Source organism: Rhinatrema bivittatum, chromosome 13, assembly GCF_901001135.1.
Source record: "Rhinatrema bivittatum chromosome 13, aRhiBiv1.1, whole genome shotgun sequence".
Classification (NCBI taxonomy): domain Eukaryota; kingdom Metazoa; phylum Chordata; class Amphibia; order Gymnophiona; family Rhinatrematidae; genus Rhinatrema; species Rhinatrema bivittatum.
Genome location: NC_042627.1, coordinates 77,644,733 through 77,716,821, shown reverse-complemented (window position 1 = coordinate 77,716,821; position 72,089 = coordinate 77,644,733). Strand labels below are relative to the sequence as shown.

The 72,089-nt window shown below is 46.4% G+C and overlaps 2 protein-coding genes across 24 annotated transcripts in view; both read right to left on the bottom strand.

The window, feature by feature from the left end:
* LRRK1 (leucine rich repeat kinase 1) overlaps nucleotides 1–8,123 on the bottom strand; it is a 195,782-nt gene extending 187,659 nt beyond the window's left edge. For 22 of the 23 annotated variants that reach the window (XR_003852414.1, XR_003852404.1, XR_003852406.1 and 19 more), the window contains exons 1-2: nucleotides 8,001–8,123; nucleotides 862–1,004 (exon numbers count right to left, since the gene is read on the bottom strand). Coding sequence is in view for 6 of the 23 variants with exons in the window: in XM_029575179.1 (XP_029431039.1) it covers nucleotides 862–919 (58 nt within the window). In the remaining 17 variants the exon portion in view is untranslated. Of the gene's footprint in view, nucleotides 1–861; nucleotides 1,005–7,647; nucleotides 7,893–8,000 lie in introns of those variants that run through there. The other variant, XM_029575180.1, reaches the window with a different exon arrangement.
* Nucleotides 8,124–15,879: 7,756 nt separating this feature from the next.
* ALDH1A3 (aldehyde dehydrogenase 1 family member A3) lies at nucleotides 15,880–56,235 on the bottom strand. The gene is made up of 13 exons (XM_029575171.1): nucleotides 54,453–56,235; nucleotides 37,210–37,314; nucleotides 36,126–36,266; nucleotides 31,473–31,602; nucleotides 30,998–31,059; nucleotides 30,053–30,181; nucleotides 29,250–29,363; nucleotides 25,983–26,085; nucleotides 24,240–24,424; nucleotides 22,864–23,028; nucleotides 19,697–19,854; nucleotides 18,944–19,018; nucleotides 15,880–16,941 (listed from the first exon to the last, which is right to left on the bottom strand). Exons 1-13 carry the CDS (start codon nucleotides 54,558–54,560, stop codon nucleotides 16,869–16,871), a joined length of 1,548 nt encoding a protein of 515 aa, XP_029431031.1. The 5' UTR covers nucleotides 54,561–56,235; the 3' UTR covers nucleotides 15,880–16,868.
* Between the last annotated feature and the right edge of the window lie 15,854 nt (nucleotides 56,236–72,089).

Below are 72,089 nucleotides of genomic sequence, written 5' to 3'. Positions count from 1 at the left end.
AGATTAAAAGAGGTCTGGACATTATTAGCCAGGTAGACTAGAAAGCTTCTGCTATCCCTGGGAGTGAGCAGTCGGAATTAGATTTACTTTTTGGGATCTGCCAGGTACCTGCGACCTGGATTGGCCACCGTCAGAGACAGGATGCTGGGCTCGATGGACTTTGGGCAGTGCTAGGTTTACTTTTGGCATCTTTTGTGGGGCATCTTAAAGCTGACATAGCTGAGGGCCTCAGCAAGCCTTAGTCCAGCTCTGGTGATGGGTACAAGGTCTTGGGTTTAGCTGAGGTCTCAACTATGTCATCACTTTGCAGATTTTTTTTTTTAATGACTTGAGCCTTAAAATGTAAACTTCCATCTGAATATTTCTAAAGATTAATTTAATTTAAAGCTATTGTATTCAGGAGGGACAGAAGCAGTTCTGTGGAGGGGGCTGAGCATCCCTTGACAGGTCTGTGAAGAAACAGCACTGACTGTGTTTGCTTTCCCTCCCATCCTCTTTCGCCCCCTTTTCTGGGTGGTTTACGATTGCCACGGCATCTGATTTTCCCTGGTGGTGTCCTATGCAGGGATTATGAAGGCCTGAGCTTGCTTAAGCTTCCAAGATTTAACGAGGTCAGGTTATCCCAAGCCAGTGCTGCTGGAGCACCTGTGTGCAAGGGCAAAATACTGGTGCAAGAGGCTCAACTGTACCATGAGCAAGCATTGTATGAAAGAAGGGGAGAGCTACAAAGATATTTTTCTTGTCAACAGAAACACAAACTTGCAACACCGCTTTGCAAAAAGCATGTCATAGTTACGATTCTGAAAGCTTAAAGACACAGCAGGCTACATAAGGCAATAAATACAAAAGTTCTTTAGTTACCATCCTGCAGGTCCATCTTGCCCCCTCTGGATGCCTCCGCACCCACACACCAGTACATTCTGGGGTTTGGATGTCGATCCTCGCAAAGTCAAACTTCTATCGCTTTCACCTGGGAAGACAGGGGGTCATAATTGCCATCTGTCCTGCAAGAGAAAACACAGCAAAATGTGAGGCTTGCAGATCAGTTGTGTGGGAGGCTCTGCTGCCTCGCCTGCAGGCACCCAACTGGAATCAGACACGAGCGCTGAGCAAAAGAGAAGCCAAGTGGAACCAGCAGGAAGGGAGGAGCGCAATAGTCTCATCTGCAGGGCAACTGAATGCCTTTTCAGGTGGTGGGGGGAGGGGATACCACAACCAAGCTCCACTCCCATTCCACACTTACAGTTAATGTCATTCTCTCTTACATACATTCTTCATGTAAATCAATATATAATTATTCATTCCCGGACCAACCAATAAAATGCTTAATGCTAAAAAAAAAAAATCAGACATAGTGCTGAAGGAGAAAAGGATAAAAACATCATTACTAATAGGAGTGTCAGCATTAAGTGACTATTCTGTCCTATGTATGCAGAGACTGAAGAACATCGAGTACTAAGAGATGTAATTAGAAAATGACTGAAACCTTCTAAGCTCACCTCACTATGTTGCCTGTATATATTAGAGTGCGCGAGCTTCAGAAAATGGCAGCTTGGCACAGTGCAAGAGTTAAGAAGAGCATTAGCTGTAAATCTGAGAGACTGAGATCATGCTCTGCAGACCCTGGCTTATCAGTGAGGTTCACTCTTGTCATTGTATGTGCAAGACAAACCCAATATAAATCCTCTACCTCCAGTTCTGTAAATATATATGCTGTATCCAAAGGAAGACACACACACACCTAACAACGGGGACAAAAAGGATATTTTCCCCTACATCTCACCTTACAAACATCTGGTGTCATTCAAGCAACAAACACAAACTTCCTCCATTACCAGGAACATTGTGAAATACAAAAAAAAACAAACAAACAAAAAAAAAACCCAACCCACACACTCAGCACATATGGAGCAAACCTGCCATACCACAGCAGCACTAACTGACAGGATTCCAAAAGCAAGAACTGGAAATATTACACCGGGCCCTGGAACACCAATACACCTTCTGCACAAGACTACTACATATCCCTGCTCACTAGCAGAATAACCCAGCTCAGTCTCACCAAAAATAATCTGGTCCCAAAAAGCTAACCAAAGGCTCCACACTGCTCTCTAGCCTCACCAGCAGTGATGCAGACAGGAATTCATCACTCCAGCAACCAGCAGTATAATTACTCACTCAACACAAAATCAAAGACTACATAAAACTAGCCTTAGTACTTAAAAGCTAACAGAATAAAATAAAAAATAAAACCATCAGGCTCCAGGCAGAAAACCATTAAAAAGAAAACGTTTTAAGTTTCTTCCAAAATTGAACAATATGAGATTCTTGCTTTAAAAAGAATGAACATGTATTCCACAACGGAGGCCCAACGATGGAGAAGATGTGATTCCAAGCAACCTGCATATACAGTTCTTTAAAAGAAGGAAGAGAGCGTAGATGATGTTCTCTAGAAAGTAATGACCGAGATGGAGAAGAATGAGAAACGGAATAAATAGGATGGACACGCTAAACTCCAGCCCTAGACACCTCTCCCTCAGCCAGTCAACCTCCTACCCCAGACCCCCCTCCCTCCCCAGCCAGTCTCCAGCCCCCAGGGGCATGGAACACTGCATCCACAGCCCACCCTGGGGATCGATCCAGCGACCTGCTGCATGGCAATGCACAGCGCCGATATCGCCTTCAGACCGATGCAATATAGTGCGCGTGGTCGAACGCACTGCTTAACACGCGCTTGGACGCAGGTTTTGGACGCACCGGACACATTTTTACCCTCCAAAATCAATGCCAGTCCCGGAGCAGGTGTTAATTCTTGAGGAGCCCCTAAAGTTAACAGAAAAGCAGAAAATACTGCTTTTCTGTTCCTTTATTCGGTTCCTCTGACAATATCCTGGCGATATTACGTCTGGGAAACAGAAAAAAGGAGTAAGGACAAAAAAAAAAAAGTCAACAGTGGTTTGACGCTCAATTAATGAGCGTCCATTTTCCTAACCCGCACTGACAGCCACCTCTGCTGGGCACCCTCTGTGCCTCCTTTTTACCATGGCAGCCCAATTAAGTATTACATCGGGCGCCCTGGAGACGTGGATTGGCACGCGTTAGGAGAGCGAGCAATCAATCATGAGCACCCATTTTCCGCGCCTGTTTCGGAGCGCGACACACCTTTCAGTACAAGCTGGTTTTGATTCCCATTTTTTACCCTCTCCTGTTCTGCAATTGCCACCGACTACCCAAACATTGTTACAGTTTGGGTTTAAAGCAGCACTGCTTCCAGGCTACTCCTGGCGTCCACCACCCTCTTGGCAAACAAGAATTTTCTCGTATTTCCTCCGAGTCTCCATCCTTCAACTACACACCTTGAACCCGACGGGCACCGGGAAAGTGCACAGAAAAGCAGTAAAAACTGCTTTTCTGTGCACCCTCTGACTTAATATCATGGCGATATTAAGTCGGAGGTCCCGAAAGTTACCATAAGTAGAAAAAAAAATAAAAATATGAAGTCGGCCTGCGGCTCGAAAACCAGACGCTCAATTTTGCCGGCGTCCGGTTTCCAAACCCGTGTCTGTCAGTGGGCTCAAGAACCAATTGAACGTTGGCTGTCAAACCCGCTGACAGCTGCCGCTCCGGTCCAATAGGAGGCGCTAGGGATGCGCAAGTGTCCCTAGCGCCTCCTTTTACCTGTTTTTACCGCTGGGCCTAATTTGCATACTGAATCGCACGCACAGGAGAGTGGCCTGTTCGCCCACTCTCCCACGGACTTTACTGTATCGGCCCATATGTATGCTACTTTGCAAACATGTCAAATTTTCATGCCAATAAAGTTATCTGAATCCAAACTTGAGACTTTGTCCTGCTTTTCCCAGATCTGGTTCTGCTCCATTCCCTGCGAGTGTGTGACCTGATGTGTGAACCTCTGGTGGTGAAGGAACCTACAGTCTGAAAATAAATCCAATTTAGAACAGACACAGGGCTGGAGCACTCAGGCAGGGGGCTGGAAGGATGCAAGACTCAGAGTTAACCAAGAAGATGGTGCTACAAGTGGTGAATAGAGGAGATGACTGGTGCTCTCCTTAATCACTGTCTGCATCCTTACCACTCCCAGCAAATAAACCTTCACGTCATGGAGATCAAGGTGACACTCCTCTGTCACCTTTCCATGTCAGACCACTGCATCAATGACTGGGAAACTCTGAACTATCCGAGAAGCAAGGACATTTACAATTAAAATGATCAAAACACTTTGAAACATACACAAAGGGACTTAATAGGGACACTGCTTTCCTCACTCAGTACCAGGCACAGTCCTCGTGTTCCTCAGTATTCTCACTTCTGCTAACATCACCCTCACCCTCCCACACACAGTTATCCTTTTAGTTTACAGCTCTAGAGGCAAAGCATCACATTTGTAGCCAGGGCTGGATTTAGGCACAGGCAACACAGGCACTCTTAGCGCGTTCCACAATGAGCTGAAGAAGGGGACTCAGCTCTCAGTGCAATGAGAAAGGTGTAACAGGTTAAACAAGATGGGTGCAAGTGTGCTGGCAGCCTACTGCATCGATGGGGAACAGTACCTGGCAAAACCTCATCACAGCTGCGCCTTTGCTCCCAAAACAAGTTTCCTGCCAGTCCATTCAGTCAAAGCCTCTTCCGTACAGGACCACGGACAGATAGCCAAGGTGATGCTAACAGGCGCTTTCACCTCAGCAGAAAATGTGCCAGGCAAGAGGCTGTCCTAAGCCACGTTTTCTGTTTGGGGAACCTGCAACCAGGTGCTGACCCGCAGCCCGCTCAAAAGACGTCCCTGCACGCGGAGGAAGTCAGAAAACCAGTTCTAGAAATCAGTTCCCTTCCTTTCTGAACAGAACTGGTCTGCTGATGGGAAGGGCAAACCTGGGCGATCGTCCAAAGCTGGCACCGTTTTTCCCTGACCTTCAGGTTAACTGCAGCAATCCTCAGAAATCCTCAGCCCCCGTCTCTCTCTCCGCCAATGGAGCTGCTGAGTTCAGCGTCTCAAGACGCTTCACAGCTTTTGGACTTGCTGTGCACCCGGGTTCCCCTTTTCTACTCTCTGTTTCAATAGCTGCACAGAAAAAAATGAGCAGATCTGACTGACTGACACTTTCAGGACAGCCTGCTTATAATTTATTCAACAACAAATCTGATATTACTACCAGGCAAATTATTTTAGCTCAGGCTAAAATTTTATTCTATTTCAGAGAGTGCAGTCTACTCTCAAAAAATGATGACCATGTATTTATTTAAAACACTTATTTTCTGCCTATGGCGGTTCCGCTGTGCTAAACAGATTACAATATAAAGTAAACATATAAAACAGTGCAATTAAGACTAAGTCACACCTATCTGACATACCCCCTATATTAAGCCTCCTGGAAAAATAAAGTCTTCAATTGTTTGTGAAACAGGAAAATATCATCTAAACCTTGTATGGCTTCAGCCAGCTCCATAATGAGGGTCCTAATGTAGAAAAGGCCATTTCCTGGTTTCATCTGAATGCCAAGATTTAACAGAGGGAATGGATGATGACCCTTTCCCCCCCGATTATAAACAGTAAATAATAAAGACAAATAGGACGGACTTAAAACTCAATACAAGAGCTTTAAACTGAATACATTATTGAACCAGGAGTTAATGCAGTTGCTCCTGTGTTTACCCGTAAAACAAGGCGGGCGGCACACTTCTGAAGAACTTGAGAGAAAGTCAACAGAAAGGGATTTACAGTAATCCAGCGCAGTAAAGCTTGGACAACCAGGGCTGTGCTTATACCAAAATGGGGAGCTGAAACTGACACCCTTTGAAGGGCCGCACTTGCTCTGGTGTACTCTAGCAGCACAAGTCACGTGCACCAGTTTGGGCATAAGCAAGCACATTGCACACTGAGACGCACCCCCAACAGAGTAAAAGTTACCTGTCCTGGCTAACATGTCTGCCAATCTCTGCATTAAAAGAGCTCAAGGCAGTGTGACAACACCCAGTCCTCCTCAGCACGGTCTCTGGTCCCGGAACCCAATCTGGAAGCAGGCAAGCTAGCCAGAAGCGAGCAGACCCACTGATGAAAGCCGCCGTGCACCGTGCAGCTCCACTGATGCTCTCGATGAATTCCTCACCGAGGGTCCTGCAAGAGTTCTGTGTGCTTTTAACCCCCTACCCCACCCCAAGAAAGATCCGGCGCTCTGTAAATCGCCTTAGGACCTCGGCTGGAAGTTCTGCGAAACTCAAGAGCAGTCCAAGGCGTGACTGTGGCCAAGCAAAGCAGACGATGGATCCAGCCCTGGACTGACCATTAAGCAAAATTGTGCACAGGGCACCAAGGGAAGGTGGGCACCACTGAGTGTTGAAAAATTTCATTTTTTTCAGTTTCCTCCTAGTTCTAAGTAACATAGAAATGACGACAGAGAAGGACCCATCTAGGCAGACCATCCAGCCTGCCCAGCAAGCTTCCCATGGTAGTATCTGCCACGCCGTGCAGGTGACCCCCATGTATCAGACAGTGCTACTTGTCAAGCTTTGCTTATGGACTTGGCCGTAGAAGCAGTCCTGTGCTTTTTCCTTAATGACTGTAAAAAAAAGCCATGGCTGGTGCTGGTTGTCCCTGAATCCAAATTCCTCTTTCCCTCCATCCCCCACCTTAGGGCACGAGTTGGCCTTAATCCGGCCCTGAATGGGTCACATCGCAGACAAATATGGTCTGTGCCCACTCACAGGTGGACTAGACTTGATAAATCTCTCAAATACTGAAGCTATCCAGTGGCTCGGAGATCGGAATCAAACCTCTAGTATGTGCGCACTTGCATTAAACCAGAAGTACACAGCATTCATAAAAGAGTTTCACAGGGAGTGGCGGAAGGGCAGCTGGCATGCTCTGCGCTTCCTTGGCTCTCTCGCCACTGAAAAGCAGATGTCCCCCGAGCATGCCTGTGTATCACTCCTGAGCAGCAGACCAGCCCTTGGTGATACACAGGAGTGATGCGCAGGCATGCTCCCCCGAGCATGCCTGCGCATCAGAGCAGCAGGCTCCTCCTGCATCTCCTGGGGACACATCACACCTGCCTCCCAGGCACATCCTGGGTGCCGCCTTTCATCAGGTTCACCAGGGAGGGGGCCCTGGCTGAATGCAGAGATTCAACCTCTGAGCAGGCAGCCTGGGAACCTGGGCTGCACGGCCCCTGACCCCCCCACCACTTTTGACTATTTTGCTGTACATCCTGCCGAGGGCCCGATCTCAGTCTCTGCCACCACCTGTCAGGCCCGGGACCTTCAGAACCGGTTTGAGTAGAGGCAGAGCCAGATGTTGGGTCCTCGCTGCCAGGGAAATGTTTAGGCTCAGCTGTGCCCCCTGGGAACCAAGTTCATCAATGGCCCACACAGGAAATCCCTCAGCCCAGAAGCAACGCAATGCAAAAGGGGAATTCTGTCAGGCAAAGGGAAAATCCTTTTCATGTCCTTCAGAGGGCGGGATTTTCTGCTGAGATTTCTGACTGGGAAGGCAGGGAACATTTTGCAAACCCAGCGCCAAGGGCCAGAAAGCCAGGGAGCCTGCAGCAGGCACTGAATGCGCAGGGATTGCATTTCCTGTAACTTCTGGAAGGGAAACCATTGTTGCAGGACAAAAAAACCAAACAAACAAACCCGAGCAAAGGAAGAGCTGGAAACTTCCACCGAACTCTCCCTTCCTGCTCAGCCCGGGTTCCGACTGCGCTGCAAGCGCAAAGGAGCAGAGGGAAAATGCCGGCTCCAAAGTGCCCCCTGAAGCCTGGAGCAGGAGGAGAGGTTCCGGCTCGCTGAGCCCATTTTCTCTCCCAGAAGCTGCGCTGCGCTTTCTTCCCCTTCCTGACAGAGTCGCAGGTTCCATCGCCGGACGGAAGCGGCGCCATTTCCCGGGGGGGGTCCCCCTCCCCTCCCTTCCCCCAGCCCGACAGTGAGGGAGGGCGCGCTCCCCTCCTCCCCCCGAGCCCCGGCCGCGTCCCCGCTCCACTCCTCACCTGCTCTCCGCCGCCCTCCGCAGGCCCAGACCGCGCAAGGACGAAGGGGCGGGGGAGGGAGGCGCTCGGAGCTTATTCCTCACTTCCTCAATCCTGAAAGGCGGGAATGGCCGACGGTGTCAGAAGCAACCGCTTCCACATCCTGGTCCCACAGCCCACGGACAGGCACAGGGACAGAACCACGGCCAGCCCGTGACACGGCTACACACACACTCACACTGTCACACACAGAGACAGAACCACGGCCAGCCCGTGACCCTGCTGCACTCTCACTTCCACACACACGGACAGAGAGACAGACACTCACACTGTCACACACACACGGACAGACACTCACACTGTCACACACACAGAGCCAGAACCACGGGCAGCCCCTGACACCGCTACACTCTCACTTACACACACACACACACACACACACACACACACACAGAGAGACAGACACTCACACTGTCACACACACAGAGCCAGAACCTCGGGCAGCCCCTGACACCGCTACACTCTCACTTACACACACACACACACACACACACACACACAGAGAGACAGACACTCACACTGTCACACACACACGGACAGGCACTCACACTGTCACACACACAGAGCCAGAACCACGGGCAGCCCCTGACACCGCTACACTCTCACTTACACACACACACACAGAGAGACAGACACTCACACTGTCACACACACAGAGCCAGAACCTCGGGCAGCCCCTGACACCGCTACACTCTCACTTACACACACACACACACACACACACAGAGAGACAGACACTCACACTGTCACACACACACGGACAGGCACTCACACTGTCACACACACAGAACCAGAACCACAGCCAGCCCCTGACACTGCTGCACTCTCACTTCCACACACACACACAGAGAGACAGACACTCACACTGTCACACACACAGAGCCAGAACCTCGGGCAGCCCCTGACACCGCTACACTCTCACTTACACACACACACACACACACACACACAGAGACAGACACTCACACTGTCACACACACACGGACAGGCACTCACACTGTCACACACACAGAGCCAGAACCACGGGCAGCCCCTGACACCGCTACACTCTCACTTACACACACACAGACACTCACACTGTCACACACACACGGACAGGCACTCACACTGTCACACACACAGAACCAGAACCACGGCCAGCCCCTGACACCGCTACACTCTCACTTCCACACACACACACACAGAGACAGACACTCACACTGTCACACACACACGGACAGGCACTCACACTGTCACACACACAGAACCAGAACCACGGCCAGCCCCTGACACTGCTGCACTCTCACTTCCACACACACACACAGAGAGACAGACACTCACACTGTCACACACACAGAGCCAGAACCACGGGCAGCCCCTGACACCGCTACACTCTCACTTACACACACACACACACACACACACAGAGACAGACACTCACACTGTCACACACACACGGACACACACGGCCAGCCCCTGACACCGCTACACTCTCACTTCCACACACACACACACAGAGACAGACACTCACACTGTCACACACACACGGACAGGCACTCACACTGTCACACACACAGAACCAGAACCACGGCCAGCCCCTGACACCGCTACACTCTCACTTACACACACACACAGAGAGACAGACATTCACACTGTCACACACACACGGACAGGCACTCACACTGTCACACACACAGAACCAGAACCACGGCCAGCCCCTGACACCGCTACACTCTCACTTACACACACACACACACAGAGACAGACACTCACACTGTCACACACACAGAACCAGAACCACGGCCAACCCCTGACACTGCTACACTCTCACTTCCACACAACACAGACAGACAGACACTCACATTGTCACACACACACGGACAGGCACTCACACTGTCACACACACAGACCCAGAACCACGGCCAGCCCCTGACACCGCTACACTCTCACTTACACACACACACACACAGAGACAGACACTCACACTGTCACACAGACAGGGACAGAACCACGGCCAGCCCCTGGCACTGCTACACTCACTTCCACACAACACGGACAGACACTCACACTGTCACACACACAGACAGACCCTCACACTGTCACACACAGAGACAGAACCACGGCCAGCCCCTAGCACTGCTACACTCACTTCCACACACACACAGACAGACACTCACACTGTCAACACACAGAGACAGACACTCACACTGTCACACACAGAGACAGAACCACGACCAGCCCGTGACACTGCTACACTCACTTCCACACACACATGGACAGACACTCACACTGTCAACACACAGAGACAGACACTCACACTGTCACACACACAGGCAGACACTCACACTGTCAACACACAGAGACAGACACTCACACTGTCACACACAGAGACAGAACCACGGCCAGCCCCTGGCACTGCTACACTCTCACTTCCACACACACACGGACAGACACTCACACTGTCACACACACACATTGACTCAAACACAGAGACAGAAACACGGCCAGCCCCTGATTCTGCTACACTCTCACACCCTCACAGCCAGCCCCTGACACTGCTACACTCTCACTTCCACACAACACATACAGACACTCACACTGTCAGACACACATTGACTCAAACACAGAGACAGGAACACAGCCAGTCTCCGACACTGTTACACTCTCCCACCCTCACCATGTCGCACGCACATTGTCTCAAACACAGCCAGGGCGACACTAACACACTCCCACTTCCACACAACACAGACAGACATTCACACTATCAGACACACATTGACACAAACACAGCCAGGCATAAACACTGTTAAAGACATAGCCAGGCAAACACTGACGCACTCAAACATAGAGAAGAAACAGACAAGCACACTCCCACAACACAGACACACACACACACACACACACATGCACATATCTAGACTTAGCACAAAGAGACACTGATACACTCAAATGCAGATACAGAAACACAGCCAGGCACACACAGCTCACACACCACACTTAACACAGACACTCACACCATGTCACACGCACAGCCTGACACTGACACACACACAGTTAAACACAGAAACATAGCCAGACACACACACTGTCACTCTCACACCCACACTTAGCATGGACACTGACAATCTCAGACACACACAGTGTCACATTCACACACTCAATCAATGTTAGAAACAAACACAGACACACAGCCTCACACACATTGGAAATACTGACCCCTGCTAGACTAACACACACTGAAACAGACAGCATCCATATCTACACCCTCAGCCACATAAACATTTATGCATATCCAAAGGCACATTCTGAGGCCTTCATATTGTCTTATTCCTCCTTTGTGCTCATTTTTAGATTAGTCCAGAGAGTTGCTCACCTGATGTGCTGCCATCTCCAGGGCAGGTTTGCAGACCTTTGTTCTTTGGGTGTGTGAAGTGATGGCAAGGAAAGTGGAGCAGTGCTTGCGCGATAAGACGAAAGGCAGTGCGGTGCTATTGTGAGGGACATATTTGGATTTATGAGAGTGTACATTGCAGCTTCTCCCTGCCCTGGCCCAGGGGCTGACACCAATACATCCCATGCAGTGCCTGGCATTTCTCATGCTATGGAAAGTGTCCATGACTCACTGCATTAATTTATTTATTTATTTATTTTTAATTTTTATATACCGGAATTCCTGTATGCAATACAAATCAATCCAGTTTACATGTAACGAGAAGGTTGCCCTGGTCTGGGAGGTTAGACCGGGGTTTTTTTTTTTTACATAGAACATTGAAACAATAACAATCAACCGTTGAACATTATTACAAGGAACATAGAAAGTAATAATAATATTTAACCAAATAACAAATTAATGCTGGATGATTTCCAAGGCTGCTGTTTCTCCCCCCTCTTCCAAGTTTCTTGCTTTTTGATGAATTTTCTGTTATTTATGGCACTTAAAAATGCATCTGATTTTTTTTTTATTCTTTCGTAAAATCAGCAGAGCTTTAAAAAAACCCCTCTCTCATCTCCTCACTCCTTCCCATTTGCCTCTCAGCCTTTTCCTCTTATACCCCAATCTCTCTTCCTCTTCCCTTTTTCCTTCTCAGTTCTGTTTCTCCTCTTCCTGACGCTTTTTGCACCCTCCTCTGTCCCCACCATGGTGTGCCTTTCCCCCTTGACCGCAAAAAGTTTCTGTCCCTCCCTCTCATCTGCTTTCCAGGCTTTCTCCCCTTCTTACTCAAGAGGTCTCTGCTTTTTAGAGATGTGCATGGAAAATCTTTTATATTTTGTATGCAATTTATTCCGGGAGTGGGGTAATTTTTGTTTCAGTCATTTAGCACATGTGAAACACTTTTAGCAAATGCTAAAACTATTTGGTGCGTTCTAAATGATGGAAACAGAGCAAAGTACAATTTTTCTGTAAAACAAAAGAACAAATCTTGATATTTCCTATTTGTTTTTACATAGCAGCACATCCCTACTCCTTTTATGTCAGTCTCAGCCTCTCTCACCTCCTTCCCAAGGTTATCCTCCCATGTTCTCCCAGAGTCCAACTGCTCTCTCTTTCTTCTCAGCTGCTTTCAGCTTTTCCAGCCTCAAGCTAGTGTGTCTTCTTCTTCCTTCCCATGGTGGTCTCTTTGTCCCTCCCTAAACCAAGTCAGTCTCCCAGCCTCTCTCTCCTCCTCCCAGCCTGTCTCCAAGGCTCGAAGCCTTTTACCCATCTCCTCTCTTCCAAAGATGTCTCTTACCATCCCCAACTCAGCCTTTTATTCTCCCCGTAATTACAGTTCTCATCTTCCCCTTCCTCCCTCCCCTCCCAAGGCTGTCCCCCACTCCTCACCTACAGGCCAATACAGTACAGTGCACTCCGGTGGAGCGCACTGTTAACCCACGTTTGGACACGCGTTTTTGACACGCTAACTTTACTCCTTATTCAGTAAGGGGTCGAAAACGCACATCCAACCCTCCCCGAAACTAATAGCGCCCGCAACATGCAAATGCATGTTGATGGCCCTATTAGTTATTTCCATGCGATTCAGTAAATAAAATGTTCAGCCAAGCTGCACATATTACTTTCAGAAATTAACGCCTACCCAAAAGTAGGAATTAATTTCTGCCGGCACCGGGGAAGTGCACAGAAATCAGTAAAAACTGCTTTTCTGTACACCCTCTGACTTAATGTCATGGCGATATTAAGTTGGAGGTCCCAAAAGTTAAAAATAATTAAAAATAAAAAAATTTGAAATTGGCCCGTGGCTTGAAAACCGAATGCTCAATTTAGCCGGTGTCCGGTTTTCGAACCCGTGGCTGTCAGCGGGTTTGAGAACCGACGCCGGCAAAATTGAGCGTCAGCTGTCAAACTCGCTGACAGCTGCCACTCCTGTCCAAAAAGAGGCGCTAGGGACGCGCTAGTGTCCCTAGCGCCTCCTTTTACTGCGGGCCCTCATTTGCATGTGGGCCGATACTAAATTGCATGCACAGGAGAGTGGCCTGTGCGTGCGCCAGGAGATCGGGCGCTCACCTGCTCTCCCGCGACTTTTACTGTATCCGCCCGCTAGATTGCACAGTTCTGCTCAGTCGTTTTGAGCTGTGTGATGCCAGCAGTATCCACAAATATGCATTAACATTTCTGCTATTATCAGTGTGAAGTGTGGTTCAGAGTCCGAGTGGCTGATCAGAAGATAAGGACCATGGAGGAAATGGAAGAGAAACTGATGGGCTGAGAGGAAAGGATTCCATAGCTGGAGAGAGATTGTATCAAACTGAGGCCATGACTTCAGCAGTGCTAACAAATATCTTTACCTAATTCAGTTGGCAGTTGAAATAAACAAAATAGTTTGAACTCTCCTTTCCTCTAATTCTGGTTTATTTTTAGTTCCTGAGAAGTTACTGCCGTTTAAAGCTTCTGAAAGCTCTGCTTACTTAGATTCAGCATGGTGGGAGCAGCTCTGTAAATCAGGAGGGTGCTGCTGAGTGGGCATTTATCAGATCCGCGTGCAGGCACCACAGGGGTAAACTTGAGACAGGCACACAGCACAGTCATAGTAACGTAGCAGGTGTTGGCAGGAAAAGAGACCCAAGTGGTCCATCCAGTCTGCCCAGTAATCCTGCTGTTTGTTTGCTCTTTGGCTCATTCTTAGGGTAATGGTTGCTCTGTGCAGGTTACCTCTTTCTTCATCTCCATCATTTAGCCATTAAGAATCCTGTGTGGTTATCCCATGCTCTTTTGAACTCTACTGTCCTTATCCTCACGACCTCTTCTGGGAGGGCATTCCATGCATCCAGCACTCTTTCCAAGAAGAAAGACTTCCTGACACTGGTCCTGACCCCTTATTCTACAGTTTTTTTTCCATAAACAAAAGAAGCGCCAAGCTAGGTCCATCCAGCCCGCACCCTCTCTCCGGCAGTGACCAGTCCGGGTCACCTGGAAGTGGATCCTAACGGAGAGCTCCATTCCCTCGTTCTTAAGAGATGAAGAAGCCCGGTTCTACCTGGCTAATAATTAATGGATCTCTCCTCCAGTTTTATACCCAGCTACGCTACTAGCCTAAACCATATTCTCCAGCAACACATTCCACAGCTTGTGCAAGGACTTGAAAATACTTCCTTTAAATTTGTTTTAAATCTGCTACCAGTTAGTTTAGTGGACTCCCCTAGTACTATTTCAAATGGTAAATAACCAGTCCCTATTAACCTGTTTTATACCACTTGTGATTTTATAAACCTCTGTCATATCTCATGTGTCATTTCTTCTCCAAACTGAAAAGCCCTAACCTGTTTGGACTTCTTTTCATAAGGGAGCCATTCTGTCCCCTTTATTGCCCTTCTCTGTGCTTTTTCTGGTTCTGCTATATATATATTTTTTTTTTTTTTTGAGATAGGGTGACCAGGACTGCACACAATACTCAAGGTGTAGTCGCACCATGCATCCATTCGGAGGCATTAGGATATTCTCTGTTTTATTCCAAATAATACCTGAACCCTTCTCCCGGGCTGAGGGAGAAGAAGGAAGAAGAGCAGGCTGCAACAGGAAGAGGCAGTGCAATATGAGCAGCCAGCCTGGGACTCACAGCTGAAAAGGGGATCAGGCCCTTCCTGTGAAGGCGATTAAACCCCTCTTACACAGGTACGATCAGCAGTAAGCTGATGCATCAGGCGTTTAAAAAACCCGTTGAATGCAAAATGTGCGTTTGTCAGAGGCTGAACGCACATTTTAACTCAGGAAATGGGGAGGGGGGGAAATCACAGAAAAGAAGATGTGCCTGTGGCCACCTAGCCAGCTAAGTCCATACTAAGGGGTGGTGGCTAACAGCAGTCAGTTAGCTGGATATGCATGCACTTATCCGGCTACCTGTCTGCTGTTGGCCATGCCACTTAGCTGCTTAAGTTTGGACTTATCTGGCTATCCGACCAACAGGAAAACATTTTTTCTTTTCACCTCCACCTGATTTTCTGTGCCTGCAAAGCACCTGGAAATTTCACCTCTGACCAGGAGTTAGGGATAGGACCAGCGCATTCTCTCTGCATCGGGAAGTACTGCTTAATGCCCTCATTTGCATGGGATTTCCATGCGAGGGTGCTGAACAGAACTCACCATGTTCAGCATGTAAAACTCCTTGCTGCATTGGCAGTAAGTCCTGCATGCAGAAATCTGGGTTGAAATGCTGGTACAACCATGCATTTAGCAGAATGGCCCTGTCTGCATCAGCCCTTAGATTGTAAATCCTGTGGAGCAGAGACCAGCCTATTGGATCTGACTGTAACTTGCCGTGTCAAATTCTCAAAAAAGCCGAATGCATGTGAATCAAGGGTGGTTCCCGTGGGTCTGTGTTAGAAGAAAATTAAATTCTTGTGCAGTAACATTTAACAAATCATTCCAGAGATGTTAATCATTTTTATTAGAAACTGATAATGTTTATAATCCGACATTACAAAAGTTTCCTCTATTCTAAATATGCATGAGGTTCAAAAACCTAGGACTTTCAGATAATTTCAGCTATAAAAATACATTAGATTAACTGTATTCTAATTTATAAATATTTAAACAAGTAGCATGTCCTCTGAAAACAGCTGTACTGTGCAAAGAGAGTAGAAAACACCCTGACAGGGCTTCATTCTAAAAGTTAGTGTTTTGACATTTTTTCTTAATGTTTTCATAATTTAAAAAAGAGTCAATGTCTGGAGGAAAATCCTGATTTGCAAAGTTTAAGACAGGACGTAAAAAAACTCTCCCACAATAGGGAGATTGTGATGGTCAGCTCAGAGGCTTCTCCCTGCCTCAGCCCCATTCTGAGTTTCCCCCAATTATCACAAAGAGCCTTTCCCATCTAAACTCAGAAAGTGATTAATTAGCAACTTTACTGTAAGGGCTGTGAGCCTCGTTCTTCCAATGTGCTACAGTCATTTAAAACCTGTCTTTATGGTTTTGTTCATTTAATGCTATTTGTCCTTAGACTATAAGAAAAAGAAGCAGATATATGATTATCCTGATCTGACCAGGATTGTTGGCCTCCTGGATTTCAGACACCATAGATAATTCCACAGGGCTCTCTGTATATGCAGATATTCATACCTATGTATGCAGAGAGATACAGGATTTAAATTAAATGTGAGCTATATAAAAACTGGAGAACAAGCATCCAGGATCCAGCTGATCTGATATTCTTAAGAGGTCTGGGGACACAGTGGGTCAGATCACAGTGCTGTGTATGTCTGGTAGTGCATTATAGAAGTGAGAAGCACTAGAGTCCCTGTGCAGTAATAAGCACCGTGTTGCTTCCTCTTATCTGCCGCTACACGGTTCATTTGGCCCATGCCTGATGTCTTTCACACATTCACAAAGTCGGCATTGTTGAGCATGCAGCGTCCTCAGTGATTATCCTGGCATACTTTGATGGTGACTGTCTTAACCTCTGTATATTCTGCCAGGGCATATTCCCCTCTGCAAGGAAAAACAAAGCCGAAAACAGGGCATCACATTTCTGAATTTGCTGAGTGTAGGATGCATGGGGCTGGAAACAACTCTGCATTGTAATCTGACAAGTGATTTAATCAGCTCAGCCGGTTCACCAAAGGGGGTCTGAGTAAGTTGGAAAGCACAGACATAATGGGGACATTTTCTGGCACTGGTAGGCTGATGTAATAAGGGGCACTTGACTGTGCATACATTTTTATGTACACAACTTTACTCCCCATTTAACAAGGAGTTTAGCACACAAAAAATGTACACAGACCTGAATAAACTGTGCACAAGTAGTGCTCCATGCAAATCCCATGTTAATCATGGCATTAGCTATCACTCCCCAATGCAGAGAGGTGCCTAAGCTTTTCTCAGGTTTTCTTAATGCTGGAAATGTAATTCCTGGTCAGAGCTGGAGTAAAGTGTCTGAGGCTAGTGCTAGTCTACAAGGTTAAAGCTAGAGTTTGTGGTGCAGGAATCCTGTACTACGCCTTTCATGTACATAAAACTCAGTTTGTCCAAAAATCTTGTTTTGTGAGCAGGAAACTGGTTTATGCACATAAGCATGCACGCAGTTTTCTAAACGCTGCGGATCCCTATGGGCCAGAGGTTGGAAATAAATAAATGGGGTATGCGGGTAACCTGCAGGGAGCAGCAGTTACAGCCAGAAGCAGCTTGCTCGGCAGACTAGATGGACCATTTGGCTTTTATCTGCCGTCCTGATGCTTAGTGCATCCGATGTTAACTCTTTTTCATGTGCAAGGAAAGAAAATGTGTGCTGCTGCCATTTTTTACATTGTGTTCTGAGATTGCCATTTCTATTGATCTGGGATTTCTTTTGTCACTGTTGAGGGACCTGAGGCTCAAGTTTGCCCCCTTTGCTAAGGAAGAGCACAGGTTACCCACCAGACTGTATGAGAGCTGCAGGGCACCAGATAATTTCCCTATCTGTGTCACCTTTTGTTGACATATTATGTCCCCCGAGTATGTTACACTAGATAATTAGCAGCTGGGTCTGTCTGGCAGGCAGCAATACAGAAAGGAAACACAGGTGCTTACAGAGCCGGGCTATGCCTGAAAGTGGGTGGGGGCAAAGGGGGTAATTTGCTCCCCCTTGGATTTCAAGGCGATTCTGGAAGGAGCTCTGATGCAGGACCCTTGGCCCAAAATTGGTGCTACAATGATCGCACCAGGTACATGGGGGAGGGGGGGGTGGAGTGGGTTTTGGAATATAAAACAGGGAGAAAAATCCCTGGGAAGTTACAAATGAAGGCTCCATGGTGCCAGATCCCAGCCCTGGTTCCGACTGAGCTGCAAGCCCAAAGGAGCAGAAGAAAAATGCCAGGTCAAAATTGCCCCCTCTATGTTCCCTGGTGCATGAGGAGAGGTTAAAGCTTGCTGTGCCCATAAGAAGAAAGTCATTTTCTCTCCCAAGCAGCCAGGACTGAATTTCACTTCTGTTCATGGGGGCAACTTGCAAACTCTCCAGAAGTGTAAAGTCCGTAGCTTCTTTTTAACCACAGAATCTATGCCAGTTTTCAAGGGGAAACAATTCCCTTTGAAAATGATCTTGGGGGAAAAAAGTGCATGACTGGGTTTACAGCTGCCATTCGTGTGGGGACTTTACCTGGGAAAATAAATGTGCACGCTGCAGAAACTTCAAAAGTAGGGTGGAAAGTGCCAACTGCTCCCCAGCCCTGTCTCTGGGAATTGCCTCTATCTGCGCCTAAAGTTATGCGTGCACTGGCACTACCCATGCAACGCTATGTGCAGACAGGGTGGGCAAGCTTCAAAGCCCCATTTTAGTGCATAAAAACACTGTTTTATGCGTGGGAAGGGCTTTGAAAGTGACCCTCTGTGTGCAATTCAGATTGTCACATCCAGCTGAGGGGGATTCCCCTCTGGCTCTGTACTGTTAGAGCAGCTGAAAACCCAACACCCAGGGAAACATGATCCATGAACAACAACAAAAAAATGTCCTTACAGCTCACGGCCGTTCCCCGACATTTTAAAGCCGCCGAAAGGTGCCTGCGCATGTAGAGCATTGTAACAGTTCACCCTGGGATTAGAAAAAGAAAAAGAAGCTGCACTGGATAAATTGTAAAAAGAATCCTGCAACATGAGACCACGTTACACACAGAGACTCAGCACTGACGCACTACAATCCTCCAGCTACTTCTTTTCTCCAGGCTTTGCAACATTTTACCAAAATTAAAATGCACAACTAAGCAATCACAGAGAAAAGGCTATGCCCCAATTTGCCAACAAAATAGTGAGCGGAAAAGCAGAAAAGGTAAAAAAAAAAAAAAAATGAAAAGGTGGGGGTGAGGGGGAGAGAGAGAATTCAGAGAATAAAGTGGCCAGAAAAATACTTCTTTAAATTTGGTAATCTGACCAGCCTAACGTGTAATTCTGGCAGATGTGATGCCACCCTTGAGATAGTCGGCTCTTGCCTGCAGAGATTTGCTCCCATGCAGGGCTGGTGCTTCCGTTATGCAAACTGGGCGGTTGCCTAGAGTGTCAGAATTTTGGGGACAGCAAAATCCCACCAGCGCGAGGCTCAGAAGGGTCCTGTGGCAAAGCAATACCGCCAAAGGAGGGAGCACTGTACTGCAGCCACTGCTGCCGGTAGGAGAGAGGGCTGCACTAGTGGGGCTGGGAGTGCAGGACTAAAGGTTTGCCTAGGATGCACCTGCCATGCGCCCATGTTTCTGCAGCTTATGTGGAAAGCACTTACCAGACTGTCCCAGACTGTAACGCAGAGGCAACTGTCAGTGCTGTGTCCAGACTTTTAGTGAACACTGCTGCTGTGAGACCATAGTCTGTGTTGTTGGCTCTTTTTATAACCTCTTCGATGCTTCTAAACTTCATTATGGATTGCACTGGTCCAAAAATCTATAAGCAGCAAAGCAACAAGCATTAAGTCAGAGGGAATCCAGTAATGCAGGTTGTGGCACTTAATAAGTAACTCTGCACACCTTGACTGCCCTTGCAAGCTCTGCCTGCTTTGCAGAAGCTTCTGTGTTATGTGCTGCTTGCGAAGTTACGTCCTGAAACCGTTCCTCTCTCTCCCACCCGCCCCCGAGGCCCTGGTGTGCAAGTGTAACCAGAAGGATTCAGCTAGGATGGGGTGTGCGGAGCGCACAGGTAAGTCCCAAACTAAGCTGCAGCTGAAGGGAGCCTTGGGTCCTCCCCCAGCCCCACTCCGTGTCAGTTCTGTGCCATTTCTCGGACCCCGAGAGCAAGGTGGGAAACGTGAAGCCCAAGAGAGATTCACACAGCTCCTGCCTCCAGCTGGCTGGCTTAGAGGCTCCCTGGGAATAGCATCGGTTCGTCTGGCATTTTGTGCCATTTGTTATATTTATGAACCCAGAGCTACCTGTGCAAAGTTAAGATCACAGATTTCCAGGAAATATTTCTAAGAGAGAAAGCTTTAGGGGTGGTCTTAAAATGATAGGAGCAGGGGAGGGCAGAAGAGAAAAGCAAAGCTGGGAGCTTTCTCTCACTCGTAGGGTCCGATGTAATAAGCAGCGTTAAAGCTGCTGCAGGTTTTTGCTCGTGCTCGCGCGGGGTTTTACACACGTTTTCCCCACGCTAGCCTTACGTGGGTATGTAATAAAGTGTTCGGCATGGGGAAAAACGCGCGCATAAACCTGCTTTAAAACATGCGCGAGTGCATGCAAATAAGGCAATTAACTCTTCACAGGCTCCGCAGGGAGCCATGCATCGGTTAGTGAGGGTTTTTGAATGTGGGTTTTTTAGCAGCTGGGTCAGGGCAGGGGTTCGACATTGCTCTACCCTCCTTCAGTTCCACTCCTGGACCACTACCTTCTTCACCGTTTTAGAAAAAGGGAAGGCTTTCGCCTGGAGAGCCACTTGGGGGTCGCCACATTAATGCGTGTCTCAGTGTGGGTTTCTGCATGGCTTATTGCACAGAGCTGTGAGCGCACGTTTTTTTGCATGGGTTTCACTTTGCACGGATTTTATGCACGCATCTCATTTGCATAGCCATGCCGCTGAATATTCCTTGTAACTTATCCAAATATGTTACGTCCGGCTAAATTACTTAGCTGGATACGGCTGAATATCGAGCCCTCAGCTTTAAAAATCAAACAGTATGGGGCTAGGTTCCAGCTCCAGTCCAGGAAGGCCCCTCTGCAATTAGCACAGACTTAGGCACACGGAGTCCCAGTAAACGGCTTTGAAAAACCCATGACTGCAATGGACAGTCCCTACCCCATGGAGCTTACAGTCTAGTCAAGAGAGACAAAAAAAAAAACCAAACCAGGCTTTGAGTTAAGTGTAAGGCCATGGCTGAAGAGGTTTAAAGAAGGTGGTTATGGGGGCAAATCCAGCCTAGGCACCCATCCACAAGCCTAGGTCGCCCCTCATCCTAGCTATGTCGATTTTAACCAGGTTTTCTATAGTAAAGAGATTTTCTGAAGCCTGGCATTTCTTTGTGCTTTACGCCTGGATGGTAATCTCCATGGAGCATCCACAGAGGGCTGCGTATGTCTCGTGATCCACTTTCTTTGATATGAATTCCACTCTTTCAGGTTCTTCAAAGCAGATTACGTTCAGGCACTGCAGGTATTTCTCTGTCCCCAGTGGACTCACTATCTAAGGCCTGGATTCATCAAACCATGATATTTCTTTCGTGGGAAGGGCCCCACTATTGTGGGAGGTGGTAGCCACGATAGTAAGCCCCCCTCCCCCCAAAAAAACATCGCGGCTGCATCACTGTGGGAAAACACCGCCAATCTAAAGAGTGTGACATCGGCCTCTTACGCACGATGACAGCCCCCAAAGCACGGGGCCGCCATCATCTTAGCCCCAAAAAACAAAACAGGAGGCAAAATGGTCACCAGTGTGCAGGGGTCAAAACTGAACGCCCCCTCCTCATCCCAGGGCCGCCACGCAGGGTGGCCCCTACAACCAAATAAACAAAATAGTAGCTGGCTGTCACCCGACAATGACCTCCCCAACCCAATCATCAGATGCAGTTAAATTAACGCTGCTGACAATTTTCTAAGTCAGCCACATTCATTTATACACATCAGAGTGCCTATTAATGAGCTGCTTTGATTGGATTTGCAAGATTCATGCATGCAGACCCCCGTGCAAAGCAGCACATTTTAGTAGGGGCAGGAAGCTATGCAAGGCTATGTAAAACAGCACATATAATGAACAATATTGCTGCGGTAAGGCTATTTCGCATGATATACTCTGTTTAACACGCATTAGAGCCCTACCGTGGTTTGATGCATCACCTTGTAACTTTGTACCTGAGTCAATGCAGGGTAAAGTGGCTTGCCTAAGATCACAATGAGTGTCAACGAGATTTGAATCCTGGATTCCCTGTTTCACAGCTGCTCAGACCGTGCTGATAACACACCCCACATCATACAACAGGGAGACACGTTACTTGGACAACGGAGGTGACAGGTGCAGTGGCACGAGCGGGCAAAAAAAATGTGTCAGCTGACCGTTTCCTCAGGGGACCCTCAGAAGCCCTTCCTATCCCACCCCACTTGCAGCTTTCATGTGGGATTTGGGAGTTAAATTGGGCCTACATAAAATGTTCTAGAAGGAAATGAGCTTAGGCTGTGTAACAGACTGATGGATGAAACATCGGCTCATTCGTCTGCCCCAGTCCTCCTGAATCTGGGTCTGGTCCACGCAGCCTCGTAGCATTTTATAACTAAACAGTCAGAAGGTTTTTGCCACCTGCCTGCTTTTGTTGTAAAAGCCCAAGGACCTCTTAGGTAATGTTTTCTAGGCAGCACAGACATATAGGGACTACAGACATCCTTCCTTCTAAACGACGCTCAGTAATTGTACGAAAAAAAAACAAAACAAAACAGGACATGACTGGCGAAAAGCTCCCAGCCAGGCATATCCTACCTCTTCCTTGGCAATGCGCATATTGTCTGTAACCTCAGAAAAGACAGTGGGGTGCAGAAAGAGACCTCGATCCTCGATGGCTGAACCCCCACACTCCAGTCTGGCGCCTTCTTTCTTTCCACTCTCTATGAACGCCAAAATTTTATCAAACTGCTCTTGGTCAATCTGACAGATACAACGGAGAAAGAAGGCCATGAACAAGAGGCAGGACGGTGGGAATAACATTTCTAGACATCTTTTCCATGCTCTCTCTCCTTCTGTGAAGCACATTCTCTCACACCTCTTCCCATCTCGCTCATGCTATCACTTCTCTTCTTAAGCACCTAAGCTCTTTGCTTTAGGGATTCATTACAGATGCCCCCATCTCGCTGCTGGATTGCTGCCTGCATCTTAATTTTGTGGGTTGTTAATGTTATTCAAAGTAGTATAAAAGTGGGGATAATTTTAATTCAATTTAAAATAACCTAAAAAAAATGTAAGGGACTTTATTTTACTTACCTATTGATTTTAATTCCTAATTGACTCTTATTGAGAAAAGATTCTAATTTGAGTAACAGCCTATATACAAAACTATGTGACTGGGGTGAGTGGAAAATAAATCACTGCTGAATACTATACCTGGAAACAGCTCTCACACATTCCCTCAGCAAAAATACTATTGCAAGCCAGAAAACAACTATTTTAAACCTCTACCTAATTCCCTTAACATAGACAGTAATTTTAACCCTTTAATACACACTTTCTCTAGCAAACCAATACTCGCAAATCCTGCTCACCCTCCAAACAGCTTCTGCTTTCAGCATTCCCTCAAATTTCATGAAAACATGGGACAAGCACAGAGGATCTCTGAGGGAGAGGAAGGTACTATAAAGCTGAACAGGAGATGTGGAGGGCCATAGTGTCTTTATCTGCTGTCATATTATGTGGTAACTGAGGAATTAGGGAATGGGTTTGGATCCCAACCCGCCAGCAACAGGTTACATTTGCACATAAAACCTGTCAGGAGGTCTCCAAACTTCATTTACAATTTTTTTTGTTGGTCCCAGAAAAAATATCACAACCTCTAAAGTAAGCAAATTTTGTTTAAAAATGTTTTGGAAGGGCAATGGTTTTCTCTTTTGTTCCCAGTGAATTTGGGACGTAAGATCTCCCACTCCCTTTTGATATGCAGAGTATCAATTTGGGGCATGTGACATGGCATCTTTGTTACCTATATGAGAACCTCAGCCATTAACACACACTAGAGTCTGTGAAATTCAAAGGTGTGCAGAGGAGTCAGTCATCACCACATGGTAAATCCCTCCGTCAAACAGCCTTGATCATGGATACAGTGGGATACAAGCCGCCTGGAGTTTGGGGGCAGACGTTTACACTACCTGTGGTCCTTGCTCAGTTTGGGCATCCAACGGGTCTCCAACCAGCCGTTTCTTGGCATACTCAACACTGCGCTTGACAAACTCCTGGTATATCTGCTCTTCCACGAAGACCCGGGAGGCAGCTGTGCAGCACTGGCCCTGGTTAAAGAACACCCCTTGATGGGCGCACCTGACGGCCAGATCCACTGAAAGGAAGCCACAATAAGGAGGTCAGTGACAGCACAGCACCGCGCACAACTGCAAGGACTTCCGAGGAAAGATGGCTTTTGTGGACTGTATGTTCCCCTTAGACATTCCTCTGCTTTTACATCAGTGTCTTGTGCAAACTGTGTTATTAATTCTTTTTTTAATACTCTTTAAACTGCACCATACAGAGGGATCAAAAAACTACTTACACAGTTCATGATACTGCTAACAGACAGAAGACATTCACAGGCACAACGTCCCAAAAAAAGACTCCAGATAGAATTAATCCAACCCCATTAATTCACCGTTCCCCTACATGATTTACGTCATTGCCAACATAGATTCTACACTTTATTGTATGATATATCTCTCTGCACTTTATTATACTGCACTTAATCCCCTTTCAATGCAAAAGTAACACGTTCCTTTATTGTAATCTCTGCAACACAGTTCTTTCAGTGCACTATTCAGGGAGAGGTCTTCCAATCAAATGCAATAGTTAAATGAATAGATGCAATAAATGAATAACCAGTTGTTTGACATATTTATGTGCTGTTGGGCTACATTATACATTCTGTAGTGACTCCAGGTCCTATGGAGCAGCTCAGTCTGTCTTGGTCTTTCAGCTTCCAACAGGGCTGCTCCTAAAGGCGTGCCATGGTAGATTATAAACGGTTTTGAAAGCAGATATAATCGTGTTTATTTTAATATGTTTTATTATCGCAGTTCTGTATTATTTTTTTACATTATAAGTGCTGAGTATAGGTTGCATGAGTGAAAAAAATCCAAAATCTTGTAACGTTAATAAATAGTCGCCGCTTAATATAGGTCGCACCCAACCATGAGCACACACTCACCCGATACCACCAAACATTTATCAGTCTCGCTCCCCTGTCAGCTTATAACATCTATTTACAATCCAAAGCCTCCTCTACGGTAAGGAATCCTCTTAAAAGCACTCATCACCTGCACATTTAAACATGGCGCCCATGGGTCCTCAAACGGCACCATGCCTAATACATTCCAGGCAGTGCTCATCAGTCAACACTTTTAGAATATGGGGACAAAGCCTCGCCTGCCATCTGCCATTCACCAAACATTCTTAAATGTGGCAATTTTTTTTGTAAATTTCATAAACAGGTCACCCATTTGTATAGGTCGCACCCTCTGAGCTGGATGTAAAAAAAATTTCAATCTATGCCCCTAAAAACATGGTATGTGTTTTATTGCTTGTAATTTTATGTTTTATGTTACATTACAGCCCACTCAGCTGTCTATAAATGACTGAAAATGAATATTCAGAGGCAGCAGCTCACATTATACAGAGTCACACTTACAGAGTGACGATTCTGATATCTGACTGCTCACTGGATCAAAGGAGTGTATTTAACATTCTGATCCCCGTTACTAAACACAAAGCTGGAATGTTAAATATTTACAATCATTTGTTCAAAAGGGAAAGCATCTGCTACAGCTTTGGGGAAATCCCCCCCCTACGCTGAATTGCGTTTCAGAGCTGCACAAAGGGAAGCTGGACAGGCAGGGCAAAGTACTTACAGTCAGCATCAGCAAAGACAATGCAGGGGTTTTTCCCACCAAGCTCCAGGGCTACTCGTTTCAGGTTACTTTTGGAAGCAGCCTCTTGTACCAGTTTTCCAACCTGTGAGATGGGATAGGATGGGATGTATGGATTACAGGGGTTCTTCCCTTCAGACTGTGATACTGCAGAGGAGACCCACACCTGGGAGACTGGGCATTTAAATGGCAGATGAAACTTAACGTGGGCAAGTGCAAAGTGATGCACAGAAAGAAGAATAATCTAAACTATAGGGATACAATGCTGCGTTCCATATTAGTTACCATCCAGAAAAAGGATCTTGAAATCATTATGAACAATACCTTGAAATCCTTAGCCCAGTATGCAGTGGTGATCAAAGAAAGCTAATAGAATGCTAGGGATTATTAGGAAAAGAATGGAGAATAAAGCACAGACTAACATAATGCCTCTGTATCGCTCCTTTGTGTGACCTCATCTTGTATATTGGGCTACATTTTAAAAGGTTGCACGCGGGCGTACATGTGTTGGCACACTACCTGACACGCGCACATGTATGCCTGATTTTATAACATGCACGCACAGCTAAATAATAGATGGATAGCTCATTATCCTTCTAAAATATAGTCAGATAATGTAAGGGTGTTCCAAGGCAGAGTTATATTAGCTGGACAATTTATCAAATTAACTCTGGACATGCCAAAGAGCAATCATAAAGTCATCTGGCTATCTTTGAGATAGCCGCCTGTATTCAATAGTGGGGCTGTACCACTGAATATCCCTCCATGTTACCCAAATAACTTTATCCAGCTAACTGTAATTGCTCCATGGTGAGACCACACCTTGAATACTGTGTACAATTCTGGTCGCCGCATCTCAAAAAAAATACAATTGCGATGGAGAAGTTACAGAGAAGGGCAACCAAAATGATAAGGGGAATGGAACAGTTCCCCTATGAGGAAAGGCTGAAGAGGTCAGCTTGGAGAAGAGACGGCTGAGGAGGGATATGATAGAGGTCTTTAAGATCATGAGAGGTCTTGAACGAGTGGATGTGAATTGATTATTTACACTTTCGGATAATAGAAGGACTAGGGGGCATTCCATGAAGTTAGCATGTGGCACATTTAAAACTAATCTGAGAAAGTTCTTTTTTACTCAACGCACAATTAAGCTCTGGAATTTGTTGCCAGAGGATGTGGTTAATGCAGTTAGTATAGCTGTGTTTAAAAAAGGATTGGATAAGTTCTTGGAAGAGAAGTCCATTACCTGCTATTAATTTCACTTAGAGAATAGCCACTGCCATTAGCAATGGTAACATGGAATAGACTTAGTTTTTGGGTACTTGCCAGGTTATTATGGCCTGGATTGGCCACTGTTGGAAACAGGATGCTGGGCTTGATGGACCCTTGGCCTGACCCAGTATGGCATGTTCTTATGAATATTACCCCATAGGATGTTCCCCCAGTCTTAGTGCTATTTAAGAGTGTAAATAACCATTCCATCCCATTCATGATTTTCTAAAACACTAGAGAAGAAACAGGAAGAAATTGATTAAAACCAAGTATTCTGATGTCACCGCTTATTTTCATTGTTGATGGCAACTCTTCAACCAATAGCCACTAGATGGCGCCTTTTGTAAAGACATTTGTGCTCCTAACAGGCGGAGACCCTGAATCCCCTACCTGCAGAGTCAGAGGCTGGTGTGTTGGTGGCCTCCCACCCCTGCCAGCAGAAGGGGCAGAGTAGAGAGCTGCTGCTGGCGGAGGGAAGAGGAGGAAGGTGACAGGAAACTGTAGGGAAGAGGAGGTGAGAGAATGGAAAAGGGAGGGGAAGATAGCCCAGATTGCCCTGGCCTTGGACAATTGTAAAAGTTAAGCAGTCGGTCATTATCTCAATAGAAATCTTCCCATATTTCTCATTGTGGACTTCTCTCTGCTAGGCAAAAGCAATTATTGCAATTTTGGAAAGTGTTTAACGTCTTTGCAGTCCTTAAGCAGCAAGTACAGTCTTCTGCATTTCTACCTGCCCCTTTCTTGGAGCCACAATGTCTTCTCTTGATCTTATTCCTAGGTCTCCTTCCCCTTATATACAAAAATATTGTATTTTGTATTAGAGGTTTAGGAAGAGCTTTTTTGCAAATACAGTAAAGCTTGAGCTTCACAGGTTTTGAGGGGAAATTCACAATCTTCCTTTACTATTGCAATTTTTGTTTGTACAGAATTTACCGTATTTGTTACAAAACCAGTAATGGAAAAATCCTCTTTCAGCTACATTTGCAACAACCATGAAATACTGTGTAGCAGCATTTCACCATTGTCTACAGAAGTTTTCCCATTAATTGTCTGTAACTAATTTTGTGAACATGCTGAATTTTCACAAAACTATTGTGAAAGGAAAATGCTTGCACTCTGTACATACCCGCCCATCTTTTCAAAAGGGGTTTGGACAAGCTCCTGGAGGAAACGTCCCTAACACACGATTAGCCAGACAGACTAAGGAAAGCTTCTGCTATCCCTGGGAGCCAGTGAGAGGAATTCGATTTACTTTAAGGGATCTGCCGGGTACCTGCGACTGTGGGAGACAGGATGCTGGGCTCGGTGGACCTTGGTCTGACCCAGCAGGGCAATTCTTATGTTCTTATAAAACTGGATTTAAATCTCCTTCACACTGCAAGAGAAGCTTTCAAAAGTTTTTTTTTTTTATTTTCACCTGGCAGCTTCCTGCTGCTATTTTGGGTTTCCATCTCAGTCAGACTCAACCTCTGTTGGGCTATAGTTCCATGAGCCTTAATTTGTAAGTACCTCAGTTCTCCATCTTGCTCCCAAATTACTTTAATACAGTCCTCAGCCGGGGGCTATACCGTCGGGCTCCCTCCGGATCCCTGCAATCTGGCCACTGAGAATCGCCATTGCGAGAGCAGCTTCCCTATTGCATGATCTCTTCAGGAAGCATTTTGGCCAGTGGACAAGGATATCATGAGGTACTGAACCTCCTCTGGCCTGCTCCAAATGTAGCTTGGATCAGATGTACTGAGGATACCAGTATCAGCTTTGACCCAGCATGGGGTGTGATAACTTCTTATCGGAGTGACAACTGAGAACGCACTTTGATGTGTTTGCAATGCATTCCCCAGACTGGCATTTATTTCTGATGACCTCCGATGGAATCGTGCCCTTTAGCTCTGGATGTCGGAGGACTCATCTGGAAGTCTCTTTCTTGCTATTGCTATTTCTGGGGCTTTGCTAAAGTCCTCAGACTGGACGCCATACCTCAGTGGATCCTGTAAAGGCGATCTTGTCGATGTCCGGATGACTGGAAATGGCAGCGCCAGCAGTGGGTCCATATCCTGGTACAATGTTCACCACGCCAGGAGGAAAACCAGCCTGAGTACAGAGAGGAGGAGGGAGAGATGAGCCCGCGTCATGCCTGTTGCACAGCCTAATGGTGCCCATCTGGAGCTACTAACCTAGGGATCAAGCCCTGCTTTGCCGTCCCACCACATTTCTCAAGCCAAACTCTCAAGGTGCACCTGGGTGATGGCGGCACTTCCAGGTTACATTGTCTTCAGTGGTATCACCTGTGCAATGAACAGGACGGGATCGAACAGTGCACCCCGAATCTGCCCAGCTTCATTCTGTGCAACTAAGTCTCCCACTAATTTCTTTCATGCTCTGACAGCTATGTGGGAAACATTTGAAATAACAAAATGCAAAGTAACCCCTGCTTTACTTGGCTCTACAGTGACAGGAAAAGTTAAGCTGAAGTCGTCAGAACCTTCAAACATTTCTTCTCAGAAAGTAAAATTTACAAGGAAAAACTTTCATGAAATGTGTTCTAACTGCAAACAGAGAATGCATGCGATCCCAGTGCTTCATGATCTCATAAATTAATTAATTCTATCAAAGACAATTTCAGCCTACCTCATTATAAAGCCAATTCCTCAGCCCATATAGTGCTGAAACATAGTGCTACACTCCCACAGCTCCCCTTACCTTCTCCCAGGAAGCTACAGAAATCAGGTTTCTGCAGTTCTCTGCACATCAGCAGAGGGTGTTCAGGTTAGCAACCTTACCTCCTTGATTAAAGATCCGATGTACAGAGACGTTAGTGGTGCCTGCTCCGCAGGTTTGATAACGAGCGTGTTTCCACAGCACAATGCAGGAGCCAGCTTCCAAACCAGCATGAGCAATGGGAAGTTCCACTGAGAGGTAAACAGAGAGGACCTCAGGTCAGCAGTGATTCTGTCAGCCTCCACCAGCCCAGCTCTGCTGGGAAAAGGCTGCACGAGATGCTGAGAAGCAAAGTCCAACACAGCAATCTGCCATTTGCAAAATATTGTGCACATTTTATACTCGGTTTCCAGAAGGAGAGACTTGGGTTGAGTCCATGTTCTGGTTCTCTGTTCTACCCATTTTAGCTTCTGCATTACCTCGGACACCAGGATGAGGACTTCCCACTGGATTGACTTTGGCCAATCATTTTTTTTCTTTTATACTGCCCCACCCCCACCCAGAAGCTTCCTCCTGCTCCATTGGGGGTCCAGCTCAATTGGAACCAAGGCAGGGAGCTGGCACCACAAGCCTTCATTTGCAAATGCCCAGAGATTTTTCTCCTATTCTGTATCCCTTTAACTTAGATTGGTCCAGGCATTGACTGAAGACTGTGCACCAGGGCTTCTCACATCCAGCCACCAGGTGTCGCTATTGTGCGATGACTGAGTCTGTTGCCACCACTGTGGCTGTGAGCTTTGTCCCTGCAGGATCTCCAGCCCTGGCTGCCCCGAGGAGTCAGGGATCAAACCCAGATCCCTCTGGTCCTGGCATTTCTAGCACAGATTCTGGAAACACATTTCAGTCCTCGGTCAGTCTGTTCGTTTTTCTCTTAGGCATTGGGATACAGGAAATATTTGTAAGTAGAGAAGAGAAATGAGTTTAGTTTTCCTGTGCTTTTAAGATAATCTCATGTACCTGAATCTACCTGGCAGAGCAGAAATTAAAGGATGGTCTGGTGCACTTACCGGGGTGATAGCGCCACAGACACCAATCGGTTCATGCCTGGTAAAGCAGACAAAACTCTCATCTGTGAAAACAGAGCAAAAAAAAAAAAAGCATTAATCCTGCATTTTTGGCACTCAGCTGATTAATACTGAGGGAGGAGCATGGAATTTGTTTTACATTTTCTGGTTAATTAGAAGTGTTAATTAAGACAGGTTTATCCTGATCTTTACCAAATCTTCCCTTGCTTTAATTAAAGCTTGAAGCTCTGGCATAGCAAGGTCTCTTTAAACAAACCTGGTGTAGTTAAATCTTAGCTTAAAGACTTTTCTTTTACAAGAGAGAGAAACCTGTTGCAAAGGTAGAATAACCCATGGCATTGCTTTTATTATCCTGCTGCACCCAAGGGTCCATTCCAGAGAGACCGTGGACAAGGAGCCAGAGAAATGCCTGGAGGACACCGACTCCAAACTATGGAAAGACTGAGACCCAACTCACCCACAGGAATAGTCCTGCCCTGGACTTTATCTGCCCAGCCGGCGTAGTACCTCAGCGTCTTTATACAGCCCTCCAGGTCAATCAGGAAGGCGTGCAGAAAAGGCTTCCCCGTGTCTATCGATTCCAGGGTCTGAAAGAAGATGTTGGAGCCACCGTCAGATGTGAGGAATGCAATGGGAGGCTCGGGTCAGTACAGGCAGTGTGGGCTAGGGACTGAGCAGACATCCAGTTATCTGCCTTTCCATCCAACCTGCCCCACTCGCTGCATGCAGGGAACTTACTCCTCTGTGCCTAATTGCTGAGCTCTGTAGAGATGGGTCATTCTCCCAAACATTGGACTTAGTCTGCACTGTATCTGTATAATAATAATAATCAAATGGCAGCACATATAAATAAAATCTAAATTGTGTATGCAATTACTTACTGGACACAAGATCTTGCACACTGGCCTGTTTGTTAACCATACTCTGCTCAGTTCACCCTAATTTAAGAGTTAGAACAATTTCCAGCAGAAAGATATTCCTTCACAATGGTAAACAAATATTTATATCCTAGATTTTAAAATACTCATCCCTGCTGGTAAATGGAGCAAACAGAACAAACCGCTTGGATGTAAGGTCCCATGCCAGCCCCTACTCAGAGCCATGTAAGACATTATCAGCTCTGTTACAGAGTCTCTCTCCTGATCTGTGCATCATCTAGAACTGGGCAACAGCCGCTCACCACACATGATCCCACTGTAATGTCAGAGTGAACTGACAGCAAGAAACCAAAACTGCTTGTTCAAATGCCAGTTTCAAAACATGCTCAGAAACACTCTTGTACCCCAACTCCATGGAACAAATGGAGAAAGGAAAAAGGTTTATTTCAATAGGAAAAAAATGACAATTTTTTTCCTCCTGCTGTTTTGGGTTTTCAGCTGAATCCGAACCAGCTTCTCCTGAGGCTACGGTGCCATTAGCATTTAAATCATTCCGACCAGGGCTCCTCGCCTCATTTTTAAACTTCCTGCCCATGCCCAGCCATCACAGAGAGAAGGGGCTATAGACCATGACTCTCTCTGGAACTTGGTATGCATGCATCCCGTCTGGCCACTAGGTGTCACCCTTGAGTGAGACTATGAACCTTCCCTTCCACTACCTTCAGGAAGTAAAACCAGATCTCCCATAAAGACACAATGAGGCTTAGGAGGATGATCTACAAACATTAGGGGTGATGTAAATAGGCAGAAATCCAAAAAGAAAAAAAGAATCTCTTTCCCTCTGCACACTTTGCTTTCATTGCCTTATCAGCAGCTATGAACATCAATGAAGAACAATCCATCCATGAATACTACTCTGAATTTCCAGTCTCCACTCTATCCCTCCTAAGATACCCTGATAGCTCAATGAGCTTTACAGAGCAACCTAGCACAGGAAAGAGAGGTAAATGGAAGCCCATCAAACAAAGCCTAGCTCCATCCTGCAATCTCTATTTTTAAAAACTGACTCCCCCCCACCCCAGAACCCATGGATAGGGAAGGATGTTAGGTACCCTAGGCACCCCCCCCCCCCAAATCTTTACAGCACACGCAATTAAATTATGTATTTATAATAAATTTTACATGAAAAGGAACATTCAAAAGTACAGTCTGCTGAGGCAATTATATCACTTACAACCTGCATATTATATTTACATACACTACTGTGGTGCCAACCAGAAAACTCCTATGGAATCAGACTTTTTAGAATGTGTATTGGGTGTGAGTTTGGCCCTTAGAAAGCCATGAATAAACAGAATTATCATTACCATTACAATATATTATACCTCCCATACCAAAACAACCCTAACAAACTTATCTATGAAAAGGCAACACTGCATATATTACACCAGGCCCTAGAACTCGTATTAGAAAACCAGGCTGCTATAGATCCCTACACAGAAATTACTTGCCAGCAAAATACCTCACCTCGGTCACATATGCAGAACACAGAGAGACACTCACCAAATACAGAATAAAGAGATCAGAAAGTATAAATAGAAACGTATAGAGAAGAAGTGAACTGGAACCCACAACAAGCCAGCCTCTGTATGCAGAACCACAATGGAAAAACAGAAACATTACCATTCTTCATAAAACAAATAATAAAATCAAGAAATATAAAACATCAATCATAATAGTAAAATCATGTTCATAAAATGAATACATATTTCAAACCAGTTAATGAATAGAATATCCAAAATTTCCCAAACACCAATAAAATATTTCAAAACATCTGATGAATAAAAAATCCAATAATTAAACATGTTCTATACTCCCCAAAAAATTAAATATTTCAAAAGAGCAGAATCATCAAATAATATCCAATAATTAAAACTAATAAGGATTTTTAAAAATCTTCTGCTCTCCCTACCTGTGATCTTCTGACTTCCAGTCACCCTGAGATTGTTGTGGATTGGGAGAGATAGGGGCACCCAAATTTTATCTTCTCTCTCTCTCTCTCACACACACACACACACACACAATAACACATTCATTCTCTCACATTCTGTCTCTCTCTCTAACATACACAGACACATTATGTGTGTGTGTGTGTGTGTGTGTGTGTGTGTGCATGCCTGTGAGAGCCTATATGTGACACATGGGCTCTCACAGGCACACAAACTTACATACAGATTTTCACACAGACACACACAGATAGGCTCTCACATACATACGTACACACACACACACACATCTCACATACATACACACACACATACATCTCACACAGACACACACATACATACATACACAGACACACACAGACACACACACATAGGCTCTCACATACATACGTACAGACACACACACACACACATCTCACATACATACACACACACATACATCTCACACAGACACATACATACATACATACACACACACACACAGACACACACACATAGGCTCTCACATACATACACACATCAGGGCCGGTGCAAGGATATTGGGCGCCCTAGGTGACCCTTGCGCTGCCACACCCCCCCCCCCCCCCGGTCTACCCCCCACCTACCTGTTTCGGCGCCGACAGTCTCTATTTCTCTTTGCCGCGAGCGGGATAGGCCCCACTTGCAGCACCACCTGGCTGCTCTTCGGCGCCCCCTGTGGCTCGGCGCCCTAGGCGACCGCCGAAGTTCGCCTAATGGACGCGCCGGCCCTGACACACATGCACAAGCACACAGGCTCTGACACACACATGTTCTCAGTCACTCACACACCTACACACATGGCCTCCTGCTGTCTTTTGGGCCAGCTGTGTGTGCGCATGGGTGCACGTGCAACTGGAAGACAGACCTCTCCGATGGTCGCTGGCGGCTTGCATCCGCCCCGCTGTCTCTCCTGCTGCCGCCGGTTTGCTGCCTCCTCTGGGTGTGCTGCCCTGTGCAAATGCACAGTTTGCACACCTGGTCGCGCCGGGCCAGAGTGAGCAGTAGGCAGGACCACCAGAAGGCGGGTGGGAGGTGGGGAAAAAAGAACGACCACCCTAGACGCCACCCTTTTGTGTCAATCTGAGAGTACACAAAGGGAAGGGAGCACTGAAAACGCTGTTTTGTCCAGCGATTGCCATGCAGAAGGGAAAATGTCATGGAAGGGAGGGGGAACCAGGGTGTTGGATTTGGTATAGAAATGTATGTGCTTTTCTAATTGGAGAAGTACAGATCTAAAAAGGGGGACCTGATAAAGGCTGTGAGGCAGGCACCCATCTGTTACAGCAGTCCCTGTCCTACCCCACCCCCAGCCAGCTGCGTGAGATATTTGCATGCATTGGAGGTAGTGCATGCAAATATTTATTTAAAACAATCTATGTACTGCATAACCAGAGAGGGAGATGCCAGGAAAGGGCAGGATCTGGGCAGGGCACCTTCACCCCCATTGCCTGCGGAGGCTCCTGCCCACAGATAATTTGTGAAAGGTAGATGGAGAGACCCGCAGAGACTTTGTTTGTCAGCGCTGTCAGAGCAGCAGCTGAGGCTTAGCCGACTCAGATTAATGAGGCTGAAAGGCCTTCCCCAGGTGTTTAACACTAAACCAGGGCGGGAACTGAGGGGGAGCCTTGTTAGGAAGGCTGAGGATTGTCGAGGAAGGGAGAGGCAGACAAGCTCTCGGAGAGTAATGAAGAAAGAGGTCCTTTCCTTCGAGAAAGTCGCTGGAAGAGAAAGGGAGTAAAGCTTTGCCCCTGCTCAGTGTCCTGTGGAAGGCAGGGAAGAGGCAGTATCATGGCAGGGCTGGCAAGAGAGAGAGCAGCGGGAGCTGGAAGGGCAAAGCTTGCCTTGAGCGACAGGGATGGCCTTGCTGGGGGTGAGGAAGGTGCAGGGGGCCTCTCGTTGTTAACTTGTCATGGCTGAAGCACTGCTTTGGGAGGTCATGGTGCAGCTTATTGCTGGATCTCAAAACAAGGGAGGACACGCAGACGATGTCCAAGGGGCCTCAGATCTCCTGCACAGTTATCCCCAGAGCGTATCTTTACCTGGACCCATGAAATGATGCCCCAGCACCTGCCTGCCAAGGTTAAGGAACGCATTGCCAGTCAATGGCCCACCTTGCCGACCTTTCCAGCTGCACCGGGTCATCAGTGCCTCTGCTCGGGCCACGAGATGTAAGCACACCTGCCCCGGTCCGGGGGTGGCACTCACCGCCAGCATGACCCGCTCTCGCTCCACGAGGTCCGCCAGTTTCTGGAGCAGTCTCCCCCTGCCCGTGGCATCCACCTGCCTCCATGGAGATCCCCGCTCGAATGCAGCTCTGGCGGCCCCCACGGCTCGGTCTACATCAGCCTGCGGAAGCAACGTTAGAAAGGTCAGATAAGGGGGGGGGGGCTGACTGGAGGTGGGACAGGACGGGGGTCTGCCTCCTCCGTGCCCTCCCTCCCCCCCCCAGTGGCAGGGGCAGGAGAGGCCCCCAAATTACTCTCAGCCCCACCTAAGAAAAACGAATGTGACCATCGTCCAGCGCTGCCGTGCCTGGCGCCACCTTCGTTCCATTACCGTAAAGGCGGGAAATGTTTATCCCAAAAACCTCAGCACGTTCAGTCTTAGGAGCACGGTTTCCTTTCCCCTTGGAAAAACTGCTTATTTACCAGGGAACATTATTCCTGCCTTAATAGTTCCCTGTCGCTAAAAATGCATTTGCAGCAAAGTTGTTAGAGTTGGGGTTTAATTTAAAGCAGAGTCTGGAGCAGATAATAAAAACTAATTTCCTGCTTTCTCACTGCTTCAGTGAAATTGGATCCCTTACCTTGCAGTTTATGATTAGAAAAAAAATGCTGCCATTACTGAAATTACAGTAATGACCAGGGCCATGGGGAAATTGCGAAAACGTAACGAACATTGTGGGCAACGTTTATTTTGCTTTGGGGCTAGAATTGCTCTATCAGTCTCCCCGAGCACAAAGGATGACTACTAGACGTGTGCTGGGCTGCACAGATACATCAAAGAGACAGTCCCTGCTCCCTGGAGCTTACAGTCCAGTCTGAACACACCCCAGGCTTCAGAAAAAGTATTATAGGACATGACTAAAATCAACAAGGCTATGATTAGAGCAAGTAAGAGGGGAAATGAGGTACCGTGGAATAAAGCATTCACCATACCGAGTGCTGAAGACCTGCTAAATGCTCCCTAAAAGGAGATGCCATTTTTGGGGGCCAGTTCCTACACGATTAGTTGAAAAAATGCAAATCTAGATTACAGCGAGGCATTACAGATGCTCAGACTGCCTTACCTTGTCCCCTTCGTCTACATCACAGATTTTCTGTCGGGTTGCTGGGTTGTAGGTCGGGAACGTTCTGCTACTGGTGGAACTGTGCCATTCATTATTAATAAAGATCTACAGAATGAGAAGTGAGAGCTCTCTCAGTCTTTCTCCTGCGTTTTTTTTTGTTTTTTTTAACCAAAAGACAATTTTTTTTCACATATTTCAGGTGAGCAGATTATAAATGAGACAGCATATGAACATTTACAGTGTTAGGTCTAAGTGTGGAGGAGTTGCTGCATTAAGTGACGTGGAAGATGTAGCAAGGAGTCTACAGATAGGAGAATTCGTAAATTACATGTTAGCATGTCACAATGTCACATGCATGTAGGAAAGCATTTGAAGTGCAGCTCCTCCACTGGAATTTGGCTGTGAAAAGGATTCCACTTTCATGCGAAAAGAGAGCCAGATATCAGATGATGCATGCATGCAAACAGGATGCTTAATGCACGTCATAAGAATATAAGAGCTGCCAGGCTGGGTCAGACCAATGGTCCATTGAGCCCAGTGTCCTGTCTCCGATTTGGAAGCAGGGCAATTGCTGAGGGAAAGCAATGCCCTGGGCAAGGATTGCTTTTGACTCCCTTCTTTCCTTTTGGGCATGCGTGCTCAGAGTCAAGTTACTCCAAAATGGTAACTTCGGTCTGGCACCTCAGGCAGTTGCCTGTCTAGCCCCCTCTTCGTGACAGCCCTGCTCGGAAGTCTCCAGCAGATCCCAATGGAGTGATCCGTTCTCTGGTGCTCTCTCCCTGAAGTAAGAGTCGGCAACCCCCAAGCCTAACTGGCAAATTGTTAATAAATTTGTCCTCCAGAAACTTATCCAAATCTTTCTTAAACCCAGTGATATTACTAACCTTGACACATTGCATGGCAACAAATTCCATATCTTAAATGTGTATGGATCACAAAAATACTTTAAGTCTGCTACCATTTAGATTCATCGACTGCCCCTGCTATTTCTAGTACTATTTGAAAGGGTAAATAGCCAATCCCTATTGTGTTAGAATGAAGGGACAGAGGATGTGAAGTAATCCAGCTATAATGCATTAGGGAAAGTTAGCTCCTACACAAAATGGTCACTGTCAAATGATATATATTAATCTGCTCTGCTTAAACAGTATACGTGCACATATGAGAGAACATTGCAATGTATATAGTGAAGAAAATAATAATTAAAAACAGAAGGTATCACCAGTATATTTTTTATCGCTTAACAATATATGCAAAAGCCCAAATGTATGTAGGCCCCTTACTTACAGAGTCTGTATTGTGTAACAGACACTATTTTTGTATAGGGTCACCTTGCTTTAATTTAAATTAATCATCAATAGTCCATTTTTTGTTAGAAATTTTTCATTATAGTAAAAACTCCAAGAAAGGGGACACAAATACTCATCTACTCCATAGTAGTAGTAGTTCACTACTACTACTACTACTACTAGGGTGAACTACTAGGGTGAACTACTACTACTATGGAGTAGATGAGTATTTGTGTCCCCTTTCTTGGAGTTTTTACTATAATGAAAAATTTCTAACAAAAAATGGACTATTAATGATTAATTTAAATTAAAGCAAGGTGACCCTATACAAAAATAGTGTCTGTTACACAATACAGACTCTGTAAGTAAGGGGCCTACATACATTTGGGCTTTTGCATATATTGTTAAGCGATAAAAAATATACTGGTGATACCTTCTGTTTTTGATATTGTTGGTAGACTATTCGGTACACTGGAGTACAGTGGATGTGGGTTATTTTGTTGTGAAAATAATAATTAGCCATAGTAAAGCTTAGACACACAATAAAATAAATTATAGTTACATATAAAAAAACTGCTTTTGATATATAGCAGACAGTTAATTAATTGCTTTAGCAATATGACAGTTGAAGCGAGGCAGGCATAACTCGCACGCGCTGGCCAGCTGCAGGCGCGTGATTCCCTGGCCCGGGAGCAGTTTCGGAGGTCTTGGCCACGCCCCCGAAATGCCCCCGGGCTGGAACCACGCCGGTGGCCCCGCCCCCGGGACACCCCCCGAAGACGTGCTGCCGCAACACGCCCCCGACACGCCCCCCCAGGAAAGCCCCGGGACTTATGCATGTCCCGGGGCTTGCGCATGCCGCCGAGCCTATGTTGCATAGGCTCGGCACATGCAGGGGGAGCTTGGGGCAGGTTTTCGGGGGGTACGCGCGTATCCCTTTGAAAATCTGCCCCTTAATGTGGATTCCAGTGTTGTATACATATGTTGTGATTATTTTTCCTGAAATGCATCATTTGCACTTGTCCATATTAAATTCCATCTGCCATTTTGATACCCAGTTCCCCAGTCTTGCAAAGTCAGCCAGCGATCCCTCTCGGTCTACTCATGTTTTAACTAATTTGAATAATTTTGTATCATCTGCAGATTTGATCACATCAGTCATAGCTCCCTTTTCTAGATCATTTATGAATGTTAAACAGTACCATTCCCAGCACAGATCCCTGGGGCACTTCTCTATTGACTTTTCCTCATTTGGAAAACTGATTATTTAATTTTACTGTTTCTTGTCTTTTAACCAGTTACAAGTCCACAACAGGACACTGCTTCCTATCCCATGACTTTGTAATTCCTGAGGAGTCTCTTATGAGGGGCTTTGTCAAAAGCCTTCTGAAAATCCAGATACACTATATCAACCGGCTCACCTTTGTCCACACATTTATTTACCCCTCAAAGAAGTCTAATAAATTAGTGGGGCATCACTTCCCTTTGCTAAATCCGTGCTGGCTCTTCCCCATTGAACCTTGTCTATCCATATGACCAGTAATTCTGCTCTTCACAATAGCTTCCACCGTTTTATTGTCAGGCTCACTGGTCTGCAGTTTCCTGGATTACCCTGAGAGCCCTGTTTAAAAACTAACATTACATTTGCTATCCTCCAGTCATCCAGTCCAATGGCAGATTTTAATGATAGGTTGCAGATTAGCAGCATCCGGTCCATCAGAACTCGGATGAAAACCATGATGGCAGATAAAGAGCAAAGGTTCATCCAGTCTGCCCAGTAAGTTGCTTTTGGTAGTAACTGCTACCACTAAACATCTGTGAGCCTTATAAAGGGATCTTCTCTTGGTTTTGGAAGTGTAAGAATAATCTTTTTGTACTGTCTGAACAAATCAATCATATTTAGTAAAATACAATGACTATTTCCTTACGTGACAATATTTGCATGTGCAGGTCAGTGGTATACAGATTCGGATAAACTCTCTCCCACTCCCTCCGGAGCACATCAGCCTGTTTGGCAAAGAAAGCATTTCCCAAAACACTAGAAAGAAGCTGTGATTACAAGGGGAAATTACTTCCATACAAGCTATTTGATTATGCAAAATGCCCCCACCCATCATATTACAGAAACCTAATGTTGCAAGACACCTTAGTTAGTCTGGTATGATGGAACCACAGGAATCATGGAATTAAAATGGTAATCTCTACCTCTTGGATATATCAGAAGTGTATTTGTCCGGCCCATGACTCAGCCATTGTGGTCAGGAGTTAACTGAGGTGACGAGCTGTGTATTCTCTGCCGGCACAGAGATGCCACCAAAGGATTCAGTCTCGGAAAAATAAAAAAAAGGTTTTCTTTTTGTACCTCACCAGCAAAAGGACCAAAATTACCCAAACAATCATTCTGGAGAGGTGAGGTGAGGCGAGGCAGGAAGAAACAGACCAATGCAATATCAGTGCCCAAAAAAACAGGTGCTCATGACCGAGTGCCCGCTTTCCTAACGAGTGCCCATCCACCAGGCTTACGAGCCGCGGCATTAAAAAGGAGGCGCTAGGTGAAACTGTGCATCCCTAGCACCTCCTCGGCATTGGGTGAGCAGGAGATGTGGCTGTCAGTGCTACCGGCACAGAATACACGGCCTGGACCGTGTATTCTGTGCGTGGATATTGGGCTCCCAGAATTTTTTCCCAAGACTTATTTTTTGCACATTGCTGCTTTCTGTGGTTCATCCTACTTTGTATGGTGTCAATACTTTTAGGTGCAACTACAGAAAGCAGGATTTTGGTCTTTTTGGTTGAGCTCGTGAGCATTTTCCACTTTAGAATGGGCGCACTGGCCGCGCCGGACTTTTTTTGAATCGCGGGGTAATAGCGAATAGCCTCATCTGCATGGAATCTACCTGTGATGAGCAGTATTAGCCACGCGCTGGTTTGGACGCGCTAATCCTGGTATTGCAACGGACGTAAGTCTAGCGCGTCCAAACTGCGCGTCCAACCATGCATTTAGTGGCGCGCTGACCTCAGCGCCTGTAAGTGGGGAGATAGGGGAAAGGTGATCAATCACAGAGAAAAAAAAAGAGAACGCTCCTTTCCAGCAGCTAGAAACACCATCACTTTAATGTAACGGCTCGCCCATGGAGTCCTTGACTGAAATAACTTCCAGAACTGCTCATAGCAATTCAGAAAAGAAATCCAGTCAGCCACCAGAGCAGAAATGAACCGCAGGTGGAGGCAAAGTGCTCCATGAGATGATCAATTATTTTATTGGCTTTGGTTAAGGTTCATGGTCTGGGATGAGACCTAAATACTGTATGAATACCCTAGCTAGGGAAGATGATCGAGGCATTCAAACAGCTGAATGCACAAGCTACAAACCTTTCAGAGGAAAGGAAGTTCTGGAACACGAGGCGATGAGATGAGGCTGCGAGGGAGCAGACCCAGGAGCAGCATCGGGAAATGCATGGAGCGGCCTCCCAGGAGAGGAGACGGGGCCAAAAGAAGACCTGGGACTGGCACAGAGGAAAGAAGTGAAGAGAAAGCCAGAGAGCAATTAAGGAGCAACAGCCAGGGCAGAGGAGGGAGATTCCCCAAAGCCGTGCCCATCCTCTAACCTGCTTCCTCCTGGCACGCCAGGCTTTCCCGAATGCTGCCGTCACAGGCAGTTTCCAAACTCGTGGGCTTGCTGTGCGTCATGGGAGTAGCACAGGTGGCCTGTGAGGCTGTGAAACCGATGGTGATGCCAGTATTCGGGAGAGAGCGGTAAGGCTGGCCAGGAGGGCTGCACGTGGCACGTGCCAGGGGGTGCGTTCAGGGGGTTGGGAACCCCTGCTCAGGGTCGGTGCAAGAGTATTTGTCGCCCTAGGTGAACCTTTGGTCGTGCCCACCCCTTCCTCCCAGCACAACACTTCCTCCCTCCCTTTTTTGGTGGCTTTGGCTCTGGCACAGCAGCCCTCTGGGATTTTGCCATCCCAAAATGTTGGCACTCTACATGACCACCTATAATGGAAGCACCAGCCTTGCCCCTGGTCTATGGTGTAGCAGAGTGAAGCAAGTGGAGCGGTCCGGATGAGCCTTGCGGTCCATCGCTAGTACTGCATAACTCTGGGTCATGTTCAGGACACTTTGGACCCTGCAGCCAACTGAGGCAAATATCCTTCATGTTTACGAGTGGAACAGCAGATGCGATTATTCTGTTAAATTATTGTGATCACTTTAGAAATTTGTTAAGTGGTAAATAAATAAATAAATAAATGTGCACGTACAACGGAGCTGTCACCCTGGGCAGAGGCTCCTGTGATCCCCTCAAGACTGAACAGCTCTGGATGGATCACAGGGACATTGAATAGAAATTTCAGACTTTTAATGGCGACATCTAGCAATATTGTTCACCCAGGTTTTGAATATCAGCTGTAAATCTATTGCTCCAACGTTTCTCTCTCTCTGATTCCAAGAAACAACTTTGCAGATGCTCTCCCAGCCCAGCAATCAAACCTCTAGGCAGTTACACAGCGTGAGGAAGAGGGTGAAGCTGTGCCGTATTCCTGGAGAAGAAAAGGCCCCCCCGAGGCCACCCGGCAGCTGCTTATCTTGTCCAAGCTGCAGGTGACGGGGGAATGGCCTTTTGGGCAAGTCACTTAATGTCCTGTGCTGCAGGTCCCCTACTTAGGCAGGGATTCTTTGCTCTATATTTAATTTATTGTACAGTAGATATGAATGCTACTAAGATTTAAAGAAAGAGATTTAAATGTGAGCTAAAAACATGGCTGTTTAAAACTGCATACAATCTTACTTAAAATCAAGAGAGTGTAAGAGAACTACAGTCTCAAGAATAACGAGAGATTCATGAATCAAAGCATGAATGAGAGAATGTCAATATTAAAAATGATGAGACATTGCAGGACAAACGTCATGAAGCAGGATTACATTGTACTGATTATAAGATATTAGTTGTTATATTATTTTCTGTATCATCTATTTATGCTTTTGTATGCGGAATAATTTGTATTTTATGCTTTCAGTATGCGGTTTAATTTGTATTGGATGATTTCATTCGTTTTGTGTTAATTTTCGTTTTAAAATTATGAATGTTATTTTTGTAAACCGTTGTGATCTTGTGAGCCTGAGACAAGGGACGAGATGGCGCCCCCCCTCTCGCCCTGCCCCCTCTCCCCGGCTTCGGTGACCCGCAGCAGCGCCCCTCCCGCCCGGCCTGTCCTCAGCCGGGGTAGGGGCAGGCAGTGTGAGGCGGGCGCCACAGCAGCGTTCTGAGAGGGGCGTTTTTAGCTGCCCGGAATTTCTGCCGCCTGAAGCGGCCGCCTCACCCTGCCTCATGATAGAGCCGCCCCTGGGAATGACGGTATATAAAATGTCTAAATGAATAAATAAAATACTAATTTAGTTATAAGAGTAGCGGCGGGCTATGAACTAGGGAAACCAGGGTTCAAGCCCCACTCCTGTTCCTTGTGACCTTGGGTAAATCACTTTACTCTCGATTGCCTCGGGATCTGTTTACTAAAGGTTTTCTCCCATTCTGTGTCTATGGGAAAAATGCTTAATAAATGACCCCCCCCCCCCTGGATTGTAAACCCTCTGGGGATAGAGAAATACCCACAGTACCTGGATCTAATCTATTCTGGAGTTCCTAAAAGCAGAACATATATAGCAGATCTTTTTTAATTTAGATGTAGCTCCTGCCTTTTCAATAGTGGTTCAAGGCAAGTTACATGCAGGTACTACAGGCATGGGAGTCACAATGTAAGGATCTGATTTACCAAGCAGGGATAAAAGCCTTAGGAAATCATGGCCTAAGCCTCTATCGGAGGCAATGGAGATTTGCTGAGGTCACAAGGAGCAGCAGCAGGATTTGAACTAGGCCTGTCCTGGTTCTCGGCTGCTCCTCTGCAGATAGTGAGAGAGATGTTTATAGGGACAACTTTCAAACTCTGCAGATTGAGCCACAGATCACGCCCGCTTTCTTACCTGTGAGCGCTGCACCAGGTCTCAGTAGGGAAGTCTGTGAACGCTTTCCCTTTGACACTCGAGGTGGGTACAAAGCACACTCAGTTACTGCTTTTGCTGCGAGCAGTTTTGAAAATGCGATCTCTGTACGTGTAACGTTTCCTCTCCTCCACGTGGCTAAAAACGCACAAACGTTCAGCTCCATTGAGGAAGGGCAACTAATGTGGGTAAACCACTTTGAAAATTGTCCTTCCCATGCAGAAACTAAACCGGCTGACTACCCCCCACCGATCCCTCCCCCCCACCAGCACACTCCTACATCCAATCAGGCAGGCAGAGGAGGAAGCTGCAGAGATGCTCCCACAATGGGCAGAGCAGGAGTTAGCGACCAGCAAGTTGTGATTATGTAAGCTCCTTGGGGCAGGGAGCTTATTTATCCCTGACTAATCCATGCACCTCAGTCACACAATCCCTGGACTGATTTCACCAAGTTTACCTTGTTTGGTGCACCATACATTGCTAATGCCATCTAAAAATAAAATACATTAATATGTAAAACTATTTAAATTGACATCAGACAACAACAAACACTGTACAAGTGCTTGTCTGAGCTATTTGAGTTATTTATTTATCTCTAATAATTTGTATTCCACCTATTTCCAGATTCCAAGAAACATCAACAATATCCGATAACAGACAGCAATATAAACTCCACAAATAAAACAATGAAACATAATTCAAACAATAACATGAAAGCTTTTGCTTTGTGCTAATGAAGTTTTCAGCCAAACTGTGGAAGGGTTAGATATTTATTTATGTACCGTCGTTCAAAATAAAGATAACATGCAGTGAATTCATTCCATTTAATTTAGACACTGCCTTTCCAAATCAGGGGAACACCAGAAAAAACCAGAAACAAGGTAAATAGAATAGATCAATTTAAAACAGGACAAATTAACATGAAAAAAAACCCAAAACATATTAAGTAAAGCAATCTCATAGAAGATAACCAGAGAAAACATCCTCCTTGTGCATCTGCTGCAGATCATTTCTGCATGGGTTTTTTTTTTTAGAAACCTAGAAACTTGGCATCCACCCAGTCTGCCCAACCACACCGGATGCTGAGCTCTGCAATCCCTACCACTCCCTCAGAGATCCCCTGTGTTAAGGCTCCATTACTCTGGCACAAACCAACGCATGAAGCATGGCTGCGCTGACATTGTTTTTCCTTAACCAGAGGTCACAATTGCAGAGGGAACTTAGAGCAGACTATGCAGGGACAGCCGACACGGAGATGGTGAACAGCAACTCGGTCTGGAGAAAGTATGGAAACCTCAGCCCAGGCTGTACACCCACCAAAACTCTCCTATAGAAAGATCTCCTATAGAAAGCCCAGTGCCCTTTCCAGTGCGTGCATTATGCTATTAGCTCGGCAGTACTTTGAATAAAAGAAATATGCGAGTGCACAATAATAAATATTACTATTATTAAACAAACATTTTGCATAAATGGGGTTTCAGAAAGTCAGAGCTTATGAATGGGATACCAGAATGGAAGCCCAAATCGTTTCGTTCCGAAGGCAGCAGCTTTGTAAGGACATTTGGGAGCGGTTCAGAGAAGATAAAATGATTACAGGGCTTGCGACCAAACACTAGAGAGGGGCTTGAGGTGCCCACAGCGGCCTTGCAGGAGGAGAGAAGGGATGGGTGAGACGTGAGAGGAACATTCAGAGGTTTGAAAGGCATCGAGAAAGTATGGGGAAAATGAAATCTTCCATCCCAGAAAAATTCAAGATCGGGATGTGACGTTCAGAGGAAACAGGAGAAAATACTTTCTCACCGAGTGGGTGGTTGACGCCTGGCATAGCCTAGCACCGGAGGTGGCAGGAACAAAAGCCTGGGACACACACAAGGCGTGGAGCTAAAGGGGAAAGAAGTGGAATAAGAGGGGGAGAATAGTGAGAGAACAAGGTTCAGATGGAGCTGGGGGGCATGGGGTTGCGTTGGGCAATAGGAATTGGTAGAGAACCATCTGGGCTTACTGAATGGGCCAACTGGTCTCTCTCTGCTGTATTTATTGTGTTACTATGAATCTGGATTCAGAACCCAAGATGGTCCATTCTGGGGGCAGATGTAGAAATTCGATGACCACAAGCCGTTATTTTTAATGGGAAAAAGCTGGGGGCAACAGCGGAGCAAATCGATTCATTTGCACCCATACATCGAGAGAAATATTTCATTACAATAAGCTGATAGACTAAAACATCCAATTCCAGGGCACTGGTTTAGTTCTTGGTAAGGCTCAATTTGCTGATTCAGAAACTATTATGTTATTTGTAAGAAAGGTATTGATCTATTTATTTTGGAATATTATTAAAACTAAAATAGCCTGGGGCACTGTGTGATGAGAATACCCCCGCCTGCATTTAATACCCTACTGGGCACAAAAGGCCTAAAGTCTTCGGCACTGCCGCTAGCAAAGCATATTAGGGACGTGCACTCAAAACATGGTCATTTGATTCATTTTAATGAAAATCTGACATTCGTTCTGAAATAACTTTTGAGAACGAATGGGTTACGCACATAAAACAGTGGAACAAATGCAAATACCCAAAGCCCACCTTACAAACTGGTGACAGATTGAGAAAGATCAGGACACATCTTTCCGCCATGGGAAGGCGAACATATAGCACAAAAGAACATTTGGGAAATGTATTTATTAAAGAAATAGTTAAAACCCAATAAAGGGATGTTCAGGAGAACCAAGAGTTAAGGTGTAAAAGCAAACTTTTTTAGACTGAATTTGAATAAGGCTAGAGAGGGAGCCTGACTGTTCCAGGTGCACAATGCATTTTTTTTTTAAATTTAGACCACGCTGCATGATAATGATCTAAAACAGAAGCTGTGAGTCCACGAGAGGAGGATCAGTACATTATTATATTGAGTTATTCCACCATCTTTGTCAATCAGAGGACGTGTACGAGAGCCATGAATAGCTTGAATGAAAATGATGTTTTAGTTGACTCGTTAGCCTTGGCAAGGAGCCAACAGCCTGCGTATCCCAGAAGATGCTTGCCATCCATAAAACCTGGTTTCTGTTTCCTTGCTACTGAAACCCAAACCCAACAAAATGAAACAATCAGGACCAGTTTCCTGGACCTTTGACCCATTTAACAGCATCTGTGTGATCTGAGTTTTAAGGTTTACTTATCGTTCTGAGCGCTGTACACGGGCAGAAAATATAAGGCAGCATCTGAAAGCGAAAACTCTGGGAGGGCCTGGCTGCCAGCTTGGGAAGCTCAGCACAGTTTGCACATTTATCTTGGGAACTAAAAGTATTTCTGAGTTGTAGTGCAGGAAAACTCTCAGCACTATGAAAAGTGGCAGTTTCAGTTTGGGAAAAGCTGCAGCAATGCCTTCCTGGAAAAAAAGGAGTCTGCACTTCCAGCACTACAGTGGCTGCCAGGGCGGGACAAAATCAAATGATTAATTATTTCCAATAAATTGGTAAAGGTCCAACTTAAATATTTGTTTTCTGTATTTATATGGCCTGCACCCAGGGATTTGTCCACTGCAGAAAGCTTCTTCTCTCTGGTAGACACATGGTTTATAAAGGTCCTAGAAATCTGGCACAAATCCATATTTCAAAGATCCTGGCTTGCCTTAGAAGCAAGAAGTTTCCTTTCACTGAGTCTGCTTCAGTAAATGCTGCAGCTCACTTATCTTGGTTTACAAAAGGAATAGAAACGTAAAAATACAGACAGCAACATCAAAAAATGCTCAGGAAAAGAGAGGGGATTTAACCCAGCTCCCGAATCCTGCCAGACCGAGGAAATCTGCTGTTAATTAGAAATATTAGGAACAGCATAGAGCAATGGGAAGGAATATTGGTTATTCGTTGCTTGTGGAATCAGAGAACAGGACGCCAGATAAATCAGGCCGATGCAATATTGGGCGCTCAGGTCAGTGCGCCGCTTAACACGCTAAAATAACCCCCAATGCAGTAACCGGGATTAGCACGGCCAATCGAGTGCCCAGTTAATAGCGCTCATCACATGCAAATTCCAGGTACACGAGGGTAGGAGCTATTACCCCGCAATGCACAAAATTGCTGTGCAGGCACGGCGCCCATTTTAACGCTGCAAATTTAATGCCTGCCCAGGAGCAAGCGTTAAAGCATGTGGCACTCAAGGGCTGACGAACAAAATCCTGCTTTCTGTGGTTCCTCATAAGGGGAACCATAGAAAGCAGCATCCCCAAGGTCCGGCTCAATCAGAAACCCTGCCGGCAGTGAGAGAAGGAGTGAATACATTAAGTATCAGGCACTTGATATTAATTTATTCACTGCTTCACTTAATGCTGATTGGTCCATTCACTGTCACATGTCAGGGGAAGGACCAATCGGGAACAGCTCTACCAGGGGAGGAGGAGGTTCTGGCCAGGCTGCTGTGGAGGCACAGCCACTTCTCTTGGGTGCCCAATGCAGAGCACCAGAGATGCACAAATTACCCATTGAGTATTCCTTTTAGTTCAGCAGTTCATTTGCTTTTTGCATCGAACAGCCAGGACAGGTGGATGTGCGCATGTTCAAAAACCTTGCACCCAGTTTGGACGCACGTTTTTTATGCACTGATATTGTGTTGACCTGAATGAGTGCAACACCCATCTAGTCTGACCAAGGTTTTCCTCACGCTAAGGATCCTCTGTGCTTATCCCAGGCTTTACCCTCACTCCCCCACAGCTAAGGATCCTCTGTGCTTATCCCAGGCTTTACCCCTCACTCCCCCACAGCTAAGGATCCTCTGTGCTTATCCCAGGCTTTACCCCTCACTCCCCCACAGCTAAGGATCCTCTGTGCTTATCCCAGGCTTTACCCTCACTCCCCCACAGCTAAGGATCCTCTGTGCTTATCCCAGGCTTTACCCTCAATCCCCCACAGCTAAGGATCCTCTGTGCTTATCCCAGGCTTTACCCCTCACTCCCCAACAGCTAAGGATCCTCTGTGCTTATCCCAGGCTCTACCTCTCACTCCCCCACAGCTAAGGATCCTCTGTGCTTATCCCAGGCTTTACCCCTCACTCCCCCACACCGAAGGATCCTCTGTGCTTATCCCAGGCTTTACCCCTCACTCCCCCACAGCTAAGGATCCTCTGTGCTTATCCCAGGCTTTACCCCTCACTCCCCCACAGCTAAGGATCCTCTGTGCTTATCCCAGGCTTTACCCCTCACAGCTAAGGATCCTCTGTGCTTATCCCAGGCTTTACCCCTCACTCTCCCATAGCTAAGGATCCTCTGTGCTTATCCCAGGCTTTACCCCTCACTCTCCCATAGCTAAGGATCCTCTGTGCTTATCCCAGGCTTTACCCCTCACTCTCCCATAGCTAAGGATCCTCTGTGCTTATCCCAGGCATTATCCCTCATCCCACCCCCCAAGTTAAGGATCTTCTGTGCTCATCCCAGTTTTACCCCTCCCCCAAGGTTAACAATCCTCTGTGCTTATCCCAGGCTTTACCTCTCACTCCCTCACAGCTAAGGATCCTCTGTGCTTATCCCAGGCTTTACCCCTCACTCCCTCACAGCTAAGGATCCTCTGTGCTTATCCCAGGCTTTACCCCTCACTCCCTCCCTCAGCTAAGGATCCTCTGTGCTTATCCCAGGCTTTACCCCTCACTCTCCCATAGCTAAGGATCCTCTGTGCTTATCCCAGGCTTTACCCCTCACTCTCCCATAGCTAAGGATCCTCTGTGCTTATCCCAGGCTTTACCCCTCACTCTCCCATAGCTAAGGATCCTCTGTGCTTACCCCAGGCTTTACCCCTCACTCCCTCACAGCTAAGGATCCTCTGTGCTTATCCCAGGCTTTACCCCTCACTCTCCCATAGCTAAGGATCCTCTGTGCTTATCCCAGGCTTTACCCCTCACTCTCCCATAGCTAAGGATCCTCTGTGCTTATCCCAGGCTTTACCTCTCACTCCCTCACAGCTAAGGATCCTCTGTGCTTACCCCAGGCTTTACCCCTCACAGCTAAGGATCCTCTGTGCTTATCCCAGGCTTTACCCCTCACTCCCTCACAGCTAAGGATCCTCTGTGCTTATCCCAGGCTTTACCCCTCACTCCCCCACAGCTAAGGATCCTCTGTGCTTATCCCAGGCATTATCCCTCATCCCACCCCCCAAGTTAAGGATCTTCTGTGCTCATCCCAGTTTTACCCCTCCCCCAAGGTTAACAATCCTCTGTGCTTTTCTCCGGCTTTACCTCTCGATCCCCCGTCCCCCAGCTAAGGATCCTATTTCCTTGTCCCAGCCTTCACTCCTCCCTCTCTACAGGTAAGGATCCTCTGTGTTTATCCCAGGGCTGGTGCTTCCATTAGGCAAACTAGGTGGTTGCCTAGGGTGCCAAAATCATGCCAGTGTATGGAAAGATGCTGTGCCAGATCTAATATTGCTAAAAAAAAAGGGAGCACTGTGCTGGAGCCACTGCCACTGCTAAGAGCTGTGCTGGAGCTGCCACGTTAGAGAGGGGGTGCATGACCAAAGGTTCGCCTAGGGTGCCAAATACTCTTGCACCGGCCCTATACCCCTCTGTGCTTATCTCCCTTATGGGATTTTTCTCCATCGCCTCCGATATCAGATTGTTCCTTGCATCCATCATCCTTACCTTAAAGAAATGCTTCCATGCATTACTCCTCTATCTCCACGTCACCCCCAAGCCCTGCAATCTCATCTCTTGACTTCTGGATGTCATCCTTAGAGGCAAAGTACTTCTGAACTAGGTCTTTCACACTGCCCCCAAAAGCTTAGGGTTTACCTGCTGTCTACATGGCTGATGAAGTAAGAAATCTAGGGGTTACAGTAGATAGGAAACTACCCTTCAGAAATCGTGTTAGGAATGTGTCAAAGGCTGCTTTCTACAAATTGCAATTATTGAGGCTGCTACGAAATTATTTGGAACCAATGAATTTTCAACGTGGTTCAGGTTTTGGCTCTAAGTGCTGTAGATTATTGCATTGCATGTGGGCTACCAAAGTATCTTTTAAAGGTATTACAGGTAGAAATGAAAGCAGTGGTTAGGGTGATAAACATAATACAATGGAGTGTGAGTGTCAAGCCTCATATGAATGAATTGCATTGTTACCCATTGTGCAAAGGGCTCAATTTATGCTGATAACTTTAATACAGAGTAGTGTATGATGAACATTTTTATCTGGAAGAGTTCTGGAGTCTACATAAGAACATAAGAAAATGCCATACTGGGTCAGACAAGGGTCCATCAAGCCCAGCATCCTGTTTCCAACAGTGGCCAATCCAGGCCATAAGAACCTGGCAAGTACCCAAACATTAAATAAATCTCAAGCTACTATTGCTTATTATATTGGAGCTGAGTCAGCGGTTGAATGGTGGCAGAGGTATAACAGCATTATAAATACATTAATTCTGTTCAATTATGTTTATTAAAAAGAATACAATGAACAAAAGGCATGAAGTGATTGATTTGTAATACCTCATACCAAGTCAGATCATAGCTATGAGCGCTATTAGCCTCACCACGTTTTGGGACACGCTAATCTCCTTTTTGCATCGGGCATTAGCCTAGCGTGCCCAAAGCTCGCACTCGATCGCTGGTTAAGCTGTGTGCTAGCCTCAGCACACGATATTGCATCGGCCCCTCAGGGGAGGGAGGAGATGAGGCTATTAACTATTACCCCGATGCAAACAATTGCCATGCACCCGGCGTTAGGTCTTGCCGCACATCAGGGGCTGACTAAAAGGCAAAAAATCCTGCTTTCTGTCCTACCTCCTACTTTTAGTATCATCGCGATACCAAATAGGAAGAACCACAGAAAGCAGCAACAGAAAACCAAAAAGGTCTCGACGGTGACCAGCTTAGAAAAACGGACCCTCAGTTTACCAGCATCTGTTTTCCTAACCCGTTGCTGTGCGCACAGCCAGGTCTCCCAAAGACACGCTGGGGATGCACAGTCGATCCCTGGCGCGTCCTTTTTAGCGTGGCACCATACTGCATCGGGCGCCCGGCAGACCCGGCTGTGCCTGCCTGTGGATGCAGGGCTTACTGCGTCGGCCCCACAGTGTTGATGAGCGGTGGGGGATTTCTTGTGGTGGTTTCCCTGAGTGTGAGGGTGAGCAGAGGCTTGGACAAGGTTTATACCCAGTCCTGACATTTCTGGGTATTTTTAGGGTGTTTCCCTTTGAACAAGCAGTAAACTGAGCTCCTTCTAGGAGAAGGTTATAAAATCTAAATTGAAGTGTATCTTTTTGGCACTGAGGAATGGTCACCCACACACAAGCCTCATCTTTTCAAATCCTCCATGGGTTCATTCAAGTGAATTCCAACAATCTGCCTCCGACTGCCTCCGAGATGCCCCTAGCAAGTCAAATGCATTGCGCCCCTGCTGAATATTATAAGTAGGGAACACTGGTTCTCACATGATGCCACCCTGAAATCTGCAGCTGAAGCAGCTCGGACTGTGCTGTTCCTGAAGATGCTTTGAGTGCTTATTTTCCAACTTCTACTAACACTAGCAGAATTATTTGGTGCATGTGCCTGCAAGGGCTATGTCTGCAATACTTAATCATTTTATATGAGCAATATTTATGGCAAGAGTACGGAATTAAGAATTTGTAAATCAAATAAAAAGATAAGACTGAATGAGTGGTGAGCGAGTATTCTGTGTTCAGGGCCTGATGCTGTGGAACAGTTTGCCAGCTAACATCAAGGCTGAATCCTCTGTTCTTAGATACAGGAAGATGATTTAAGACGCACCTTTGTCATCTGGCTTTAATCCATTATTCAGTTGTGTACTTGGCTTGCTCCTCCATCAAAATTGCCCAGAGGCTTGTAAGTAGGCAGAGTGATCTTCTAATTGCAGTTTTATTTTGTGATGTATTTGACAATGTTGTGTTTTTTAATTTTTTCCTATTGTCATTATTTAATATTTTTCATTCTCTGTTTTTACATTTTTATTTCCATAATGTCATGATTATTATTTTTTATTTCTGTTTTTCAATTTTCAATTTCTGTTTTATGTTTTATCTATTTTAATTTCTGTTTCATATTTGAATATCTACAGTAGCTAAATGTAATCCGCTTTGAAGTGAATGAAAAGTGGAATATAAATAAATTAATTACGAACATTTTTTATTTATTTTATTTTGAATTTTTCTATACCGGCATGCACGATGGGAATCGCATCATGCCGGTTTACAATTAACAGGGGTGAAAAGAAGATATCATAAGAACATTAACATTACAGTTACAATAAAACAGGGAAATATACAACTTGGAGCAGTGAAGAGGCGCTAGGAATTTAATATAGAGAACAAATTTGCCACATTAATGGTGTTAACAAAGTTATGAATAATTGGAAGGTTGTTAATTACCATGTTACTGTAAAGTTATTGATTACCCTGTTAAGGTAAAGACATCTAATTATAAACCACTTAATAAGGTTGAGAAGCGATCTAGAAATGTTTTAAATAAATAAATAGTACCCTATCAACACAGTTACAATATCTTGACAGGGAATCGCTGCTATTGGGCAGTATTTGTTCTCTAACTTTTTTGTGTCAGTTCAGCAAAATCCCTGCACCATGCAAAGAGCCAGAAAAGAAGAGATCTTGGACAGTATACAGCTGTAATTAACTGCTGTCCTTCCTTTCACACATGAAATATTTTTCACGTGGGTAACAATGGGACTTGGTGGTGTGGGCAGGCACCTCCAGCCACTAGAATCTCAGTTATTGGGAAATACTGGGTGAATATTTGCCTAGAGAGATGTAAATGCCATGGGGGGTGGGTGTCCGGCTAACGGGAGAATACCGTGAAAGGTCCCAAATACGGTGCAGAGTGGAAACTCGCGTGGGACAGTGCAGTGCAGTGCAGGCATTTTTTTTCCCCAATACCTCTAATGTAATGTTAAAAGCGGGTCGGGCTCTGTTTTACAGACAGAGTGCTAGCAATACCTGCCACAACAGGGCACTTACCTTGTTGTACTGCACGTCCAGATCTCTGACGGGATGAGGCAGCACAGAGGGCACAGGCGTCTTCCTGTCCGGTAGCCCATTGTCCGTGGTGCCATTCGTGGTGGCCATGGCAAGCGGGGGGACAGTAATAGAGAAGAGGCTCTGGGTATGGGGGCTACTGACTACAACCGCTCCCTCCCTCCCTCCCTCTGTATCTCACTCTGACCTGGAAGCACTCACTCCTTGACGCAGTCCCTTGAGCTGAATGCTGGTTACACTCACTCCCTGACTGAGTTTCGTTTTCTGTCAGCAGGTTGAGGGATGCACTGTCGCCCTCACTCAGTACTTCTGTAAATGAGCTGGATGCTTGGTTACCTACCAAATACTTTCCTTCACGGACTTAGTCCCTCTCTCGAGCTGAATGCTGATTGCACTCACTCCTTGGCTCAAGTTGTTTTTATGAGCAGGTCGATGAATACAATCACTTCCTGATTCAGTATCTGTGACAGGTGAATAGTGGACACACTCACTCCCTGCTTCAGTCTCTGTATGCCACCTGGAATATTGGCACACTCACTCCCTGCCTTAGTCTCACCATACACCCAGTCCCCACCTCTCCCTCTCTCCCTGTGACCTGAATGCTGGAGATCCTCTGTAAGCGATGGATACTCACTTCCTGCCTTAGTCTGTAAGTTTGACTCACTCACTCCCTGCCTTAGTCTCACCATACACCCAGTCCCCACCTCTCCCTCTCTCTCTGTGACCTGAATGCTGGAGATCCTCTGTAAGCGATGGATACTCACTTCCTGCCTTAGTCTGTAAGTTTGACTCACTCACTCCCTGCCTTAGTCTCACCATACACCCAGTCCCCACCTCTCCCTCTCTCTCTGTGACCTGAATGCTGGAGATCCTCTGTAAGCGATGGATACTCACTTCCTGCCTTAGTCTGTAAGTTTGACTCACTCACTCCCTGCCTTAGTCTCCGTGTGAGCTGAAGCACCATACACCCAGTCCCCACCTCTCCCTCTCTCTCTGTGACCTGAATGCTGGAGATCCTCTGTAAGCGATGGATACTCACTTCTTGCCTTTGACCCACTCACTCCCTGCCTCAGTCACTTTCTGTGTGACCTGCCTGCCTGTCCCCTCACGCACCCGGCCGCAGTCCGTCGCTGTCAGCCCGGGGAGAGCGCACGCCGCCGCCTTTAACCTGGGGAACGGAGCCCTGCGCTGATTGGTGGTGGAGGCGGCGCTAGCTCCGCCCCCGAATGTACCGCGGCCGCGGCTCAGAGAGGGGAGGAAAGCATCCTCGCGCCTTCCCTCCCTGGCTGCTCCTGGGGAAGGAGGATGGGGGCTGGCACGGCTTCCCGAGCCGAGTTTAACGAGGGCAGGAGCTCGTTTAGCAGCCCCAGCAGAGGAGGACACCTGGGGTTCCAGGGCTGCTGCACTCGGCACCAGGAGTCTGGCCTCACAGATTGGCCCCGCTCGGATCCTAAACCTAGGGTCTGGCGCTGGAGGAGGGGGGGGGGCAGCTGGAGCCCCTCCCCCCGACACCCGGACTGAGCGGGACCTTGCAGCCCTCCGACACAGGGCGAGATGGCCTCTCCCCCCCATCGCCTCCGCAGTAAAAAGCGGGCGAGAGCCGGAGCAGCGGGCCGGACGGGGAGGATGAAATCCTGAAACCTGCGCTGGGGAAGGAAGGCTTCAGCTAACGGGATCCGGCCTGCAGCGCGCACCTCTTTTAGTACATGGCGCGTTAATAAATAAACAAATCTACTCATAAACCCGAGGGTAAAACTTCCCGCGGAGGCTTTCTCTCCTCGTCACAGGAGGGAATTATTTCATGTACTCCGGGGCTTGGGAGGGGCTCTTTTCAGAAATCCCCAGGGCGGGAGCTCTGCAGGAATGTACAATTCACTTCGGTTTGGGCGTTTACACCGGAGCGCATCCGGAGCCGGGGAACGCCAGCCAGCGCCTCCCCCCCCCACCCCCCAAGCTTCCGCCCTGTTCGGGAAGGGGGAGAAAATGAAACGGATCCTTGCCAGACCTTGTCTCATTCTGACTTTCTTTCTTTCAGTCTGCAGTAACGCCAGAAAGATAAAGAACAGCTGTAGGGCTAATTAATTACCCCAATTATAATGTTAAATGCTCCACTGCTGCAGAATGCGGTTATTTTCCTTAACTTTGGTGTTTTGTTTTTCTTTCCCCAGTTTGATTATTGGGGGGTCAGGCCCCCCCGTGATAGCGAATCTTTGTTTAATTCCATCTTTACCCCGAAACCTTACTGATATTTGAAAAATGAACCAACGAAAAGGAAAATACCGCTACGACTTTAGGAAAGTTTTTCGTTCATTATTTTCGATGACATCTGATTATGTAGTGCACAGTTTGTTTTTTTTTGGACTGGCCTGGCAAGTTGTTGGTCCTGTCACTCCCTGAGCAGCTCTGACGGCTTCCTTCAGCCCCTCGGTTGCAAAACGACTTAACTCGTCAGCAGCTGAAGATAAGCGAGGGAAGGAGGAGGAGGAGGAGGAGGAGAGTGGAAATGCGAATTCCCTCCTGCAGAGGATGGAAAGATTCCAGCCAGAGCTCCTCACAACCTAGAAAGCAAATGCAAGCTGAAGGAGAAAACCCGCTCCCTGAAACAGGACGAGCGAAAAGTCCCTTTTGTGTACGTACATGAGGGGATAAGGGACGCCCGTTTTGCGCGTTCAGGGCTCTGAGGCATTGTTGCAGGTTTCTTCTCCACTGCTCCGGGAGTTTGTTATTTAGTTAGGTAGGCTGAGGACCTTTTATTTCCCGGGATAGGGCGAGCAGGTGCTCGGCCTGTGGATAGATGGATAGAAATAGATAGAGATAGCAGAATACATTGAGAGGCAAACCGACGGATCTGACTTCTTTACCGGGTCCTGTAACTCTCACTCACTCTCTCTCTCCTTTATTTACTCGGTGGTTTTCTGCTGAGAACCATTATTCTCACTTAATAGTTTACATAAACCTTGATAAGTATTGAACCCGTTATGATTCTAAACCATTTTGCTTAATGTTTCTTCTTCTTTATCTGCAAGACTGGGGCTGTTTGCTCCAGGTAATCCTCCCTCTGCCCCGGACTCCGCAGGCTGCTTGAAAAGCTGCGAGTCTCTCTCTCTCTCTCTCTCTCTTTCACTGCTTTGCAGACTTGTTCCAATAATCCCGTTCAGGAGAATAATCCAATCTCCCTAATGTCTGTGTCCAATGAAAATGAATATTTGTTTTTTATTAAAAAAAAATCTTATCAACCCAACGCTGTTTTCCTAATAAAAACAAATATTTCAAGGACCTGTGTGAATGGAAGTGTCCCCCCCTCAGCAGTATCTGCACTTTTTATTGGAGAGTAATCCGACTATTGCTTTCCTTCTGTTACCCTGCGCTCCATCTGAAGCGGAAAATCCTAGTTTCCTTGAGGTTATTTTTAATTAACTGAAAGAAGAGGTGGTTTTAATTCTTATCTGACCTGGCATTGAGTTCGGAGAGGCTGTGGGCTTGTTTGCACTGGTTCACTGTCAAATACCTCCTAAGTGCAGCTCACCTAAGGTGACAGTGCTCCTGGTATTCAGACGAACAGATAAAAACAACAGCAAAAGTAGAGCAGGTGAAACTTTATTGGACCAACAATACATTTCCTGGCAAGCTTTCCAGGGCTAAACTTCTCTTCTTCAGGTCAGACTAGCAGGCAACCTCGTGGCTTTAATGCAGCTGTTCCCCAATTCTTGACTGTGCCCACCACACATCTCCTTTCTTTTATGTCCTAATGTAGTCGTTGTTAAATTGTTATAGTTTTTCAGAGAAGAATATTTTGCCTATTGAAAACTGTGTGTGTATATATATAGATGGATGGATAGATATATTCTCTGCAGATTTTCTAAAGTTAACACTGGGCAAAGCTGCCACTTGGTTCCTGCTGCCTGCACTAGATGAAAGAGATGAGCTGCTCCTTCAAAACACCACAGTATAGTACAAATGTATATTTTTCACACACATAACTGTCGTGCTAGGGCAGGCAAACTGATGAAGTGAACGCTCCTGGAAAGCTCGTGCTTTAATAAATTGGTTAGTCTATAAGGTGCCACTCCACTCCTGTCATTTTTTAATTCAACAACCGTGATTTCAGCTGTGCAACAACTCTCTGGTTTTAATAATATTAATAACCGAAACTCAGTTAAAATCATCTCGTTTTATGAAAGGGCCAAAAATCCCATTGCAATGTGTTTTGTGGAATTTGTAAGCGGGCAGGATTTTTTTTAATCTGAAGTCTCCTCTGTACCTTGCTGACTGGGGGCTGGGAGAGAGCCAGACTCCATCTCGTAGGTAGTTAAGTGATATTCCTGGAGCTCAAACAGGGAATTGCATTCTTCTTCCAGGGTTACAGTACAGGGCTGAGGGGAGCAGAGCCCAGGAGGTTACAGGCACAGCAGAGGATTCTGCCAGTTTTACTGCAGCTTTACAGTAGCAGAGAGGGATTCAGTTGAATGCCACTTTTTGGAACCATTCTATTCTTTTTGAAAGTCAAAACTTTTTTTTTTAATAAATTGGTTTTTACATAATCTGTTTGAAACATGAAAAGGCTCCCTGTATTATTTTAGTGATTTAGCATGGCCCATTAGTAAGGCTGCAGAGATCCCCAAGCAATAATTCCACATCCCAGACACTGACGTGAGATCAGCGATAGTTGAATTCACAGTCAAGGGCAATCATCTGTTAGCAGTAGGAGACATCCTCAGCCAATCGGGCAGGGATTAGACTACCTGCTATGTACCTGATGCTCCATAATTTGCTAGACAGGTGATTCTCTCTGCTTTCTGATTGGCTGTGGGTCCCGGATCCCAGGCGCTTTGGGTCTATGGCAGCTGTTCTGGGCCTGGGGGGGGAGGCCTTTATTAACACTGTCCAGGTGTGCAAGCCTAGCACAAAGGACTCTTTTCAGCATCCTCTGAGAATAAAGCAGCTTCACTGATTGTGAACGGACTTTCTGAGTTGGCAATATTTGGTTACAGTACGATTTGCTATTTCAGAGGAAGTCTAGCATAGAAAGCTGTAATTTGACTCAGCCACTATATCCCATTTAACCTAAAGTGAAGGGGAGAGGATGTACAAATTAATTAATGTAGCACTGAAAAGCTTACCTCTAGGTGCCCGGGAGCAGCTGAGCACTGAGCCCCTACAGTCCCTGAGAATGGTCCTGGTTGTGTTACAACTGCCGGAGTAATTGGATTCTCATTTGGTTGCATCCAAAGTTTGTTTTCAGGGGTGAATCAGAGAAGATAGTCGTCTGCTCATGTCTTAGTTAGGCTACAACCTGCAGGCCCTCAGGCCTTCTCACACAGCTCTGGGCAGTAATGGGGAAGGTTTGCTGGGAGTCAGGGTGAGGAGCATCTCCTGAGCACTTGACCCAAATGGATCCATTTGCGTGGGCCATTTTTAAGCCTTTGGGGAGTGTCATGTCAGATTCTTGCTTCTTTCTATGATTTTAGCTATTTCCTAATCACAGTAAGATGCAAGATGACTATTTCTGCTCCTCTCAAATGATGAAAGATTCTGATATAGCATTAGTCAAGGTATAGGCAGGGACTTTTGTTTTCAGATTTTATTTTGCCTGGGACTTTCAATGTTAGAACAAAAGAAAACCAGAGGAAAAATAACCTTTCCACTGATTTTTCTCCTGCATGTTATATCAAAATCACTTTTTCACTGACTTTTTTTGTTTTTTTGATATTGAAATTCCCAGGCAGAATAAAATAAAACCTGGAAACCAAGGTCCCTAGGCATGCGGCAATCCTCATTAGCGTACTATTCTTCATGCTTGGTAGAATAACGTTCCTGGTACAAGCCAAAAAGATCATTAAGAACCTTCCAGCAAAAGTGACTGGTAGCCCCCACTTCTGCTTGCTCCATAAACTTCTACTTGCCAAATGACTTTTAGCTGTTGTGCACTAAAGTTTTGGAACCTGCTTTCTCTGGAGCTTTGAGAGGAAACAAGTACAATTATGGCAGTTTCACTTAAGCTTATTTACCTCTGGAAGAATCTGAAGATATTAGGCAAGTTATGGAAGAGTTGGAGGAGGGGGATGGGGGTCATCAGTTTATGCCAGAAGTCTATGGTATAGACTTAGAAGTGGCAAGTTTATATTTTAAGACTTATTTGTAGGGATGGTGCATTGCTGTGTGACCGTTTGGGGCTATTATACGGATTTTTTTTTTATTGTTGTGTGTTATTGATGTTATGATATTTTGTGTGTATAATATGATTGCTGAAATTTGCCTTGCAGTGGCAAGGAAAGACAAACAATCTAATCTAAATAAATACATTACAAAATGAGAATGTGTCAGCACTTTTAACAAAGAATTTGCTTCAAAATTTGGCCACCAGAAAGAGATCCCCATGGATTGTGAAGCAAAGTTGTAAGGGGATATGGCCGGGTGAGATGAAAGTATCATGGATGGGGGAGCACAGAGTAATACTCCTCTTAATATTGGGTTTGCTTAAAAATCGCCATTGCGTCTTTCTTCCTATAAGGAGGTTTGGTCCAGGTGTGCTTGATTTCTGCCACTATTTTGGGTGCATAAGGACGAGGTATCGTTAGTGGAGAGAGAGCAGTAATATTCGTCCTCCACATGCCTCTGGGGAGCCTCCCACGCTGAGGACCATGCACAGTTCTGGAGACCACGTCTATAAAAGGACACGGATATGGTGCGTTCTAAGCTACGCAGGCGGTCAGAGAGCTGAAGATCCGGTAAGCCTCAGCAGGGAGCATTTCCACTTTAAGGACAAGGGGTCATCATGTGAAGCTGAAGGGGGGAATTAGGTTGAAAAGGAAAAGAAGAACGCCCTTTTTCACTGAGAGCGTGGTGGACCCCTGGAGCAGTCTGGACCCAGAACAGGGGCAGAATTCAAGCACGCCTGGAAGAAGAGCACAGACTAATTCTGGAGCAGCTCATTAGGGAGCACAAATGGACGGACTGGTGTTACTAGAGGAGAAGGTCAGAGGAGCCACAGGAGGACTCTGTCAGGAAGAAAGACTTGGCAATAGCTCCACTCCAGAGACCAAGGATTTAGACCCCCATTAGGATCCCATTAGCACAGCAGAGGAGCATGTCCTGATTGGGTGCTGTACATAAAGAAACTAACCCCCTACTGCCAGAAGAGACCCTAGGATACCTCCTCCAGGACCTCTGAGAATTTGGCCTGGTTCCTGCTCCACTTCTGTTTCTCTCAATCTTGCCCCACTCTCACACTCCCCACCTCTCCAGCCCTGCTGGACCTTCCTACTTCAGCTGCTTTCTTGACCGGATTGTACGACTGTGGACCTGGAGCCTGAGGCCTAGCTTTGACGGGTGCAATTTGCCGTGTGTAGTAGTTGCCAACCGTTTGGCATGCCCCGGTTGTCGGGAGAAAGCAGACGAAGCAGGAAGGTCCAGGAGTGAAGTAGGAGGCCTGGAGAGCTGGGGCCGCGTGGGAATGAAACAGGAATCTGAAGGAGCAGAAACAAGGCCATATACACAGAGATTTTGGAGGAGGTATCACCAAACTCTGGATGCATTACTAAAAGACAAGGACATGAAAGATATTAGAGATTGGATGTTGGTTGGCTTGTCAGCACCATGGAGTGCTTAGCTGAACTCTGCTTTGGGTTTGTTGGGTGTTACTAATAACTCTGGGGCCACTGTTAGCTACAGGATGTTGGGCTACATGGACCATTGGTCCGATCCAGCTTTGCCATTCTTAGGTGTTGCAAACAATGACAAATGTTCTTCTGATGACACAATTACCGTGCTCCCCACCCCTGCCGTTCATTCATTCTCTGTCCCAAGCCCAGCCAAAACCACCCAGTGACACAAACTTTAACCCCCCCTACCCTCTGAACTCATAGCTGGTGCAAGGTATTAGATGCCCTAGGCAAACCTTATAGCCTTGTACAATTGCCCCCACTCCATTCCACACACACAGTTAAATAGTTATGCATTTATATTATAAATGAAAAATATCAAAGTACAGTATTCTGAGATAAAAATATCACATTATATTTACATGCACTGCTGTGATACCAACCAGAACTCCCTGCAAAAAAGATGCATATGGTATTAGGCCTATTGTGATGTGTGTTGGGTGTGGGGTTGACCATTTGAAAACTCGAATATACTAATATACTTCCTATTAGGAGAATGCCTCACCTCAGTCACACATGCAGAACATAAACAGACCCTCCCCAAATACAGAATAGCGCAACCACAAAGTAGAAATACAAATGTGCAGACAAAAACTGAACTGGAAACTGCAAGAAGCCACACAATCTATGCAGTGCAACAATGAAAAAACAGAGCCATCACCATTCCTCAAACATCAAACAATAAAATAGAAATAAAATAAATGCATAATCATAATACTAAAAATACTAATAATATTATTTAAAAACTGATGAATAAAAGATCGAATAATTATTAAAAACTCATATACAAGGATTTTTTAAATGTCCCAAACACCAATAAAATATTTCAAAACGGCAGACAGCAAATAACACCTGAAAAATAAAACTAAAAAGGATTTTTAACAATTCACACTCTCCATACCTGGGAACTTTTGATTTCCAGATGCCCTGAAATTGTCATGGATTATCAGGCAGAGATAACTGGGCTAGTTGTGCACCCACATGCTCCCTCTCATATACACACATGCTCTCTCACTTTCCCACACACAAACTCACATGCTCTCTCACTTTCCCACACACAAACTCACATGCTCTATCTCACTCACTTCCTTCTTGAGTTAGCAGGCAGCAGCAGTCTCTGGCCACGGGGTATTGGACTACTTCCTGCAGGGCGTGCTCCTTTTCCTCAGCAGCCTGGCACCGCCAAAATCGACGGCGTGGTCAGCGCTGCCTTAGTAAATGGAGAAGTAGAGTGGCCCCACCAGAATCAGCAGCGTTGCCAGCAGGACTGTGCCTGCTTTTTCACTTACTAAGGAAGCGCTGACCACGCCATCGATTTCTGCGAGGACACGAGGCTTTTTCTTGGCAGTGCAGACCTTTCTTCCATCACCAGTTGGGATCAGGACCTCCCCTTTCTTCTACCACTGGTGGGATCTTCTGCCACCGGGTGCCCTTCTTCTGCCGCTGGTGAGGTCGGGTCCACCGGCGGCACCATGGGCCTCCTCTTTTGGATCCACCGGCGGCAGCACTCTTCTCCCTGCTCCTGACGCTACCCCACCGTGTGTGCTGCCCTGTGCCGTTGCATGGTTTGCACACCCGCTGGCGCTGGGCCTGTGTTCTCAGCAGCTTCTCAGAGACAGGGCAACTTGCTCGATGTAAAACCAATCAAAAAGAGGCTCTGGAATGAGGGTGAAATGGGGTAGCCTCAAGAAGAGTAAAGAAATATTGCTTTACATAAAGGGTGGTGGATGCATGGAGCAGCCTCCCGGCGGAGGTTGTAGAGACAAGGACAGTGTCTGAATTCAGGAAAGCCTGGGATGTCTGAGGGCGTGGTGGGGATGGTAGAGCTGAGCAGTTGGTGCGAGGGGGCAGACTGGATAGGATGTGGAGCCATATTCTGCTATTATGTTTCTAGATTGGTTTTTGCGTTGTTTGGAAACTAGGACTGCTCTCTTTATGTGCTACGTACTGCACTGTTTTCTAAGCCACAGCTCATGTGAAAGTTATTAAGATCTGCAGCAAAAGGCAAGGCGGTATCAGCTGGTCTGAGCCACGACTCTGTTCTCTGGACCTCGGCTGGAGGGGCTGTAAACGCTGGGGAGGGCGCCTCATGTCCATCCTGCAACGGCAGAATCCAGTGGCTGGGTTTAGGGCTTCTGACTGAAGGATTCTGGAAGGAGCCCTGGGGCATGGCCGAAGGCCACGGACCCTCGCTGCAGTGGCGAGGATGAGCTGGGAGGGGGAGGAAGACATAAAAATCAGGCAAAAATCCAGAGTCCAACGGCCCTGATTGAGCTGGAAGACCAAAAGAGCAGGTGCAAACTTCCAAGCCCAGCAAAAAGGAGTAAAGACAGCATCTGCACCCAAATACTTTGCGGGCTTATCTTATGACCTGGAATCATAGCAGCCCTCGCCGCAGTGCGTGCCAGAGAGAGAGAGGGCCCTGAGGCCGTGAGAGTCACTGAATGCACTTAATAGCTTTCCACGTCAGATGGATTTCCACATCTAACCGGACTCCCTGATTTTATCAGTCGGCCTCAATTTAAGAGATCGCAGAGTCAAGTGCAGAAAGCTTTGTTCTCACCTCAAAGGGTCACGTTAATCCTTTCCATGGAAATCCTAGCACCAAACCCCTTAGTCAGATGAACTTGAGAATTTCCCTTCTACCTGTGACCTGTCAGGAGACTTCACATACCTGCAGCCGACAGCTGCAAAGCAGCCGCTTTGATGTTGGAAATGATATTTTATCTTGGGTAATTCTCACCAATTCAGACACTATTAGGCAGGATATCTCAAAGATTTGGAGAGTGAGAGATGCCTTTGTCTGTGAGATCAGAGTAATTTGCAAGCTTTACCCAGGAACAAGGTCCAAGAAAGGGAGCACACATGGAGAATCTGTCACCACCATTCAGAGAGGCCCTGCAATCAAGATCTACTATTACAGCTATGGGGGGGGGGGGGCGAGAATGGAGCTGCAATACCTGTGCAGTGGTTGGGCCATTACAGTACCGTCGGGGTTCAGAAGTCTTTTCCCACAAATAAAATTGGAGTACATTATTGTCCAGATTAATTGGGCCATAAAGAGCAGTATTTCAAAATGTTTTACATATTTTTCTCACTTGAATTCATTCTCCGCATGTCATCTCATTGTCAGCCCAGCAAAATGAAGGCGAGAACCAATCTCTATATTTAGGTAAAAAGAGGTGCATGGGTGAGCCCTGGACGGCCACGTCTGCGGGTTGGATAGCGAGACACCAGTGGGGCAGGTAGGGCTGTTAACCTTTGACACCAGCCAGTACCAGTGCATGCTTCTTATAGACCCTTTACTTCCATCCCCAGGCACCTGGCAGACACATGCAGGGCTGACTGAAGAATATTCGGTGCCTTAGGCAAGCCTACGTAACTACTGGCATCAGCTCCAGCACAGTGCCTCCTCTTACCAGCGGCAGTGGCTCCCTTCTTCGGTGGCATCGGCTCTGCTACAGCACCTGGACAGGTACAGCTGGCAGGATTCTGCTCAAGGTTAACCACCGGCCCTGGATACACAGACACACACAAAGACAGCCACACACTCTCAAATGCACATAGACACACAATACCCACATAAATGCAACACACAAACAACTACAAACAGCACAAAGACACGCTATGTCAGAGAATGGTGCATCCCAAACTGATCGCCTGTGAGGATGCATCTGGCAGAAGAAGCGCACACAATGAAAAAGTCCAACTTAATGGAATTATAACACAACTGAAACAAGTCATTCCTTTAAATAGTTAGGTAAACTTCAAAGCCTCACAAACCCACTTAGGAAATAAAAGGGACTGACATATAGTGAACCAACTCTAGTGAATCCCTCTGGATGATGAGGTACAAAATGGACGCCTGTGGCCACTAAACCTTTGAAAGAAGCTGAGCTGCGCCTGATGCAGGTTCCAGGTTATCTAAGCAAGATTTTATCTGCATAAGAAAAATTGATAAAAACAGACTTGAATGAGGCTCTGGAAAAACAGAATCGGGTTCAATGCCTGGAACAGAGACACATGCAGTTATTATAACCATGAACCATCGCTGACACGAGGTGCAGTTGCTTCACTGCACGATTCTCCTTTTTTCTTTCCTAAGTGGGTTTGTGCGGCTTTGAAGTTTAAATAATTATTTAAAGGAAGGATTTTTTTTTTCCCAGAAGAAGCACAAAGCCAATCAGATAAGAAACTCAGAGAAGCATGACTGGATGCCCAGACTGCTGTCCAATCAGCTGTGAGCTCCGGAGAAGCCCACAGCCAGCCATACAATTGGCTAAGAATTCTCTGGGCCTGGGACAGGACACATAGGCTATGGGCCAATTGGTTCTGAACTCCAGGAGCTCTATCAAACTGGAGAACGCCATGGAAACTGGCAGCTGGAGTAGTGCCAAGGGGTGCAGTAATTAATTAATTCATTGTTTTTCCAATTTTTGCCCAGTGAGTCACTTTGAGTGAAAAGATTCATTAGACTGCATTTGTTATCTTACCATCTGCCCTTCTCCAGTTCCATCCCACATGGTTCTCGGTTTCGGCTTTGTATGTGCTTATTGCTTCTCTTATTTCCAGCAGATGAATGTTGGGTGTGCAACACATTCCTTCTCCTGCTGCTTCCCAAAATCTGGGTCCCTGGAGTGAGGGTTTGTTCTTTCTTGGTCCTTTTGGATGATAGTTGTAAATCTGCTTCATGCCCTGTTAGGTCAAAAACAACGCATGTGCTATTAGTGAGTTTGATTCCTGACCAGAAGCACCAGGTCACTAGGGACTCCCTGATGTGGTCCTGATTTCATATGAACGGGTTGCACACATTCATGCAGGATTCCAGCTTCTACAATTGTACAGAGTTTTTTTTAAACAGACTTCCATTATCTTTCAGATGAGTTTCTGAAAACCAAGATGACAAACATGCTGACTATTGGGGGAGACCCCCAAATTTTACCTTCTTGTGGCTTCTACTCGCACAAGATATTCTGGGTGGGGGAGGCCCTGGATTTATCCTGTTTACTGGGAAATGTTTTGACTGTTTACCCTTGTAGTAACAGCAAATGACCACTGGGTGGCATGTTGTGAGAAATAGCATTGTAATGTGCTAATGTGCTTTGGCTTAAGGGGTGGTGGTGTCCCCTTAAGAATCTGGGGTGTGTGATTGGTGGAAAATGGTTAATTGTGAGGAATACAAGTGACAGGAGTTGGCAGGAGTTTGCCCTTTCTAGGATGGAGCTGGCAGAAGAAGGGTCCTCTAGGATGTAGTGGCCTGGAGTAGCCAGCCTGCGAGCTGGTGGGACCAGGGACCACCCCAAACAGAGAATGGCTTTTTCCTTCAAGTAAAAAGGCCTGAGGTCATGGAGCGGAAGAAGGTATTTTTTTCCTCCCCTGAGGAATGGTCCAGGCATCTAGAGTGGAGAAATGCTGATTCCTCCCCATGAGGAAAAACGGGCCTAGAGGAAGTCCTGAGATGAGGCGTGCCCCCGAGAAGGAACCAGGGCCTGCGGGATACTGGGGATACCTGCAGGAGGGCAGGAAAGGAGCAATGAGCATTGAAGCATTGTGAATGAAGTTTAAGTGGGTGCACATCATTCCCGGCAGGAGTTTGAGACCAGGGTTAAAAATGAAGAGGAATCTGGGAGGTTAATTTGGGTCCCTTGTGTGGGGCTTGTTGAGTTATGGGAGAGAACAATGCCTACAGGTGTGATAATGGGAGAGCTGTACTAGAACGAATGTACTGGAAAAATGCATTACATGTGCAGTGTGGGGTCTAGGTTGAGCGTCTGTGTACTCCAACAGCGTTTGGGTTACTTGTGACATGTGGTGGAGACTTTATCTGACCATGGATGCTCCCATGGACTCTGTGAGGGCAGCATTTACCATATGTGTGTCTGTATATAGTGGCTAGATTTACACCAGGTACAAAATTAGATTGTAAGCTCTGCAGGGATAGGGAAATACCTACAGTACCTGAATGTAATCCAACTTTAAGTGGCTGACGAAAGGCGGAAAATCAATTAAACATCAATTCGATTAAATATGTTGCGTTTAATTATCAGGTTGCTATGTGGCTAAAATCATTTCCAAATGATGGTTATGTTAGCGACCTGCCTGCAGTGTTTGTGGATGTTAAGAAGGGGTCGGGTGTAAAGGGACCTGCTGTATGAGGGTAAAACAGCGGGTCACGTGCAGAAATGGCTTTTTACAAAACCGACTGCCCGATATGCAAGCCAAAGTAGGCGCATTATGTCCTGTTTGCGTGCAAGTTTACCTGGATTGAGCGGAGGTGGTCCCAGGGGTGCACACAGCGAAGGGTTTGGCCTTGCACACATACTTTTGGATTTTAGAAATCCTGCACATAGAAGTGCTTGAAAAACGTTTCCACGCAGGTAACAGCAGGTGGAACTCATGCGAGTGGCTCTGGAGGGCTCATCTTCAAAACGGTCTTCTGCGGTTAAATCCAAACTTGGTGCAACGTCTGCGGGGTTTTTTCCAACTTTCATAGGTGCGTGAGGCCAAGCCCCACTCCCAGGAACGCCTGCGCTCAGCCCAGGCAAACCTCTCCATGAGCATTGCGGTCAGCTCCGCAAAAGGCCTCTTCCACCCACATTAGTCCCTCTAAACGTATGCCTGTGGTGTCCAGACGCACATCCAAAGGTCCCGGAACGCACCTTTTCCACACGGCCAAAAGTGTGCAAGCTACGAAAGTGTGCGAGAGACGCTGAAACTCTGCTCGTCTGGATATGGCTGAGGGGGTCAGGCCAGTGTCAAAAGGGCCCGAGTCTTTGAAAATTGACCCCCACAAGTTTTACCAACTCTTTCCTTACGTTCCAAGGGTCAGAGCCCTTTCCAGTTTAACCAGTTACTGCTTACACAAATCTTGTCTGGACCTGTTTGCTCGATTCTTTAGGTAGTGACTCGGAATAATGCTGTGGTTTTCCCAGGTCTGGTTTCTGCTTGTGAATCACTGGAAGTGCGTCCTTCTCACCAGCTCAGCCTTTTGTCAAGCAACTCATTTAAGAGGACTTTTTTCTGTATACATTTCAGCTTTGTGAGGCTGTAGTGGCTTATTTTTCTAACAGATCTAATCCACCTGAAGGGATTCTTTATTGTGGTCTGCTCTGTACTGAAAATCTCTCTTTGTTGGGACCCAAAATAGATGATGACACACTTGTCCCACCTTTCCCATGATACATAAGAGGGTGTGGACTGGAGCGTGCTATCAGTCAAAGCGAAGGGACTCAAGGCTAAAAATAATTACAAAAAACAGAGACATCTGTTAATCAGGGAGAAGATCTGTCTGTCTGCTAAACGGGTAGAGAGATTTTACAATTTAAATTTCTCCATCATGACATGAGGTGCACTTTGGAAAAGGGAAGGTGACTGGTGGGGTGCCACCGGCATCCATGCTGGTCCCAGTGCGCTTCAATATCTTTATAAATGATATCATAGAAGGGCTAGGAGTGACGGTGTGCCTGTCGCCAACTCCCCCTCCTCACTGTCCTCTTAGCTGTGCGGTGTATCCGGAATAGTCTTCCTGAATCGGTGGTCATGCCCCGTCTCTGTTCCCCCCTAAAAACTCGCCTTTTTTGAGGTTGTTTTTAAGCAAGACTGCACGCTTTCAGCTGCGATGCTCAAAATCTGGAACAAGGTACCACTTCTCCCTTCATCTTCAACCGTCTTTTCCTAACTTTCCAGAAAGAAAGAGCTAAGGGCTTCCCACAGCCTGTCTGCTAGCAAAGAATCAACTTCCACTATGCCCGGACATTAATGCAATGATGGCTGCGCATGGCCCTATGGCTAATGTTATTGCCAATGTACCCGAATATAATCTTAATCGACTGCAATCCAACCTGAGGCCATTCTTGGAAAAACATTGGAATATCAAACAGTGGTACATAAATGAATATATAAATATGAAATCTCGGCCGTCCCTGATCATAGCCTTGCTGATTTTAACTATGTTTATTGTGATGAAGCAGCAGGGGCTTCACACAGGCAGAAGCAGCCTGGAAAGACAGGACGATTAGAAACTTCAGAAGGCAGAGGGAGCTCTATACGGAGGTCTATGGGGAACAGTGCTTCAAGGGAGAAAGGACCAAGTAAACACAAGTTGGTTAGGGGATTTAAAGCCAGAAGGAACAGGAAGCACAGGGCTGCTGGGAAATGTAGTTTGGAGATCCCTGGTGGACAACTAATTAGGACCACGGTAGCTGCCACAAGAAAGGTGTGTTACTAATTGGGAGGCACGGCTGCGGCTAATTACAGAGCTACTGTGTTTCTTAAGGAAGGCAGCAAGGCCTTTCAGAGGGACTCAGACAGAGGAAGAGAGCCAGTCGTGGAGTCAGCGGGAAGGATTCATCCAGACCCAGATGCCCACAGCCTCAAGTTAGATATTGTGAATCTGCAGTTGGGAATAGGTTCTATGAAGTCCTAGAAAACTGGACTTTCCTACAGCTGCTGACCAAAGTATCTTACTGGGGAAATCCTGGTGTCTCAAGAAAGGAACTGAAAGTTAGAAGTGTGATATGAATACTGATATCTGGAATAAATTATCTTACTGCAAGTGGCTGGCTCTGAGCAGTGTTTTTCCAGAAACGCCTAGGCAGCGACCTGTGACATTACGGTAGTAAATTTCCTGAAGCCTCTTATTCGTAAGCGCCACTGAGAAAGGACGGTCTGTCAGGTGTATCCGTCCTATACAGCGCCACTCACTATCTTTTAACAGAACTGCAGAAATAAGCTATTGCTGTACTAAGCACCATCATTTTTTGTTTTGCAAACAATGGCAGGAATAGAAGGCAGGGGGAAGCTCTCTTGAAATAGTAAACTTCAAACATTTATTTCACCTCGAGAAAGAAATAAAGATGAACAGGAAGGAGCAGCGTTTCATGTTGACATTGCACAGCGACTGGTGGCTGAATTACTGAAAGCATGCGCTGCCCGGAGCGATGAGATGGCTTTAAAGAGCTTCTTGTTCACAAGAAGCAGCCCAGCATGTTTTAATTTCATGCGTCTGAGGACCGTGCAACCACGTTGTCATTTCCAGATAAACAAACGGCACAGGCTCTCGCTTCAGGCCCGCTGGGGGGAAATTCCTCAGGAAACGCAAACGTGCCCCACGCCGCAGATGGCACCGTGAAACCCCAGGATCCAGCGCCGCGCTACGCCGGTCTGCTCAAAATTAATGATTTTAATTGAAGCTGCAAGCACGTCACTGGCTTAAAAAGATGAAAGCCCCCCCTGGCTTTGCCCGTCAGTTTGGGCAGTTTCAGCAGCAGCTGCCGCTGCCTCCCATTTTGCGAATATCTGGGAGAAGGGCACGCGGGGAAGCTTTAAGGTTTAATGGCCTCGGTGCTCTGTAATTTGCAGAGTGATATAAGGCTGCCATTAAACGGGGCATTACCCATGGCAGAAAGTAAAGCAGCCCCTTTGTTCGAGGAGATTGAGTCTGGATCACGGGCCGGCCAAGAATCATTTTACTCTCTTACTTCCACTTCCTCCCTCCTATTAACTCAACAGAGAGCCATGAAAACCTAAGAACTTTCAACCATGTTTGCTTTCACGATTGTATTCCTTGCACATGTTCTTTCTGCTTTGATCACGTCCCTTCCCTTCCCCTACCCGCTGGCATGGTTTGGGTGTCTCGGGGGCACCCTTGCTGACCTAAGGGCTGGAGCCTCCTTCGAGGTTGCACCCTCTGCACCTCTCACTGACCAGCAGGGTTCATCTCCTTGCGGTCGCTGCCTAAAGCCACCAGGTTCCAGCCGATGGGGAATCTGAACCCAGATCCTCAGCGCCGGAGCGCACATGGGGCCAGCTCAGCGGTCATTCGCCTGGGAGTCTCCCCCTGCTGCATTGGATTCTGTGCCCTGTTGATCAGATTTTAGGGAAGGGGGGAGGGGAGTTTCAGGAGAGATTCAGGGACATTTTACTTATGTTGATTTTATACTCCTGCTTTTCCAAGGAC

Bases quoted from the DNA above. Each gene is read 5' to 3' on its own strand.
- ALDH1A3 (XM_029575171.1), bottom strand. From the start codon at position 54,560: ATGGCCACCACGAATGGCACCACGGACAATGGGCTACCGGACAGGAAG. The intron at 30,182-30,997 runs GTAAGTGCACCA...TTTACCTCTCAG, and splicing joins TCTGTGGCGCTATCACCCCG to TGGAACTTCCCATTGCTCAT. The intron at 23,029-24,239 runs GTAGTGTAAACG...TGTATCTGTCAG, and splicing joins AAACTGAGCAAGGACCACAG to ATTGACCAAGAGCAGTTTGA.